We start from the raw sequence: 72,089 nt of genomic DNA, 5'->3' as shown, positions 1-72,089 counted from the left end.
TGAGCTTTACTTAGCTTTGCGACATGTAGAGCATCGGTTGGTGAAGCGGTTGACGTCGCGAAACATCTTGGGCCAATAATAGTTCTTGGAGAGTGTAGCGAAAGTCTTGTCGCGGCCAAAATGTCCCATAAGTCCTCCTCCATGAGATTCCTGCAAAAGCAACAAATGAAGAGAAGACTCATGGATGCAAAGCTTGTTAGCTCTCATAAAATATCCATTTTTGATGTAATAGCGTTCCGAAGAGGTATGCGTCAAACATTTGGCATAAGGAATAGCAAAAGTAGGATCATGCTCATACAAGTCTTTTATGTGCTCAAAGCCAATGACATCTAATTCAAGTTGAGTAACAAGCATGCATATACGGGAAAGAGCGTCCGCCACAACATTTTCCTTACCGTTGATGTACTTGATGATATAAGGAAATGACTCAATGAATTCACTCCATTTAGCATGACGCTTGTTCAACTTAGTTTAACCCTTAAGGTATTTAAGCGTTTCATGATCGGTATGAATGATGAATTCATGAGGGCGAAGATAGTGTTCCCATTCATGCAAAACTCACACTAAAGCATATAACTCTTTGCATAGATGGGGTAATTGAGTTGCGCTCCGGAAAGTTTCTCACTAAAGTAAGCTATGGGGCGCTTCTCTTGCGTTAACACACCTCCTATGCCATTACCACTAGCATCACAATGAATCTCAAAGGGCTTGTCAAAGTTTGTTAATGCAAGCATGGGAGCATGAGTAAGCAAATTCTTAAGCTCATTGAAAGAGGTGTCTTGGTATGGTCCCCAAACAAAAGGTGCATTTTTCTTGCTCAAAGCATGCAAAGGTGAAGCAATGGTGCTGAAGTCCTTCACAAATCTACGGTAGAAACCGGCTAAACCAAGGAAACTACGCACCTGTTGCAAATTGGTTGGTTGGGGCCAAGTTTTAATAGCATTAATCTTAGAGTCATCAACATGAACACCCTTAGAGGAAACGGCAAAACCCAAGAAAATGAGCTTATCAACGCCGAAAAGGCACTTTTCCATGTTAGCATAGAGATGCTCATTTTGAAGAGTTTGCAAAATGGTTCGAACATGGGTGACATGATCTTTAAGAGATTTGCTATAAACAAGGATATCATCGAAGTAGACCACGACAAACTCACCAATGTAAGGGCGACAGACATGATTCATAAGACGCATGAAAGTACCCGGTGCTTCCAATAAACCAGTAGGCATGACTAACCACTCATACAAACCAAACTTTGTTTTGAAAGCGGTTTTCCATTCATCACCCTCTTGTATGCGGATTTGATAGTAACCACTTTTAAGATCAATCTTGGAAAATATAGTGGCACCACTAAGTTCATCAAGCATATCATCAAGGCATGGAATAGGATACCTATATCGAACGGTGATAGCATTTATAGGTCGACAATTGGAGCACATGCGAAAGCTACCGTCTTGTTTTGGCACAAGAATGATCGGAACGGCACAAGGACTCAAACTTTCACGCACATGTCCATGGTCTATGAGATGATTTACTTGCCTTTGTATTTCTTTGGTTTCTTCGGGGTTGACGCGGTAGGGAGCTTTGTTTGGAAGAGGTGCTCTAGGGATGAGGTTGATGCGGTGCTTGATGCCTCATAGTGGAGGTAGTCCCGGAGGTAGCTCATCGGGGAAAACATCTTGGAATTCCTGCAAAAGAGAAGATAACACTAAAGGTAGAGTGTGAGAGGTGTTAGCTTTTGGAGGGTCGTCCTTGCACAAAAGGACATAGTGTAGGACACTAGATGGGTTCTCACACACTCCTCTTATCTCACTTTTGGTGGCAAATAGAACTAGGTTCTTCTTTTCGCTCATCGTGGAGGCACTTGATTTGGGCTTGTGGCGCTCACTCTCTTTTTGGTGGTTCGCTCTCTCACTATTCTCTCCAAGATGGGTGGTTTGCTTGTCGGCGATCACTTGACTTGGAGACATAGGGAGAAGTACGTACTCCTTGCCTTTCATCTTGAAGATGTAGTGGTTCGTTCAACCGTTGTGGATGACGCCTCTATCAAATTGCCATGGGCGTCCAAGAATAAGGTGGAAAACGGTCATTGGGACGACATCACACTCCAAAGTGTCTTCGTAGGCGGCAATTTTGAAGGAGACTTGTACTCGATGCTCAACTTGGATAGTGTCGGAGTCGCTAAGCCATTGAACTTTATAGGGATGTGGGTGCTTCGTCTTGGGCAATTGGAGCTTGGAGCAAAGTTCTTCACTTGCGAGGTTATGACAACTCCCTCCATCGATGATGACCTTTACGGACCTTCCATTGATGCCGGCCTTGGTATGGAATATGTTGCATCTTTGGTCTTCTTCTTGGTGATGTTGGAGAGTCAAGACCTTGGAGACAACAAGGGCGGGACTTGAATCTTCATCACAAAAGACTTGTTCCGTGTCTTCGTCGTTCACTTGCCAGTGTATGGCCACTTGCTCAAGGGCTTCCATTTCTCCTTCACTCATTAAGTCATAAGTACCATCATCGTTGAGGATCATGGTTCGCTTGTTGGTGCACTCAAAGGACTTGTGGCCTCGGCCTCCGCATGTGAAGAATTTAAAGGAACTCGTCTTTACGGTCTCATCGGTTGGAGTAGATGATGAAGCTCTCGTCTTGAAGTTGCTCGTTGTAGGAGGATGACTTGGGGTTGACGAAGCTTTCTTGTAACTCGACTTGTCAACGTTGCTTGTAGAAGGCTTTGTTGACGAAGGTGGTATTGGAGTCGTTGAAGCTTGGTTGTTGGAAAAACCGTATGACTTGGAAGAGAACTTGGCATATTTGAAGTCATCTTGCACTTGGCATTCCGCTTTGGTAGCTTGATGCACTAGATCGATGAGGTTCGAGTATGGTTGGAAGTCGGCGATCTTCTTGATAGGATGATTGAGTCCATTCAAGAAACATGCCATAGTTTGCTCATCATCTTCTGTGACATTGGCTCGTATCATGGAAATCTCCATTTCCTTGTAGTACTCTTCAACGCTCTTGGTTCCTTGCTTGAGTAGTTGAAGTTTCTTGAAGAGGTCGCGGTTGTAGTAGGTAGGCACGAAGCATGCTCTCATGACATCCTTCATTTGCGCCCAAGTAGTGATGGGTGGTTCACCTCTTGCCTCACGGCGCTCGATGACTTGTCCCCACAAAATGAGGACATGGTCTAGGAACTCAGGGGATGCCATCGCGATCTTCTTCTCTTCTTTATAGTTGTGCAAGCGGAAGATTTTGTCGACCTTCAATGCCCATGAAAGGTATTCTTCGGGATCGTTGCTTCCATTGAACTTGGGCATGGTGAACTTTAGCTTGCCGTAGCGTTGCTCTTCATTGCGTTGGGGTCGGGGATGATGATGCCCAATTTGTTGAGGATTGTCAAACTCGTGTTGCTCTTGGCGAGGAGGGTTGTCGACTTCGTGTTGTTCTTGTCGCGGAGGATTTCCATTGTCTTCATGCTCTTGGTGAACTTGAGGTTCTTGTGGAGCTTGTGGAGGGGCTTGTCGAGCTCGAGGATGATCTTGAGGAACTTGATGATGCACACGTGATTGGTAAATCCTCTCTTGAACTTCTTCGTGAAGTGCTTCTTCTTGTTCACGCCGATGGCGATTGCGTGTGGCGACGAAGTGACTTCAATCTCAAAGGGCACGTTGCGCCTCAATTGCTTGAGCTTCACGGAGTTGTTGTTCTTGGCATTGTGCCTCGGCATCTTGTGCATCTTGGTGTAGACGCGCTCGCTCTTCCTCTTCGTGTTGACGTTGTCATTGTCGTTCTCGTGCTTGTGCAAAGGTAGCTTGGTCTTGACGGTGTCGGTGCTCTTGAGAGTCGGTGTCGCGTAGAGGATTGAGGCTTGCTTGACGATCGTTGCATGCGGCACGTCGAAGAGTGTTCGATGTCGGTGTACTTGAGCCGGAGAAGGTGAAATCAGAGTGTCGACTTGAGCGGCTCCGTCTTGATGAGGACGAAGTGGAAGAAGAGCGGGTGAGCAACAAAGCACGAATCTCGTCCATTCTTGCGTCGTTCTCTTGCTTGTGATCGTCGAGCTTGTGGTCGAAGTAGTCTCTTGTACGTTGCTCGGAAAGTCGCAAGCCGGTGGCGAGGTTGTCGATGCGTTCACTCATTGCTTGTTGCTCTTGATGCAAAGCACGTTGTGCACCAAATAGGTGGCTCTTGGTGACGTAGGAGTTCATGTCGCCGTCTTGCCCGATGAAGAGTGGGTTGGTAGAAGTACTTGGCCTATCCATCATTCCAAGAGAAATATGTGAGTGGGAGAAGGATAAGAACGTATACCAAATGTACCTTGACCGAAGTTGAAGGTGGATCAATGATCACTCCAATGTGGAACAAGGAAATAGCACAATTGGTACCAATTCTTGTCGGTTTCTCACACCTACACAAGTAAAAGCTTATGGTGGAGCTTGGTTAGGATGGTGGCACAAGATTTGATGCAATTTTTAGTGAGCTTCAATAATGTTGGAAAAGATTCGCAAGTTTGCAATGCAACAAGTGGACCAAGCAATGTAAGGTACATGGAAACACACACGCAAAGAGATAAGTGGGGTTGTGCAACCAAGGATGAGCCAAAAAGTGGAATCCACGAAAATGCTCTTGTTGCACAACACTAGAGAGACGCTAGCACGATTGCACAATAGGCGGATACGAAGACTTATGCACAACCTACTAAGCAAAAATGCAACGACTTCTATCCCAAGTATGCTCTATGTATGGTGTTTCGATGATATGATCCAAGATGATCTAGTATGACAATCTTAATGTTGTATGATGCTATGGTTCTTGCTTAAAAGCTCTTTGCTTATCTTTCCCTTTTTGCTTAAAAGCTTGTCTGGCTCTTTGTTGTTTGAGCTCTTTTCTCATGCAATGCTACACGAACCAAGATAGCAATTGTGTATGCGATGACAACCTTGTGACACAAGAGATGATACCAAGATATGCACCGATGATGTATGTATGCTATGGGAAGTATGATCACTAATGTGCACAAGTCACGTTTCCGGCAATACTCAAAGGCTAGTCTCGATGGGCAAGCGACGCAAAGGAGTAAGGCTATGATGGCTATCAATGTAATGGCAAGAATGATGTATCCAATACCAAGATGATGTTACCGTTCTCGCGTACGGTATGGTGTCAAAATGGTGTAGCGGTTGTTGTCGATGACGCGTCTATGGTGAAGATGAGCAGCGGTGATGTTGATGTCGAACCGTACCTAAATAGCCGAAACACAATAGGACATGGAACCGCAACTCAAATTCTCAAAGCACAATGTTGCAAAACGAGTCGGAGTGCGAGACGGATAAGCAATGGTGTTGGTATGCGGAAGTGGTGATGGTGTAGAGGCGGTGGGAGTGCGTCGGTGAAGTGGGGTCGTGGCTGGAAATTTTGGGGGGGGGGTTCAGTTTCGTCAGGGTTTCATGGACGTCCGGGGTTTTACGATCGTCCGTTCGTCAGACGTCCGGAGTCTGTCGGATGTCCGGTGCCTGGGCGATTTTCGGGCGCGGGATGAACAGCTCGTGGACGTGGTGGATGAGGTGAAAATGGTCAATTCCGGGGGATTTCATGGATGGAAAAGGTGGAGACGAAGGGGGAAAAGCTAGATCCACTCAAGGCAAAGCAAATCCATGGATCAAATCCAACAAAATTTCATCACACCAACATATCACAAAAAAAAGTTTGGGGCTATTTTTGTGGGGAATTTTCAAATTAGGGACAAAATCAACAAAAACAAGGCTAGAAACACAACGGGGAGGCTCCGAAATCGTGATCAATGTGGCTCTAGATACCAAGATGATGTAGGGTAGGAACCCTATGGGCCGATCTTTCACGAAAGGAACGAATCCCGCGATGAACACGAAGAACACGAGGGGAAACACGAGGGGGAACACTAGGGGAAACACGGGAGAATCACTAAACCAACAAGAAATAGTCACACATATGCTAGATCCTCGAGTACATAAGGGATCACACGATCCACGGTCAACTAAGGACGATACAAGTAGCACGATCTTCTCCGTGAGGAGGTCTTGAGGTTCTTCCCGTGAAGGGGTCTTGAATCCGCTTGGGGGATCTTCTCCGAGGAGGCGCTATCTCCGAGGAGAAGGTAACCAAGTGGATGAGCAAATCTCTCACCCAAAATATGAGATAATCCTTTGCTAACCCTAAAAAAGAGGAGGAGAAGGTCTATATATAGTCTTAGAGGTCGAAGGGGTACATGGGCTGCGTCCTGACACGCAAACAGCACACAGGCGTCGGACGTTCGGGAGTTACCGGTCGTCCGGAGGCTCGCGAGGGTCCGGACGTCCGTAGATTCGGCTCGGGTGGGCTTTGGTCGGACGTCCGGTCGGGGTCGGACATCGGGGGCGTCGGTCGTCCGTAGGGCTTCGAAAATCCATAGAATCGACTCGGGTGTGGTTGTGTCGGTCGTCCGGACAGGGCCGGTCGTCCGGTGCCTGGAGGTCATCGGACGTCCGTAGCTCACCGGTCGTCCAGAGCCTGGGAGTTTCGAGCAGTCCCTCTTCTTGTCCATTGAGCTTGGCGTCCTCACCGTCTTGTCCGTTGAGCGTAGTTGGTCTGTGGCTTTCCTCCAAGCACCTGATCACACATAGGGTTTCCGCTTGAGGTAGTAGCCAAGTCTCATGCATAGAAAGTGGTAGTTCGGAGAGGAGTGGGTTCACCTTATCTTCGATAGCCTTCGCTCGGGCTCTTGTCATTGGTCCAAGTGGTGTCGTTGGAGGTGTAGGTGTGTCCATGGGGATGATCATGGGATGCTCTGCATCAGGACTCTTCTGGAACACCGCCAAGCTACCACTCCTTCCACTACTAGCCACAATATATTTCCCATCATACCCTAGAATACCTGCCAGGTCCTCGACACATTGCTTTGTCGGTTGCGTTTCGACCAGACAAACCACCTTCGGCGCAAACCCCAGATGAGCTCTTGAACTGTCGCAGGGTCGCCAATCCCACGGCAGTTCCAACATAGGGTACTCATTGATGATGGCGACCCTCCTCGAAGGAGGCCGCCTCGCTCATAAGATCATTCTCTTCTAAATCCACCCCTTCCCCTTGTCTTCTCTGTTTAACAATTGGTGCTTTCTCAAGAGTCGTAACAACTCCTTCCTTTCCTCCATTAGCCACTGCTCCTTCCAATTGAAGCACCGTTCCCGCTACTTTTCCTGCCAAGTTTGCCAAGGGTTGCCCTCGGAAGTTCACAGTGCCATCAGGAGATACTAGCAGCTTGTGGACATTTTTATTGTGATCTCCATCCGTCTCCATATTAGATTCAGTGTATTCCATTTCCACATCCTAGTGTTGTTGTTGTCCCATACCTCCCCCTAAACCTCTCCTCATGTGCCCCCTCCTCCTCTGCCTACTCTTCCTCCTCTATCTCCTCTTCCTCCCATCCTCCCTCAACCTCCTCCCTCACCACCTCCACGGTCTCCTAAAGGACGTTCTAGTACTGGTTCTGGAACCCACAACAGCCAATCTCCTCACTCATAAGTCTGTGGATCATGCACACTGTCCCCACACTCTTCCACAATATTACCCATAAGTCCACAAACAAAACATAAATCCGATGGTTTCTCGTAATACACACGATATTTTTTTCCTCTTCGTGAATGTTATTAGAACAAAACGAACTAGAGGAATATTGGCATCCACATAGACCCGAGCTCGGAGTGTACTAGAGGGGTTTATCTTACCCTCAATTCACAATTACGGTGAAAGGTGGCTCACCAACCTTCGCCGCCACAAGCTTCACCAACACTTTCTTCCTTGTTAGCCCGTCCGACAAACCGTTAATCTGAACCCAAACTAAAATCTTGTTCATCCTATATTTCGTTACAGCCGAGAATCTGTCATACTCTTGAATCACCACTGGCACCCTGTGAAATATCCATGGACCATCGCCTATTATTCTTCTCCAATCTCCTAAGCAGTGGCATTGAACTAGAAACACATTAGGCCCTTTAACATTGAAAGTTACACCTATTGGGGAACGTTGCATGGGAAACAAAAAATTCCTACGCTCACCATGATCAATCTAGGAGATGAACATCTATGAGAGGAGAGATTGCATCTACGTACCCTTGTAGATAGCTAAGCAGAAGCATTAATAAACACAGTTGATGTAGTCGAACGTCTTCGCGATCCAATCACGATCCGTCCCGCGAACTCCCGATCCAAGTGCCGAACGGACGGCACCTCCGCGTTCAACACATGTACAGCTTGATGATGCCTTCACCTCCTCGATCCAGTGAGGGATGGTGAAGTAGTATCTCAAGTCCTCCGGTAGCACGGCGGCTTGGTGGCGGTGGTGGTGGAGAAATCTTGGCAGAGCTTCGCTAAGCACTACGGAGAAGAATATGGCTATGAGGATTAGGAGGGGTAGCGCTGTGGCATGAATAGATCTGTATGGGTGTGGCTGCCCTCTCTCCACCTCTATATATAGGGGTAGGGAGGAGGAGGGGGCGCGCCTAGATACCATCTAGGGGGCGGCGGCCAAGACAGATGGGGGCGCCCCCTAGGGAAACCCTAGGGTGGCTTGCCCCCCAAGCCAGGTGGAGGGAACCCTAGAGGGGGCACCCCACCTCTCCTTGTTACGTGAGATGGGGTGAGGGGCGCACAGCCCCTTAGTGGGCTGGTTTGCCCCCCTCCCCTTTGGCCCACGAGGCTCCCAACACTTGTCGGGGCCCCCGAAACCCCTTTCGGTCATGCTAGTCATCACCCGGTACCCCCGGAACACTTCCGGACTCGAATACCCTTCGTCCAATATATCAATCTTCACCTCCAGACTCTTCTGGAGTTCCCCCTCACATTCGGGATCACATCCGGGACTCCGAACAACCTTCGGTAACCACCATAACAACTCAACTATACTTATATCGTCACCAAACGTTAAGTGTGTAGACCATGCGGGTTCGAGAACCATGCAGACATGACCGATACACCTCTACGGTCAATAACCAATAGCGGGACTTGGATGCCCATATTGGTTCATACATATTCTACGAAGATCTTATCAGTCAAACCTTGATGACAAGGATTCAGCTAATCCCATATGCAGTTCCCTTTGTCTGTCGGTATGTTACTTGCCCGAGATTCGATCGTCGGTATCTCCATACCTAGTTCAATCTTGTTACCGGCAAGTCTCTTTACTTGTTCGGTAATATAACATCCCGTGGCTAACTCATTAGTCACATTGCTTGCAAGCTTCTTGTGATGTTGTATTACCGAGTGGGGCCTAAGATACCTCTTCGTCATACGGAGTGACAATCCCAGTCTTGATCCATGCCAACTCAAAACACGCCCTCGGAGATACCTGTAGAGCACCTTTATAGTCACCCAGTTACGTTGCGACGTTTGGTACACACATGGTACTCCTCCGGTGTCAGTGAGTTGCATGATCTCATGGTCATAGGAACATATACTTGACATGCAGAAAACGATAGCAATAAACTTGATACGATCATATGCTATGTTCATAGTTTGGGTCTTGTCCATCACATCATTCTCCTAATGATGTGATCCCGTTATCAAATGACCACTCATGTATATGGCTAGGAAACCATAGCCATCTTTGATCAACAAGCTAGTCTAGTAGAGGCTCACTAGGGACACGTTGTTGTCTATGTATCCACACATGTATCTGAGTTTCCGATCAACACAATTCTAGCATGGATAATAAACGATTATCATGAACAGGTAAATACGATAATAACCAATTTATTATTGCCTCTACGGCATACTTCCAACATTCTCCCACTTGCAATAGAGTCAATAATATAGTTCACATCATCATGTGATTAACACCCAATGAATTCTGGGGTTTGATCATGTTATGCTTGTGAGAGAGGTTTTAGTCAACGGGTCTGCAACATTCAGATCCGCATGTACTTTGCAAATCTCTATGTCATATTGCAGAAGCTTCTACCATGCTCCACTTGGAGTTATTCCAAATGGATGCTCCACTATACGTATCCGGTTTGCTACTCAGAGTCATCTGGATTTGTGTCAAAGCTTGCATCGACGTAACCCTTTACGCCAAACTCTTTATCACCTCCATAAATGAGAAACTCTACTTAGAGTCATCTGGATTGGTGTTAAAGCTTGCATCAACATAACCCTTTATGCCAAACTCTTTATCACCTTCATAACCGAGAAACATTTCCTTATTCCTCTAAGGATAATTTTGACTGCTGTCCAGCGATCCACTCGTGGATCACTCTTGTACCCCCTTGCGAGACATGTGGCAAGGCACACATTAGGTGCGGTACACAGCATGGCATATCATATAGAGCCTATGGCTAACGCATAGGGGACGACCTTTGTCCTTTCTCTTTCTTCTACCGTGGTCGATCTTTGAGTCTTACTCAACTTCACACCTTACAACTCAGGCAAGAACCCCTTCTTGGACTGATCCATTTTGAACTTCTTCAAAATCATGTCAAGGTATGTGCTCTGTGAAAGTCTTATCAAGCGTCTTAATCTATCTCTATAGATCTTGATGCCCAATATGTAAGCAGCTTTACCCAGGTATTCTTTTGAAAAACCCTTTTCAAACAACCCTTTATTCTTTCCAAAAATTCTACATCATTCCCGATCAACAATATGTCATCCACATATACTTATCAGAAATGTTGTAGTCCTCGCACTCACTTTCTTGCAAATACAAGCTTCTCCGTAAACTTGTATGAACCCAAATGATTTGATCACCTCATCAAAGCGAAAGTTCTAACTCCGAGATGCTTGCACCAGTCCATAGAAGGATCACTGGAGCTTGCATACCTTTTATCATTCTTAGGATCGACAAAACCTTCTGGTTGTACCACATACAACCTTTCCTCACAGAAACCGTCAAGAAAACTTTGTTTTGACATCCATCTACCAAATTTCATAATTGAAAATGCAGCAACTGCTAACATAATCCCAACAGACTTTAGCATCGCTATGAGTGAGAAAGTCTCATCATAGTTAACATGACATTATCATCAGCATATGTCTTCTTCTTAAAGATCCATTTATTCTTAATGGCTTGCCGATCATCGAGCAAGTCCACCAAAGTCCATACTTTGTTCTCATACATGGATCCTATCTCGGATTTCATGGCTCCTAGCCATTTGTTGGAATTCGGGCCCACCATCACTTCTCCATAGCTCGTAGGTTCATTGTTGTCCAACAACATGACCTATAAGACAGGGTAACCGTACCACTCATAAGTTGTACATACCCTTGTCGACCTATGAGGTTCACAATAACTTGATCCGAAGCTTCAGGATCATCATCATTAGCTTCTTCTTCAACTGACATAGGTGCCACAAAAACATCTTCCTATGTTGCGCTACTCTCTGGTTGAAGTAAAGGTTCAACAACCTCATCAAGTTCTATCTTCCTCCCACTCAATTCTTTCGAGAGAAAGTCTTTCTCAAGAAAGGACCCGTTCTTAGTGACAAACACTTTGCCCTCGGATCTGAGATAGAAGGTATACCCAACCATCTCTTTTGGGTATCCTATGAAGACGCATTTGTCCACTTGGGGTTCGAGCTTTTTCGGCTGAAGCCTTTTGACATAGGCATCGCAACCCCAAACCTTAAGAAACGACAACTTAGGTTTCTTGCCAAACCATAGTTCATACGGTGTCGTCTCCACGGACTTAGATGGTGCCCTATTTAAAGTGAATGTAGTTGTCTCTAATGCATAACCCCAAAAATAAAGTGGTAGATTAGCAAGAGACGTCATAGAACGAACCATATCCAATAAGGTACGATTACGACGTTCGGACACGCCATTACGATGTGGTGTTCCAGCTGGCGTCAATTGTGAAACCATTCCACATTGTTTTAAGTGATTGCCAAACTCATAACTCAGATATTCTCCCCCTCGATCAGATCATAGGAATTTAATCTTCTTGTTACGATGATTCCCAACTTCACTTTGAAATTGCTTGAACTTTTCAAACGTTTCAGACTTATGCTTTATTAGGTAAATATACCCATATCTACTCAAATCATTGGTGAAGGTGAGGAAATAACGATATCCACTGCACGCGTCAACACTCATCGGACTGCACACATCAGCATGTATGATTTCCAACAAGTCACTTGCTCGTTCCATTGTTCCGGAAAATGGGGTTTTAGTCATCTTGCCAATGAGGCATGGTTCACATGTGTCAAGTGATTCAAAATCAAGTGACTCCAAAAGTCCATCATCAGCATGGAGTTTCTTCATGCGCTTTACACCAATATGACTTAAGCAGCAGCGCCACAAGTATGTGGTACTATCATTATTAACTTCGCATCTTTTGGCATCAATATTATGAACATGTGTATCACTACGATCGAGATTCAATAAACCATTCACATTGGGTGCATGACCATAGAAGGTATCATTCATGTAAACAAAATAACCATTATTCTCTGACTTAAATGAATAACCGCATTACAATAAACACGATCTCATCATGTTCATGCTCAACGCAGACACCAAATAACATTTATCTAGGTTTAGCACTAATCCCAAAGGTAGAGGGAGCATGCGATGGTGATCACATCAACCTTGGAAACACTTCCAACACACATCATCACCTCGCCCTTAGCTAGTCTCCATTTATTCTGCAGTTTTTGTTTCGAGTTACCAATATTAGTAACTGAACTGGTATCTAATACCCAGGTGCTACTAGGAGTACTAGTAAGGTACGCATCAATAACACTTATATCAAATATATGCTTGTTGAAGTTGCCAGCCTTCTTATGTACCAAGTATTTGGGGTAGTTCCGCTACTAGTGACCATTCCCCTTACAATAGAAGCACTTAGTCTCGGGTTTGGGTTCAACCTTGGGTTTCTTCACTGGAGCGGCAACTAGCTTGCCATTCATGAAGTTTCCATTCTTGCCCTTGCCCTTCTTGAAACTAGTGGTCTTGTTAGCCATCAACACTTGATGCTCCTTCTTGATTTCTAATTCTGCGGCCTTAAGAACCACGAACAGCTCTGGGATCATCTCCATCCCTTGCATGTTATAGTTCATCACGAAGCTCTAGTAGCTTGTGAAGGAAATACGTCCTAGAGGCAATAATAAAGTTTTTATTTATATTTCCTTATATCATGATAAATGTTTATTATTCATGTTAGAATTGTATTAACCGGAAACTTAGTACATGTGTGAATACATAGACAAACAGAGTGTCCCTAGTGTGCCTCTACTTGACTAGCTCGTTAATCAAAGATGGTTAAGTTTCCTGACCATAGACATATGTTGTCACTTGATGAACGGGATCACGTCATTAGAGAATGGTGTGATGGACAAGACCCATCCATTAGATTAGCATAATGATCGTTTAGTTTTATTGCTATTGCTTTCTTCATGACTTATACATGTTCCTCTGACTATGAGATTATGCAACTCCCGGATACCGGAGGAACACCTTGTGTGCTATAAAACGTCACAACGTAACTGGGTGATTATAAAGATGCTCTATAGGTGCCTCCGGTGGTGTTTGTTGAGTTGGCATAGATCAAGATTAGGATTTGTCACTCCGTGTATCGAAGAGGTATCTTTGGGCCCTCTCGGTGATGCACATCACTATAAGCCTTGCAAGCAATGTGACTAATGAGTTAGTTGCGGGGTGATGCATTACGGAATGAGTAAAGAGACTTGCCGGTAACGAGATTGAACTAGGTATGGTGATACCAACGATCGAATCTCGGGCAAGTAACATACCGATGACAAAGGGAATAACGTATGTTATTATGCGGTTTGACCGATAAAGATCTTTGTTGGTGTCAAAACCGGCGGATCTCGGGTAGGGGGTCCCGAACTGTGCGTCTAGGCCGGATGGTAACAAGAGGCGGGGAACACGATGTTTTACCCAGGTTTGGGCCCTATTGATGGAGGTAAAACCCTACGTCCTGCTTGATTAATATTGATGATATGGGTAGTACAAGAGTAGATCTACCACGAGATCAAGGAGGCTAAACCCTAGAAGCTAGCATATGGTATGATTGTTGTATATGGAGTTGATTGCCTACGGACTACAACCCTCTGGTTTATATAGACATCGGATAGGGTTAGGGTTACATAGAGTCGGTTACAATGGTAGGAGATCTTGAATATCCGCATCGCCAAGCTTGCCTTCCACGCCAAGGAAAGTCCCATCCAGACACGGGACGAAGTCTTCAATCTTGTATCTTCATAGTCCTGGAGTCCGGCTGAAGGTATAGTCCGGCTACCCGAACACCCCCTAATCCAGGACTCCCTCAGTAGCCCCCGAACCAGGCTTCAATGACGACGAGTCTGGCGCGCAGATTGTTCGGCATTGCAAGGCGGGTTCTTCTCCAAATCTTGTGTACCTGTAGGAATAATGTCCGATTTTTGTAATGTAGTGCTCCTCGGCTTCCACGCCCAATAATGGCCGTCTTCCACGTGTCAAACAAATGCGAAAAGCCGGGGCGTTTTTACATCCACACCCCTAGCCGTATAAACGAGCCGCCTATTTAACGGGATGGGGATTTAGGTCCAAACCACATCTTCTCCTTTCCGTGAGTTATCATCAGAGCGCTTCCAAAAAAGGTCCATTCCAACATGACCAGCCGTCGCAGCTCCTCCCCTCGCCCCTCCGGTCCCAAACCCGAGGACTGGGAGAGTTGCACCATCCCGCATAGCGAGTTAGTGTCGCTTCAGGCCAAGGGATTTCTCCCTCCGGCATACATGGTCCCGGTCTGAGCCGGTCTCGCCACCTACAATGGCAGAAAACAAGCGGAGAGCACCCCCAATCCTTCTAAAGGAGAGCGGGTGTGCCTCGTCCCCTATCTAATAAGGGGACTGGGATTTCCAATTCATCCATTTCTCCGCGGGCTTCTGGAGTTCTACGGCCTCCACCTGCACAATCTCACGCCCGCCTCCGTATTGCATATTGCGGGTTTCCTCGCCCTTTGCAAGCTATTTTTAGGCGTTGAGGCTCATTTCGCGCTGTGGAAGAGGTTATTCTGCCTGGTGCCCCGTTCTCAAGAGGGGTCTATATACCAAGTGGGCGGAGCCGAAGTATGGCGCATCGCCGGGACCAGATACCTATCCGGAACCCCAAAGAAGGCGTCCGAGGACTGGCCTTCGGAATGGTTTTACATAGATGACGTCCCGCTACCGGACCCTATCCGGGTCGGTCTCCCTGAGTTCAACAGTGCTCTATTGAAGAAACGCTTGAGCTGGCGTCTGCGGAGCTCTCAGAGAGAAAGCAACAGAGACGTCCTTTACCTGATGGGCCGGATAAGACTGTTGGCTCATTCCGGACTAACCATGATTGGAGTCATGGCCGCATGCATTATGCGGGGGGTGCAGCCGCTTCAATATAGAGGCCACCCCATGTGGGATTTCAACGGGGAGGATGACGCCACACGTTACGGTCGTAAGGGGCCGGCCTCAGCCGCCGCCCTAGTAAAGATCTTATCCTCTTTGTACAAGGGGGAAAAGGAGGAATTCCTCCGCGTCAACCCGCAGGCCGGATTCAGTATGTATGATCCTCCAAGTTGGGTAAGTGAATAATTGCGCTTGCCCGTTTGTTTTATACTCCCATGGTTAGATAGGTAGTCTAACGACTTCAATGCAGGAACTGCGACAGGAGGTAAAGGATATAAACAACCACCCTCCACAACCCGAGGACCCAGAACGGTCCCTCAATCCGGACTCCGAAGAGGATCCGGACATATCGGTGGAGCTTATCGACGGGGTGTTCCATCAGCTAAGCAAGGACAATACCTTGGTAGCCATTACGGCGGATTACCCAGGGTTAATCCCGGCCTCCAAGGTGACAGAAACCGGGGTCTTATTCCCTTGAAAGAGATTCCACCCTCACGTAGCCCGGTGTTTCTGACGACAGCCGTGTTTTGCAGGGGAGATTTCCGAGGCAGGAGGCCGAACCTGCGGCGGCTAGCCAACGAGGGGCCGCAGGGCCCCGTGGGGAAAAAGGAATGTAGTCCGGACTGAGATGCCGGCGCAAAGGTATAGTGCACCCTCTGTTTCCCTGGAGTTATTCTGTCAGGGCATATTAATGTCCGTGCTATCTTCAGAACGAAGAGACCTCGCCGGACTACATCCGGAGAGGTTGCTAATCGCGCCTCCACCAGCCAGGCTCCAACGTCTGGCCAGGAAGCGGAGGCGAGCACAAGGCGCGCGCCGGACGCTCCTATGACAGAGGATGCGGACAGGCTGTCTGCCACAAATTCTGAAGTGGAGAGTGCCATGAACCACAGGCGTCGCCGGACAATTCTACGCGACGCTTGTTTCTCCCAAGAGGCTTTAGATGCCTTTAATTCGGGAGATGCGTACCTCCGTGCCGCTCAAAATGGTTTAGCCAGAGCCACGGAGCAGTATGTAAAAGACATACGGGTAAGAAAATTTTGGTTAAATATATATATGCCACTAGCCCCCGAGACTTGAAGCAGTTAGAGCAACTGATTTAAGGATCATTTAATATGCAGGTTCTTACAGAGAAGAATGCCGTACTGTCCCCGGAGCTGGAAAAGTGCAAGGCCCAACTAGAGGCCGCACTAGCCACAGCAGGGGAGCCCAAAGAGACCCCCTCAGGTAAGATACACTTTGAAAGATTTGTATTGTGCGGTGTGGGTGCAAATCTGACAAATCATATTGCAGATGGCGCCGGACTCGATCCGGACAAGCAACAACTCTTACGCCGGCTAAAGGCCGGTGAGAGTATGTTGACAAAGGTGAGGCGAGAGAAGAATGATCTTCAGGATGCCAACACCAAGCTGGACGTCGAACTTAAAGATGTTCGTGGCCAGCTGTCGGACTCCACGAAGGAGAATCAGCGGCTTCGACGCGGCATTTTTAGTAAGTACTTGAACGAACTTTGAAAAAAAAGTTCGGCGAGGAAGTCGACTAACAGAGTAATGTCTGTAGGTATGCTCACAGGTCGTCCTGCAGAGGAGATGCCCGGTTCTACGGGTGACCTTCTTCCCGAACTCTTGAAACTGCACGAGCGAATTCGGTAGGCGATGTGGGGTATTGCCCAAGCCTTATGGCCTGCCCACTCCGTGCCCGAGGGCCTTGGAGAGCTTGCGGAGAAGCTGAAGGGAGCTCGGCGGCGCTTCCGGTTATGGAAGATATCGGCCTGCTGACAAGGCGCTAGGGAGGCCTGGGCCATGGTGAAGACCCGTTTTACGAAGTCTGACCCAAACCACATGGCCGAGGTCGGACCAGTGGGGCCTGACGGGAAGGAGATCCCTGTAAGCTTAGTATACGGCCAAGTAGAGTTGGCCGCGAAGTATTCCCAGCAGGACTGCAAATTAGACAGCCTGTTAGATGGTATAGAAGAGGAATACAATCAGTCAGAATGACTATGTAATTTTGAATTGACATGTGTAATGTCTTCTAGCCGGATTGTAGATCGTTTGTCGTTGCCGACCTTTTCGCTTCAACCTCGGGACCTGACGGTCCGGAGTGTGTCCGAATACCATAGCGGTTATATAAGAACCGGGGTATGCGTGGAGACCAGGCGTAGGGGTCATTAGTGCTTTATTAGACAAGTGCCCAACTAGTTATGTTATATTACATGGTTAGTAAGAAACATCTTCCAGAGAGAATAGTTCCGTTAGGGGTTCCTTTCGCTGGGAGGCATGCCCTAAAGTGCATGTCCGGACTGCGTGAAAAAACGCAGAAAAAAGCATCTGGGGGCGCATAAAATGGGTAAAAAGATCATCTTTTATTTCACCGACCGAATATTCCCTTAAGAACGCTAGCTTTCGGCTTCACCCAGTCTGAGGTACACATCCGGCTGACCCGGCAATAACAATCACAGAGGTGCTCCCTTTACCGCCTAGCCAAACAATCGGGAACGTAGGGGTAAGCACAGGAGCCAGGCAACCCAGCTTGGCCAAAACATATAACACACCTCGAGATGAATGTGAGATTGTGTGATGCATATCGTATAATCATACCCACGGATACTTGAGGTGACATTGGAGTATCTAGGTGACATTGGAGTATCTAGGTGACATTAGGGTTTTGGTTGATTTGCATCTTAAGGTGTTATTCTAGTACGAACTCTAGGATAGATTGAACGGAAAGAATAGCTTCGTGTTATTTTACTATGGACTCTTGAATAGATCCATCAGAAAGGATAACTTTGAGGTGGTTTCGTACCCTACAATAATCTCTTCATTTTTTCTCCGCAATTAGTGACTTTGGAGTAACTCTTTGTTGCATGTTGAGGGATAGTTATATGATCCAATTATGTTATTATTGTTGCGAGAACTTGCACTAGTGAAAGTATGAACCCTAGGCCTTGTTTCCTAGCATTGCAATATCGTTTACGCTCACTTTTACCACTTGCTACCTTGTTGTTTTATATTTTCAGACTACAAAAACCTATATCTACCATCCATATTGCACTTGTATTACTATCTCTTCGCCGAACTAGTGCACCTATACAATTTACCATTGTATTGGGTGTGTTGGGGACACAAGAGACTCTTTGTTATTTGGTTGCAGGGTTGTTTGAGAGAGACCATCTTCATCCTGCGCCTCCCACAGATTGGCAAAACCTTAGGTCATCCACTTGAGGGAAATTTGCTACTGTCCTACAAACCTCTGCACTTGGAGGCCCAACAATGTCTACAAGAAGAAGGTTGTGTAGTAGACATCAAGCTCTTTTCTGGCGCCGTTGCCGGGGAGGTTAGCGCTTGAAGGTATATCTTCAGATCTTGCAATCGAATCTTTTAGTTTCTTGTTTAATCACTAGTTAGTTTATAAAAGAAAACTACAAAAAATGGAATTAAGGTTGCCTCATATGCTTCATTTCTTTAATATCTTTCATGAAAATAAGGATTCCGATAATTGTGCCAAAGTGTTAGAAGAAGAATGCATTAGAATGTTTGGCACTAAATCTTTAAATGGTGAGCATAATTGCAATGTTGTTAGTATGAATTCTTTGAATACCCATGATGCTAATGATATGCAAAGCCACAAGCTTGGGGATGCTATGTTTGATGAAGATGATATTTTTTGTCCCCCAAGTTTTGATGAGCAAATTTATTTTGATGATAGCATGCCTCCTATTTTTGATGATTATATTGATGAAAGTGGGTTTGGAAGAGTGTCAACTTTAGGAAATAATGATCCCACTATTTTGGAGGGTGTTTAATCTTATTGTGATAATTATGAAAGTGGGTTTGGAGAGGTCATGACTTTAGTTAATGTTAATCCTACTATTTTGAAAGAGTGTCAACTTTGCATACATGTGGATCGTGTTCAAAATATGTTTTGTGATAGCTATATTGTTGAATTTGCTTATGATCCTACATGTATTTATTATGAGGGAAGAATATATGCTTGTAGGAATTGCAATAATATCAAGTTTCCTCTCTATGTGCTTAAAATCTTGAAGTTATGCTTGTTTTGCTTTCCTATGCTAGTTGATTATTGTTCTCATAATCCCTATGCATAGGAAGTGGGTTAGGCTTAAATGTGTTAGTTATATTCTTCATGATGTTCTGCCATACTTTATTATGATGTAGACTCATTTTGTCTTAGAATGTGTTATGTTATGCTAACATATTACTACCTCCGTCTTGATTTATTGGTCCCTTCGTATTTAGTGTCAAATTTTGACCATATATTTAACTAATAAAATTTCAATGCATGTCATCAAAAATTATATCATGAGAAACTATGTTCAAATACGAATCCGACGATATAATTTTTGGTGACATGCATTAAAGTTTTGTTAGTTAAATCTATGGTCCAAATTTGACACAAAATACGAAGGGGGCCAATAAACCAGGATGGATGTAGTACTCCAAACACCTCTATCCTCATCAACTACATGTCACATAAGCAAACTTATCTTAGGGTATGTTAGGTTAATAGCTAAGTTACTCTCACTATGACCAGCCTTAGACTAGCCATAGTGGAGAGTAACTTACACTAGTAATATACATATGACCCTAGCCTATGTTACTACCTTCATAGTGGGTAGTAACATAAGTATGGTGCCGTGCGAAGCTTCATTTATCAGGTTATAAGACACATATTGTATTGGGATATGTGATGTTACGGTAACTAACTAAGTTGCTCAAATTACCTTTCTCCTCATTAACTCACTGCCACTAGGCAAATTTGCTGAATTGGACTCCGTTTTACTGTTGAAGTTGTTCCCACTATAGCCAGTCTTAGTGGGAGTAACTTAACAAGTAATATAACACACCTCGAGATAAGTTTGCTTATGTGGCATATAGTTAATAAGGAGACAGGTATTTGCAGTAACATAATATGTTACCATTACATAGCACTTCCCAAAACAAAATGAGTCTACAAGCTAATAAATACAACCACCTATGACACTCTCTATGTTACTCCCCACTGGGTATGGCATGACATGTTGTCCCAGTGCCGCTCCACGGCTACAATCCCAGACCCAGCGTCGAGCCTTTCGGTGTGGTGGGCCTCTTCCTACCACCATGCACCCATGGCTCATAGACGTGGCCTCTCATCCCTCGTTTATGTTGACGGCCTGGTGCGGCCCGGTGCATCTGGTGCCACCGGAACGCATGCATTTTTTATGGGCTACGGTCATCCACGGCCCGCGTGATATAGGACATTAAGGATCATGCACGGCTATGGGTGAAGGCTGGTGCCAAAGGATTGGCTCTCGTCATTCCTGGGACGTACGCTTTAGTCTTGTTGGGGTTGAGCATCCTCCTCCCCATGCTCGGGTCACCATGTTACCCTTTGCGCTTGTAGCATGTGTTGTACCAACGTTCTTGTATTTATTCAACTTCTTCTATTAATGAAAAGATACGCAATCTTTGTGTATTTGCGAAAAATATGTTATCCTTACTATGAAAGTGATAACATAGGTTAATGTCATATGCATCACAAAGTCTGTCCCCGACTCCGAGGCACTGCACTCTATGAATCCCGCGTAGACCCTGTGTTGATGGTGGGAAACGGCGGGTCTTGCGGCCGCTGCATGCATGTTGGGCTTGTCCCGGCGTTTCATGCTTTAATTTCTTGTGTGCCATTCCCGTTTGCAGGTTTTCGGTAGCGGGGATGGATATAAAGCCTGCTTGATCGGGGCAAGAGCAAGAGGTGGCGTTGATCGAGGCAAGAGCAAGAAGTACAGGAATCAGTTTACCGGACGAAAGTGGAATGATTCTTCTACACTTTAATGTTAAATCAAAAACTAGTCAGGTATACTATGTGTGAAACTTCTTTTCTTGTCGATCGTATGCGCATTATTTTCTTGTGAGCAACACAATATGATTCATGCTACAAGATGTGATATTCTGAATTAGAGTTCAGCACAGGAAAATCATCCTACTAAGCTATTACCTTTTTCAATAATGATTAGGCTAGTGCACAGTTAAGTTAGCTCTCGTATATGTGCATATCTTTCTTTTCTTTGATGCTTTCCCTCCTGTCTGCAGCGGCCGTGTTTCCTCGGCTTTGCTTTAGCAGATAGCAGCAGCCTTTGATGCTTTCCCTCCTGTGCGCAGCGGCCATGTTTCCTCGGCTTTGCTTTAGCAGATAGCAGCAGCACGGCGGTGGCCGAGCGCAACAGTGTCACACAAGAATATTTATGCCCCATTGCAGGCAATTACCTAGTTATTAATCTAGAAATGCAAATCACAGGCAATTACCTAAATGCAAATCATGGTTCCGGTGCAAGACACTGAACACAGGCACCAGTTGGACCCTGTGATACGAACAATACAATTGGCGGCCAGCAACGTTAGATCAATCTCATTAAACTGGGAAGCTAAAACTCTGGACGAGATGCAACCAACAATAAGTTGTCAGTGTACTGCAACCCGCAAATCTGACCCTTCTCGTTACACAGACCAAAATTGTGTTTCCCTACATGAACGATGCATGAATCGACTTTAGAAGGTGCACGGATCATAGGACTGAGCAGTAACAAGAACAGATACCCCGAAACATTACTTCGATATACAAATGTTTTTGTAATATGGTAGATCAGGGAACAAAATCATGCAACAAAATTCAGTTCAACAATATAGACTAGAGAGAGTCCACCATAGGTACTGTGCCAAAAACGCCACGGGCAATCTCATGTCAGATCAGTCGATATCAAGTGAACAAATGTGCTGCACTACACTCGCCGATCGCCAGAGCCCTGGAAGCCATATCAATTTGCAATGTAGACTGGTCCACAGGCCAATTTGACTGCAAGTTCCGAGCCTCAATCAACTTTGAACAGAGTAGCCTATTTCTTTCTCTTTACCTTGACAATTCTTCTGCCAGACTTGTCATTGTCGCGGACAGTGCCCATTGAAAAGACACCTGACGAAGCTTGACTCTGCTGGCCAAACTGGAAAATGCCAGGTGAGGTGGTTGAGGTGGAAGCGAATTGAGTAGCTGGCATGCTGAAAGCTGGAGTTGACAGTGAATTGCTCTGAAAGCCGCTGAAAGCTGGAGTTGACAGTGAATTGCTCTGAAAGCCAAATGGTGGGGCCGTAACAGAAAGAGTCTGGTTATTCCCCACAATCATCTGACCAGTTCCTGTACTGAAGCCAATAGTTGGGATCGTGCTACCAAATAGTGGTGTTGAGGATGGTGGATCTGGTATTGTAGGTGTAGCCGAAGTGAATGAAAATACAGCGCTAGAGGGGCTAATGGACATAGCAGAACCATTATCCGGCATGCCAAACGACGATGGAGCAATCGTGATTGGACTGCTGCCAAATATTGGTGAGACCGAGAATGCTTTACTAGACCCCAAAGCAGAAGAAGCCATAGATGGCAGAGGCAGTGGAGAAGTTGTAATCACAGAGGTCGTGCCAGAGGCAGCTGTGGAAGAAACTACAGAGCTCAAACTGAAAGGACTAGGGCTCAGAGGTGCTGAACCAAATGGTAAACTCCCCATGTTTGATTCTTCCGGAGACATCATATGTGACTTACTTGCTGAACTCTGTGTGCACAATGAATTGTTATTTCCTGGTTGGGCGAACTGGTTTCCAGACAACAACGTTGATTCAGGTGAGGTTACTTTGGACTTATCCAGAGACACGACCAAATTCACACTGCCAAACTGCGGAGAGAAATTAAATGGGGCACTGCTGCTTCCTGCCTTGGATTTGTTCTGGGCAGCTAACAAACTTGCACCACCAAACTTTGGTGAGAAATTGAAAGGCGCATTGGCACTTCCAGATGTTGGTGCTCTAGCAGATTGGGAAGAGGCGGTATTTGTAGACAAAAATGAGTAGTTCGGTCTATTAGAAGCCAGAACAGCAGAGGCAGTTGATTTTGATGTATGTTCTAGCCCATTACTTAAGGTTGTAGGCTTGGAATTGGCAACAGCAAATACAGGATTACTAGTGAATGATGCAACATGTCCAGCACCCTTGGAAGAAACCGGCGGCATTTCTCCATTTAACTTCTTATTGTGCTTGTCTGAAATTGAGCTTTCTTCTGAAACTCGTTTCAAAATCCTGCAAAGATAAATAAAATAATGTCCAGGCTTCAACAATTTTTAAATAAATGGAGAGGTGAATAAACATGGCAAGCTTCAGAATTATAGACCAACAGTTTGAACATCAACTGAGCAGATACCCTTCTAACTGGAGAAGTGGAACCAAAAATGGCACACTCAAGACTAACAAGCTAATAGTGCTCTAACATAAATGGAGGAAACAAAAGTAGCATTTCTTCAATGCAGTATCTACTTGATAACTGATGGTTGTTCCAATTTTATTAAGCAGGAAAATACAATAACACTTCAGAGTAAAAAAAATGCTTTCTAGCTCGATCAGAATCTGACCTTGGAGCACTTTCCGGGGAAGTAACTGGCACACTGGGTAGTGCAGAAGATTTGTGCTTTCCAACATGTAGTGCGGGTGGAGATGCCATAGTAGGCGTTGGAGGGGCCTGTGAGTGGGCACCCGGTGCAGCCGTGACAGGGAATGAGAAGCCATTTGATGAAGCCAGCATTTTGGTTCGTTTTATTTCACTAGATAACACCAGATTGGAAGGAGAATAGCTTCGCAAAGAGGCTGTTGGGGGATTCTCCTTATTTGTTGTTCCAGAGTTGTTAGCAGTATGTTCCTGGATTGGTGAGTAGCTTTTCACAATTTCAATACTTCCACTGCAGTGGTCCACCTCCAGAGAATCCTATAAGAAAAACATTAATCGCTACATAATATATCTCAAAAAGGTAGCTGCAGAGTATAGAAGATAGTATCATATTTTTAGTCATACGGTCCTACCTTGGGTGAAGTTATTAATTCAGAGGATGATTTACTTTCTAGGAGGGCAGAACCGTTTGACATAGCATCAACAGTCTTGCCATCTATTGCAGCTGGGATGAATGACAAAGATGATTCCAAAAGGCTGCCCTGAGATGGTATTTCCTTTCTCCGAGAAATAGAATCCTCAACATCCAGGGCATTTCCATGTTTTTGCTTCATTTCTGGTGTGCTTTCCTTCTCTGGAGGTGAAGGGACTAATGTATCAAGCTGTTTCAATATCTTTGCGGCCATCTCAGTTGATTGAACTGGTGCTTGAACAAAACTGTTGCCACAGATACGTAGAGTGCCATCATCAACTTCAGCCAGACGCAGACGCTTTTGAGTTTGTGTGGAGTGTTCAAAACCTTCATCCAGTTTGCTTGCATCATTACCAGGATACTTACGATAACCAGGCCATGTTTCCGAGAGTGATGATATTCTGTTATATCTTTGGTGCATTTTGCGTATGGGGCCAACAGACACAGTCTCATTGTTGAGAGCAATATTCTTTCTCTTCAGGAACTGCTGATTTATAAATAATTACTAACAGCACAACGCAGCGTACAAAACAAGCCAGTAATATTGGTAGAACATCAAAGGGCACATAAATTAGAGAACTTAATTGCACAAGATTGGGGAAATAGCACAGTAGCCATGTAGTTCAAAACTGCCAACATAGGCTCATGAATTGAATCGCAGTTGCTATATCTGGCCCATGAACTCATGCAAATCTCTAACAAAACCATTTTGTACAGGATGCTAGGGCTCTTAATATTTTTCGCCTATCCCACACTGATGAATTTTTATCCTTTTCACGAAAACAAATTGCTGAATGTAAATGCAATGGATGTTACTGTATTCAATGCTTATATATTGTTCAGGAATGCAAAACCAATACAAAATTAGTGTTGGAATTAAACATGTTATTGGACAATGAAGCACGGGTTAACATTATTTATGTACAATCATGCTTGTGTCGAAATACCTGGTGTCAACTACTGACTGCAAAGATAGCATTTTAAAACCTGAATAATATCAAGAATAAATGTTCACCGATTTGAAAATATAAGAGAATTTTTACGTCAATATGTTGAGCTTATTTTACACAGGAAGATAGGTAGGGTGCAGTCAAGAAAATCTGAAAGCATGGTTTATGGATGTATCCTCCTGCAGCTTTAAGGGGAGGAGTTAACCGGTGATAAAAATAAGCATGTACGCTTAAATTGCTGAATCCAGATTCTAAGATTTCATCTCATGGCTAATCCCTATGAAAATTTTAGAATGTAGTACAATATCAACTCAATATAATAGCACAGAAACTAACAACCAACACAAAGTAAATATACTACAAAACAAGTTGTGCTTCACCAATGAGTACCTGCCTGCCAAATGTATGAACGCTGTTTGCAGTCTGATATGATGAAGATACAGTACCACATATGTCCCTAGAAGAAACAGGACCCTGAACAGATTGATTGAACACAAGTTAGAAAGGCTAGACCTACTAGAGATGGATATTATGCTTGAGCAAGGAAAAAATATGTTAGGCGTTTTGCCACTGCCTAACGCTTAACTCACTTAGGTGTCACCCAGGCGTGCCTGGGCATTCTGTACGGACGCAGCACGAAATGGTTATAGTGTGAAGAATGTATAGGCTGTAGTGTGGTATTCAATTCTTTCAGCTGTTCTGCAAAGTAAGTATTTCTGCCATCTTATCTCCCCTAGCACTTGACTACTACACAAGATAGAGACAACAACGCACTCGGTTTTTCTATTCATGAATCTCTTGTTGGCTGCAGTACACATGGACCCTAGCTGAACACTTTCTAGTCTTTATTCTGGATACAGCTGCATTCTACTAAAAGCTTATATATACACAGCAAATTAGGGAACCCTCACGCCACCTCCCTCACTGCAGTGATGGCAACCAGCCACAGCGAAGCTCGATCCTTGCCGGAATAGGTCAATTTGTCGTCAGAGTGGTTGAATCCTCGCCAGGGAGGATACATATACATACTTGCTGGGAAAGTCAAATCTGGCCGGGGAGATTGATATCTCGCCGGAGAAGGCTTATTCCTCACCGGGGGACCTTGACGCCTGATTTTTTTGTACTGCCAAGTGCCAAAGCAAAGCATGCCTAAGCGAGCGCCTAGGGGCGCCTTTTTTTTCCTTGCTCGAAACAAGGATAGAAATAGATATTACGTGCATTGGAACCAGATAGGACATCATTCTATGACACGGCAGAAAGAGTAATGCATGTGGTTTTAATACTGCTCGAGGGATTGATCAAAGGTACAATACATAATTAACTTGCACTTCCGATATTCCAAGTAATCATACCATAAGCATAAAATTAATAATATACTGAATAAATAAAATGAGGAAATTAAACCTTAAAATAAGGAGATGATGACAATTTGTGTATTGCTGATTTATTTGGAGTCCTATAGCTGCTTCCAAGGCGATCAAAGGGTGTGGAAGCAGACAATCTTGAAATTCCAAGAAGTGGGGCCTTTGGAGATTTAGCTATTTGTATTGTGCCAGATTCTATTGATTTGACAGAAAGGGAGGAGGGTTCATGCAATCTAAGGCGTAACGGTGCCCCCTCTAAACATCTTGAACCCATATATGCCTTTGCAAGTTCTGCAGGTGAAGCAACTTGATCCTGCAGGAATGCATAAGGTTAAATTAATCATGTGATCAGAAGGAGAATGTCAACAGTACAAGTAACAAATGCGTCAGGATATAAAAACCTATTGAGTCAATAATATGATAGAAGTATCTATTGGTAAAGTCCAAATAACAATATGTTTACTTAACTTCCAAATAGCAAATAGTAGTAGTTCCAAACTTTTAAGCAAAATTATATTATATAGTATACAGTTAATTGCAAGAAAGTCTAATTTTTCATCAGTGAGTCGGAAACACTTTGAACATTTAAAAGGACAGCATGAATTGCATACTCACAGTGATACTGTATGATTTAATGGAGAAATCAACAGGTAAGTCTCTAGATCCCTTTTCCTTCTCGGGAGACAATGTTTGCTTTATATTATTAACTTCTGACTGCATTGTATTGGATTCAACAGTTCTGGATCGCAACAACCCAGTCAAATATTCAAACTCACTCCTACAGAACATACAGACAGTTATTCCGGAGAGATCTGTTAGGGCTACATTTCAGACATACGCAAAACAATGTGGAACACAGAACTTAAGCCAACTTATATATTTGTAATTTACATAATGCATACGATGAAGCAGAACATGAACTCAAGTTACAGATATATGGGAATCAACAAAATAAATGTGAGATTTGAATTGCATAAACAGGAAAACACATAAAGATGAATAAGAAACAAGGAATCAGAACAATAAGGGAGTTAGTTCCCCAGTGTTCATGTGATAAACATAACTGGATGTTGATTCGAAACCTGCAACAACAAAATAAAACTACTACCCTATGCCACAGTTCTATGCTGATCTCCCTTTGTACAAAATGCAATAACTCCACAGTTAGGCCCAACTACTCCAGGCTCGAGGAACGATATTAAGTAACTGTCTCGTGAACTATAAGTGCACCATGCAGAAAAGGTCGTTGTAAGTACCCAAGAGAATGTAAAGAAATTCACAGAAGGATATATTCTCTGCTGTATCAGGAAAAAATAGCAATACAGATGAGGATTTGAGGAAAATGTGAAAACACGTATGAAACATTGGCAACTATGGTGATAGGACCATACAGATAAGGAGCCAAAATGATGCACGCGTGCCAAACATTGCAATCCTACAAAGCAAATAAAGGGAACCTTCACATCTTGATACCAGGTATTGGCATTGAATGATACTTGTTTGCTACCAACATGACAAATATAAGCACTTATCGCTGAGAATTCCAGTAAATCCCAACAAAATATCAAAGGAACCAGCTAAGGATAACCCACAGTTCTTGATAGTGCATTTCATCAGGACAAGGTGATGTGAATTTCCTAAATATCATATCCTTAGCTTGCAGAACATTGAACATTTGAAAAGTTCAGAATGAACTGAGGTGAGTACCACACTAACACTGCTCAAATGCTATATTAGAATATCCAATACTTGCCTTGTAAAGGTCTTCTGCTTCAACAATTCTTCAAGATCCATACTACCATTGAAACAAGAACTTAGAATGTCATCTCCATCAATGGGATAATTTTCAGGATTATCAGTAGACAGATTCTGCATGGACAGCAATAATGCTTGGAAACTCAGGATTACAGGAAATTATAAAGTCCAATAGGCTAGAGAAGTAAAATAATTAGCAGAGGAACAGTGTAAAAGTGTAACCTTAGAACAATAAGAAAATAGAGAAATGTGTCCTAAGGTTGGGCACACTATTAACTGGTCGAAGAAGTAATAATTAATAGATGGGACAACATCTGGTGATAGATACCACACCTTAGTTGTGCTGCCGTGCTACCAACAAACGGTAGCACCTCAAAAGTTTTGAAAATTTCTGAAAAAAATTGACAATATATATGTTTTTTTTTGGTTCAAATATGGATTTGAAGTTTTGTGGGATTGTAGACATATATTTTGTCATCAATATTCTAAAAAAATCTGAACTTTTTGCAGGTACTACCTTGCCGTGGTAGCATAGTACCACCTAAGGTGTGTTATCACTGCTTTTTGTCTTTTGAGAATGTTAAACCTCATGTATGTATTGGGCTATGTATTTGTACAGTAGAGAGTAGTACAGTAGCAGTAGCGTATGCGGGTGCAGTTTTGTCTCTCAGCACCCACGATCGCCTCCTCTCGAACATGGCCTGACCACGATCACCATCGTGGGCGCACGCCCTCTGTTCTCCTTGTATAAGTGCTCTCATTCTCAATACGATCGGTGTGTTTGATCTTTCATTCGCAAACATGGTATCAGACGCAGAGGACTCGAATCCCTTTGCGCCCAACCACCATCCCTCTTCCGCTGCCATGGACACCAATCCCGTCGCCTCCCCCCTCTCCTCCGACGATGACACACCGGCTCCCGCCGGTGTCCTCCCACTGCTCTGGCGAGCGCTCCCCCCGCCCCCCCAGTCACCATGGCGCCACCGCTCGCGCCGGGAGCGTTTCCTTCCTCCGTTCTGCAGACCATTGGCATTCGTCATCACGTCCCCGTCACCCTAGATCTGCACTCCGGCAACTATGCCCAATGGCGCCGCTTCTTCTTCACCATCGTGGGCATGTTCGGCGTTGGTGACCATCTCGTTGCCCCGGCCGCTCCTCGCCATCGCGATCCGGAGTGGACCATGATCGACCATTGCGTCATGCACTGGCTCTACACCATGATCTCTCCTGAGCTGCTCGACGTTGTCATGCAGCCGGACAACACCGCCGCCGTTCTCTGGGCGGCCATCGAGGAGATCTTCCGCACCAACCAGCTCTCCGGCGCCGTGTACATCGACGCGGAGTACCACACCGTCGTCCAGGGCGACCTGACAGTGATGCGGTACTTCGCACGTCTGAAATCCTTCACCGACCAGCTCCGCGATCTCGGTCAGCCCGTCGGCGAGACACAGCAACTCTTCCACATGCTGCGTGGCCTCGGGCGCCAGTACCACGGCGCCATCCCTCACCTCACCGCGCGCGCGCCCCTGCCGACTCTTCTGCAGGCCCGCTCCTTCCTCTTGCTGGAAGAACATCATGTGAAACAAACCACTCGTCTGCAGTCCGCGCACGCCCTCCTTGCGGCGCGTCCACAACCCGCCCCCACCACTCCCGTCGCCGACGGCAACGCCGCACATGGACGTGGGCGCAACCGTCGCCGTGGCCGTGGAAACAACGGCAACGGCGCCCTGCCGCCTGCGCCGTCCCCTCCTTGTCCGGCCCCACTCCCTGGTCAAGCGCCAAGCGCCAACTCCTGGACCGGCATGGTGCAAGCCTGGCCTATGCCCTAGCGCGCACCCGGCGCCGGCGTGCTCGGCCCGCGCCCCGGCGTCCCGCAGCATCAGGCTCTCTTCACCCTCGGCTCGCCCGGCGCGAGCTCCAGCACGGGGCCCCCTCCGCCCTCCTCCCTGGCTTCACCTACGGCTCGCTGGGCGCGAGCTCCAACACGGCGCCACCGCCGGCCTCTCCGCCGCAGCCATGGGACATGGGCAGGCTCCAGACAGCGCTCGAGGCCGCGCACACATCTCCGTCGCCGCCGTCGAGCACCTCGGGCGCGTCGTCCCACATGACCTTCAACCCTGGTACACTCCACTCACTTCGTCCTTCTCATCCCCCTCGCGACATAATTGTGGGCAATGGCGGCCGCATGCCGATCACACACACCGGCCGTGGCTCGCTCATTGCTTCCAACACCTCCCTCGAGCTCCACAATGTGTTGCTCTCCCCTTCCATCATCACAAATCTTCTCTCTGTTCGTTGCCTTACGCGTGACAATCCTGTGTCTGTCGAGTTTGACTCATTTAGGTTTTCTGTCAAGGATATCCGCACCCGCCTGGTGATCCTTCGGTGTGACTCGACCAGCGACCTGTACTCCCTGCGCCCTGCTCCTGCCGTCCCGTGCGCTAGCCCCTTCGCCAGCGTCGCGACCACAGAGCTGTGGCACGGCCGCCTCGGACACCCCGGCGAGGAGCCCCTTCGTCAGGCCCTTCGCAACTTTTAGTTCACCTGCGCGCCGTCCAACAGTCACTCATGCACCGCCGCGCGCTTGCCGTTCACCGCTTCCATGACTCGTAGCTATTTCCCCTTTCAATTACTGCATTTGGATGTATGGACCTCTCCTATAGTGAGCATTTCTGGTTTCGAATACTATCTTGTTATCATTGATAGCTGCACTCACTATGTTTGGACGTTCCCCCTTCGTCGCAAATCCGAGGTCATCTATGTGCTCTCCGCGCTCTATGCATACGTCCAGACTCAGTTCGAGCGCCCAATTCTGGCGTTGCAGACTGACAACGGGCGCGAGTTCGACAACCTCGCCGTCCGCTCTTTGCTCACCACGCATGGCACCGTGCTCCGGCTCACGTGCCCGTACACTAGCCAGCAGAACGGCAAGGCGGAGCGCGTGCTCCGCACTCTGAACGGGGGCGTCCGCGCACTCCTCTTTCATGCTTCTCTCCCAGCTCGCTTCTGGGAACCTGCGCTGCTAGCTCACCACGCACGCCGCACGAGCTGCTCCTCGGCGTCCCCCTCCCCCGACTACTCGTATCTGCGTGTGTTCGGCTGCTTATGCTACCCCAACACTACCTCCACAAACTTGACCACCGCTCTCTGCCGTGCGTCTTCCTCGGGTATCCACCTGATCACCGCGGGTACAGGTGCTATGACCTCGTTTCTCGGCGTGTACTCACCTCCCGCCATGTTCGCTTCGACGAGCTCACCTTCCCCTACGCCGCTCCACGCCTCCCTCTCACCCCCGCAGCCCCACCTCCCCGTCTGGTGCCCGCACCTATTTGTGCCCCGCCCGACGGCGGTTGCTCACCCCCCACCTCGTCACACCCACTCCCCACGTCGCGAGCCGACTCGTTTCGCGCGACCCCTCCTCGTTTAAACAGCACCGTCCGATCCTCATCCGACGCCTCTCATTCAAACCACCCGCGCGCGCCATCCGCCGGGCCCTCCTCTGCCGTTGGATCACCATCCACCGTGCCTCATTCAAACTCCCTCTCCGCGCGCACGTCCGGGGGCCATGCACCTGCAGGATCGTCATCCGACGGCTCCCCGCTGCATGCACCATCACCACCCTCCCCCACTCCCGCTCCACCTGCTCGTGCGATCATCACACACGCACACGCTGGTGTTTTCCGCCCCAACACGAAGTATGCCAACGACTCCGTTTGCGTGGCCAACACCGCCCCCTCCACTGCCATCTCTCCCATTCCTCGCTTTGTCCGCGCATCGCTCCGCAATGCCAACTGGCTCGCCGCCATGCGCGACAAGTTTGCAGCTCTCACCGGCAACCGTACTTGGGAGTTGGTTCCCCGACCACCGCGTGCTAATGTAATAACTGGCAAGTGGATCTATCGTCGCAAAACCCGTGCTGATGGCACCCTCGAGCGCTACAAAGCTCGTTGGGTTGTCTGTGGGTTCAACCAGCGTGCCGGAGTGGACTATGGCGAAACCTTCTCTCCGGTTGTGAAGCCGGCCACCATCCACACGGTCCTCACTGTCGCTGCCTCACGCCATTGAACTGTGCATTAGCTGATGTGAAGAACGCCTTTCTTCACGGCACCCTGGAGGAAGAGGTCTACTGTCTGCAGCCTGCAGGTTTTGTCGATGCCGCTCGACCCGATCACGTGTCGCCTTTCCAAGTCCGTGTATGGCTTGAAGCAGGCTCCACGCGCCTGGTTTCTTCGCTTCGCCGGCTTCCTCGCCACCCTCGGGTTCACCGCGACGCGCTCCGAGACCTCTCTGTTCACGCTCACTCATGGTACGGATGCGGCGTACCTGCTGCTGTATGTGGATGATATCATCCTCACCGCGTCCACGGACGCGCTCCTTCGCCGTATCGTCGCCTCGCTCACCACCGAATTCGCCATGAAGGACCTCGGCAACCTCCACTACTTCCTCGGCATTCGCGTGACGCGGTCCCCGGACGGCTTCTTCCTCTCTCAGGAGCAGTACGCTGAGGACGTCCTCGAGCGCGCTGACATGGACAACTGCAAGCCTGCACCGACCCCAGTCGACACCAAGGCCAAGCTTCCCTCCACCACCGGTCCGCGCGTCGCCGACCCCACTGCCTACCACAGTCTCGCTGGCGCGCTGCAGTACCTGACGGTGACCCGCCCCGAGCTCGCCCATGCAGTTTAGCAGATTTGCCTGCATATGCATGACACTCGCGACTGTCACCTCACCCTGCTCAAGCGCGCCCTGCGGTACGTCCGTGGCACTGTCTCTCTCGGGCTCCACCTTCGTGCTTCCTAGACACTGGATCTTCGGGTGTACACCGATGCCGACTGGGCCGGGTGCCCTGACACTCGCCGGTCGACGTCTGGCTACTGTGTCTTCCTCGGCGGCGCGCTCGTGTCCTGGTTTTCGAAGCGCCAACCTACTGTCTCGCGCTCCAACGCGGAGGCAGAATACCGCGGCGTGGCCAATGCCGTGGCGGAGTGCGTCTGGCTCCGGCAACTTCTTGGCGAGCTCCGGTGTGCGGTCTCCACTGCCACGCTGGTCTACTACGACAACATCTCCGCCATCTACCTCTCCAGCAACCCTGTTCATCATCGCCGCACCAAACATGTGGAGCTGGACATTCACTTCGTCCGCGAGCGTGTCGCTCTCGGCCACTTCCGCGTGCTGCACGTACCAACTCATCAACAGTTTGCGGATGTCATGACAAAAGGCTTGCCAAGCGACGTCTTCCATGATTTTCAATTCAGTCTTTGCGTCGCGACGTCACGACTGGGGGGGGTTAGACCTCATGTATGTATTGGGCTATGTATTTGTACAGTTGAGGGTAGTAGAGTAGCAGTAGCGTACGCGGGTGCAGTTTTGTCTCTCAGCACCCACGATCTTCTCCTCTCGAACATGGCCTGGCCACGATCACCATCGTGGGCGCACGCCCTCTGTTCTCCTTGTATAAGTGCTCTCATTCTCAATACGATCGGTGTGTTCGATCTTTCCCTCGCAAACAGAGAACACTTGCGAAATACTGCTGAAAGATAGGTGGTTTAAAGAGCTTACACTCGGTGTCTAGGCAGGATAAATGGTAAATTTAGTATACTAGCCATTTAAAAGAGCTTAAATTCAGCGTCTAATCAGGATAAATGGTTAAACAGTGCACTAGTACCCAAAAAAATAAAGAATATTAGAACAACGACGTGAACAGCATGGAGTTACAGAATCAGCTTACATTAGCAGTTCCTCCTCCGTTTTCTTCTTCTAGAATGTCGTTCTCTACATTCCAAAACCAGCTTGTGTGAGTTTGGTGGAAACCACTAACAATAAAATGAGAATTATCCCCCATTTCACAGGATAGATTGAACTAGCATCTTATTTACTGATTGCTGATAAATAAATCGCTAATCTGATAAAAACAGTAACCATGGTTCACACCATCGACTTCACCTATCGGCCGCCATGTGCATTGGCAAGCTATGATGATAAGCTGGAAAAACTTGGATGATTTGATTTTTACAGGATGATAGAAAACACTTCGCTCTAGTCGCAGATCAGGCAAGTCAAACCGCCAACACAGCTAGCGGAGAATGCGCGCAAACAAATCAGCAAGGCACCAACCTAAAGGCGGCGGCGGCGGCGAGCAAGGAGCGTCGACCAACTCTGGTTCCGAAAGCGTAGGCGCGGCGAGCTGAGGAGGCGGCTTGCGAAACACAGAGGAGAGGAGGCGCGATGCGCCACCGGAGATGAGACGGGCGAGCCAGCCGCTCCCTTCACCGCCGTACGACGCTGGATGAGTAGGAGGAGCCGGGAGCGCATAGGGTGACGCAGCTGCGACGCGGGAGGGAGGGCGCCTACGGATCTTGCCTCCCGTGGCGGAGCCGCCGTCGTAACCTCCCCGAGACGCCATGTTACGGCGCCGATGTGGGGCTAGGGTTTTGGAGAAGAGAAAGGGAATTCGAAGAGAGGACGGGATAAAATAGTGATTACAAGGGCTCAGAGGGTTTAAGGCTGCCAAGAAAAACTTTGGTAAGTATAGACCGAGTAATAATAATGATTATTACTAACACATATATGTCCGTGCGTTGCAACGGGAAAGACAATTAAAATGTCTACCAAAGCACTAAGCACTCATCAACGCGACTCTACAACACCCAACGGTGCAACCTGGCGGCAACCGAGAAGTGCATGCCAAGGTTTAGCAGAAATGTACATTAGTCAGGTATTAAAAACCATGGTAGGCATGCGATATTTTGATATGCTTTTTTTACGACAATTTATTGACACCATACATGAATAAATCAAAGTTGAACAAAACCATTAGATTGAAATCTACTTCATCCCTTTCAGTTTCTTGGGGCTATCTTAGGAATTTGAGCCAACCCACTTTGTCCAATTAACACACTTGCTTTTTCTCTTGAAAAATAGATTAGCTGTTAAAAAAAAGGACGAACTCACTTGCAGCAACAACACCAGTCCATGCACGCTCACCCCTCGCTGAAACTTCTTGGAAATTAGAAAATAGCACCCACAAATCCGTCCAAGATTTTATTTAGAAGAAAAAATCTCAAGGGAGCAACATAATTTTGGGACGGAGCGAGTATGTCCAGCCTCGTTTACAGCTAGCAACTCTAACTCATCCCTCAATGTTCATGTTTATCTTCAGCCTCTCCCACAATCCCACACCTCATTGTGTTTTCTTTAAGAAATCCCACACCTCATCCTTTATTTATTAACCAAGGAGCTTGTTGATTGTCTACTCATTGGTGTATATAAATTGTAATGATTTCATGAACAGTAGCAAGGCGGGACTACTAATTCAAAGGTTGTTGGTTGTATATATAGCCTTAAAAAGAAAGGACGTATCCTGAGTTCGATCCGCAGGAGTAATAATATTTTACGTATTCTTGAAGCCCACTCACATGGTGCGTTGTGCAGGCCCATCAACACATTGCGTTCGATCCGCTGGATTACATGACGCGGCCCAAGCAGCGCTAGTGGCTTCTGTGCCAATAAAATATACGAAGTCCAGGTTTAATTCAATATAAATATAAAATGTTCGTTGCGTTTATCAGAGAGACTTGTGGTAGGTGAGTCGGCTAGTTCGTTGTGCTTTGGATGTAGGGGCCCGGGTTCGAATTTCTATCTTGTAATTTTTATTAGTACGAATTTTGATGCATACGATATGGTTCCCGAATTAGTACCACCTCATATATATGTTTTAAATTCAAACTGAAAGCGTAAATTTACAACAAGAAAACGTATTGTGACGGTGAACCCACGGAGTCAATCCGTGCTTTATTATTAGGGATAGATGATGACTTTGATCGAAAAGACCGTTGCATAGCCCCTAAATTTCTATTTTTTAGGTGAAAGGAAGATTTTATTTCATCAATCAAGACATAAGTCATTCTTACAAATTTAAAAAAAAAAGTCATTCTTACAAATATCACAAATATCAGGGACGTCTCCTGGTTCCGAACCCGATCACACCACAGTGCAACCTTCTGTCTGTCCAAAGGAGGTCAGATAATGGCTTGCACTTTTCTATGAACATGAGATAGCTTGAACACCCCCCTTCCCTTAAAAGCCTTTGAATTTGATCAGCCAACATGGTATAGCGAGACCGGTTCTTGTTCGGGCCATTAATCATGTTAAAAGCGACAAGGCAGTCCGTCTCTACTTCTATTGGCATCTCCGTCCATTGCAGACGAGGTTGATGTCCTTCATGCAAGCTGAGAGCTCAGCCTCCAATGGTTCTATACATGTGCGCAACTCTCTACAGGATGAGAAAATGATGTCACAGGTGGAGCCAGACAGAATCATGACCGCTCCCGCAGTTCCTGATGTGGCGCAGAACGATCCGTCAACGTTCAATTTTGCACATCCTTGAGCCGGAGGAGACCACCTGGGTGGGGCACCATTGATGGGCTGAGCATGCGGTAATGGCCTGTTTTCAAAAAGCATACCGTATTGGTGCGGAATCGCTCATTTCCCTAAGGAGGCTAATAGATCGGCGCACAATCTTGCTAGACATAATTTCAATTCAAATTCTACTTTGTTTGGGATGGTGATCCTCCGAGCTTTTTACTTTCGAATATTGTGGATGATCTAACTTTAACTTGAGTTTAATAAAGTGCGCCAAGTGGTTTAAAAATCATTCTGCATGTGATGGTCATCATTTATGAAAACCAAATCGAGCGTGCGAAACTTCGTATTTGGAGATTGTGGGGTGTTACTTTGGAGCATACATCATTGCCAACCGCTGACGCGGGAGGGAAGTTTCACCTATCACATCTCAGTTTTCACGTCCATCTTCTCTTCCCGCCAATGGTGCAGACGGCTAGACGCCCATGATACGAGGAAGCGTGTCAATTAAAGGCGGTCGCTGCATGCCAAGTGCTCGCCATGTTTTCCCGACACCCACGGCTATAAAATGGTGGTCGCCATGTTCAAATAGCTCATATGCACGTCGCTCACAACCTCCACTTCTCTCATTGTTGCCATGTCGCTTCCCTCACAACCGGACTGAGTGTCATTCTCGTATGAGGAGGAGCAAATTGTGAACAAGGAGGAAGTAGAGTAAAAGGCCACCCTCACAACCTCAAGAGTGCAGTCGTTGTGACATGCTAGAGACCATGTAGGAAGATCCTCCTCTCAATGGGTGGCTAGATGGGGATCCCAAAACACACTTCCTTGTTTGGGATATCGAGCACGACTAGCATGCATATCCTGTGTAAGTAGGAGAGGCCTCGCCCATAGAATTCACATCGGCCTCCACGTGCTCCCATCACCTCACCGTTAAGGATGCATGGGATGACTGTTATGTCGCCAACACCTCTGTCGCCTGCCCCAACGAAATCTTCAAGGATGAGCGCTATGTCGCATACGCCTCAGATGTGCGCTACGTCACCTATGCCTCGTGTGTTTGCCTCGACAAAATCTCTAAGGAGACCGTCGTCGAGGCAGGCGTTGGTAGTGAAGATGGGTCACGCTATCTGGCTTCATTATGAGGAGGCACAAACAGATTTGGCGGCAGAAAGGGACCGCATGATAGGACGTAAATTCACGCCATATTGGACCTTACCCCCCTCAACGACGTCCACAGGGATGGCACAAAGACGAGGTCGTCGAATCCTCGAACTGTTACGCCTAGAGAATGAGTAGACTCGTCACATATGCATGTGCCCCATGCATAGCATTCACCATCAATCTCGATAATATTCAAAATCATGCTACAGTTGCTAAAAAACAACATTTTTGAAACCTATGATATGAAAATGACGCTAATCAACTTTTCTCCCCCATCTAAGAACTTTGTAATGCGATGTTAGTTCAAATTAGTGTTTAATCCTTCTAGGTGAGTTTACGGCTATTGAGGTGATGCAAAAAAATAGAAAAGGAAAGAAAAAATATGGAGGTTGCGTTATGGTGACTCTATGTTTGCGCACAACCTCCACGGCTTCCAAATGCATATGAAGCGCTCCATATATGTTATGGAGGTTGCCAATATGGTGACTTGGCTAGAGTTTGCTCTAACTAACCAATCGCTAGCAAAAAACTGTCACTAAATATTGGTATGCCAATTTTTTGCCATCAAACCAAGTATGCTCTATAAGTGTAAAAGTGAATAGGAAAACCTTGATGGCCCACTTCTACTCACACAAGACCTGCGTAAGGAGGGCCGAGGACTCCCCTCCCAACCCCACCCCCACCCCCACATACACACGAAAGAAGAAGAATCTATAGAGGTGTCCCAAGCGCAATCAGGTTGAACGGAGTAGCCCGATCCCACCAGGGAAACCTTGTAACCCTAGCTCGACCAGACATATAATGCAAGCAAAGGAGAACCCTAGAGTTAGTTGAACCCCCACCTACCACTATCTTAGCGCTCACCACCGCCAAGCCAAGAGCTTTAACCCAATAAACAGACATCTCCTACGATCTGCATGGTCGTTGGCGAGCACCTGAGCAATACAAAAACTAGAGGTAGGAGTAGGACCCTACCACCTCCCGGAGGGCCCTAACCTGGGTAAAACACGTGTTTCGTGCCTCACCACCTTGGTCCGCCGCTCGCACACCCTTTCAAACAAAACAGTCACCACTCGATGGGATTGCCGGTGCGAAACTCCGACATTTGGCACACTAGGCAGGGGTTATGCGTGTAGATCAATCTGATTGGATCGGGATGGCCCCCATTCCTGATAGGGTCAACACCTTGACGCATGGGCAAAACCTCTCCTCTGATTCCTTGAGGTTCATCACCAACGCGGCGGGGAATTTGGTCCTCGCCGCCTCCTTCCTCGAAGGCTAAGCTTTCCATTTTGGGAACATGAGCTTTGTTGCCAACAACACGGGCGAGTTACAATTGCAAGGTGCGGCTCCCGACTGGTTCCCATGCCAAGTTTTTGCCACCTCGATGGCATCAGCGGCGAGGGATGAAATTTGTTGGGCGACTCGGTAGTGGGTGGGTCCTCTACCTCCCACAGAGGGGCAATGGCTCCCGCTCAGACGGGATCTTACCAAAGGTATGCACCTCGCACAACCCGAGGACTCGCCGAGATGATCATGGGTAGCACTTCATTTTTTATGGGTCAGACATCCATGCGAACAGGCAATCCTGAAGCCCCTCGGTTCTTGATGTGGTTAGAGACTCTAGTCAACTTCCGACCCGAAGATCACCCCAAGCATGTTCCTCAACCGGGCAGATAGACCCTTAGCGGAGCGAAATCCCACCAGATCCCTACATAGGGTTCCTCATGGGGTGGAGTGTGCATAGAGGATCATATTGGGGTACACACAGGACACGGATCTACCCAGGCTCAGGCCTCCATGGTGGAGTAATACCCTACATCCTACATATGTGATTGTATTGATTGTGTTTCTCTCGTGGAGAGATGAGATGATAGATGCCGACTTGGGAGGCCCCTGCCTTCCCTTATATAAATGGGTGAGGGCTAGGGTTACAAGTGCCCAAGTCGGTTTACATGGCTTGGCACCCAAGTTTTCTACTAGAGTACATGTATTGTGGTACAATTAATGTATATCATTCCAGAGGAGGCCCACCATTAGTGGTGAGGGCCTACGCTATGTCCGGGCTCCAAGGCAAGTCTAGTGACCTTGTTCCCTGGTCGGGTACCCCCGGTGTATGCCACCGTCAATAGCCCCCGAGCGCGTCTGGAGTTGGAGTCCTTCGTCTTTGGGGGCGAGAACCCAAGCGTGCTCTGTCTGTTTCAGCAATGGTTGTGGCATGTCTTCATGAGTCCAACCTCGAAAATACTTGGATTTGCCAAGCGTGTGGCCTCTTGGGCACCCTCAATGTATTGTTTCGTCGGTATCTTGTCAGCATTACGGTTGATGTTGAACCGAATGCGTCGTCTTGGGGACTTGGATTGCTTGGCAAGGTATCACTACTACAGGATGCTGCTAAGGCGACACTACGATCAGAGATCCTTCGACTAAACTGTGTGCGATGCAATAATCACAAACGGTGGTGTAAAAAACCATCAAAAAGGTGCAAAACGTTTGCGATGGTGGATGCATCAAACACGGTGTAGATTTTAGTTGCGTGTGCGATGCAGGGCATACGGTTTAGTTTAATTAATTGTTTGCGATGAGGAGGAACAAAAGAAACGGGCAGCCAGATGAAGGTGTGTGCGATATGTAGCATACGGTTCACTCGGATGGTCTGTTTGTGATTAGGCAACACAAAAGAAACGGTCAGCCGGATCAAGGTGTGTGCGATATATGGCATGCGGTTCAATCAGATGAACTGTTTGCTTTGAGCCAAGAGAACAGAAACGATTCAATATAACAAGATGTGTGTGATACGAGGTAAACAGGCCTGTAATCAGAAATATATGGGAAGACCTATAACAACACAGACGATTCCTGTTAACAAGCCGTGTGTGTTTTGAGAAAACGATTGCTGGTATACAATTGTGAGTAATTGATGAAAACATCACCGACGGGTTCCATTGTTTAGTCCGTGTGCAATGTGATTTTCTTTGTCCACACAATATATATACTTAAAAAGACAACATTGCATTGCATAACCAAATTAGGCATACAATTACACAAGTGACTACACACATAGCATTTCCACACACCAAAGTAAGCAATTACATGCATACTAAACTAAGAGAAACGAGGATCTAATCATCTACTTATTGTCGCGACGACGCTTGCCATTGCTCTACTTCCGGCTGGATCCCTGGCCATTTTGGGGAAGGAGGCACTTCCTCATGTCAACGATCCGCTTGTACATGTTGTAGCTCGTGTACGCCTCCTTGACCGCATACACGACATGAGCTTTGTCGAGTATCTCCATCCAGGCCGAGTGCCAGGCATGCTTGTCCTTGTTGTAGGAATCCTTCATGTCTCTGTAGTAGGGGTCGATGATGGCCTCGGCGAGGTGAACCAGTGAGTCCTTCTCATGCTCCTTGCTCCCACAGATCTTGTATTGGCCCTGGATGTCGACAAGATTCTGGCAGGCGGTGCGCGAATTCTCGAGCGCCTTTACATTGTTGGTCATGTCCATCGTAGCGAACATGTAGTGGGGGTTGTTGACAAACCTGGTGAAACGTCGCAAGGCCTTGTGGCCAAGCAGTAGTGGTAGACAAGGACGTGGTGGCGCACGCACATCTGGGCGACAACGACCTTGGGACGAGACCCGACACGAGCGCGGGTGTACTCGAGGTCGAACCCGACCACCTTGTACTTCTCCTCGGCAAGCAACAACTCCATGATGTGGATGGCATGCTCCACCCAGACCGGGTCGTTGGTGTACACCATCGAGAGGTCCGTGAAGGCGTGAACCTTCTGTGCGTGTCCACCACGGCATGCATGGTGAACTGCTGCTCATCGTCGGCAGCCGCTCGAAGCGCCATTGGAGCCGCGTAGGATACCCTCTAAGAATTTCTTGCGGTGGGTGTGCTTCTTGCAACGGTGGGGCGCGATCGAAAGCTTGAAGAGACACAAGGGTTAAATGGCTGTTGTAATAAATGGGGGCCAACCGGCCTGTAATCGTCACGTCATGTCACGACGTTCATAGCGGAGGATTCCAGTGCACGCTTGACAACACCGCACCACACGCGTTTTGTTTGACCACACGTGGGCTCGAAGAGGCGCCAAATGTATCGTCGGTGAGCCTGTTCCTGCGCTACCACACAGTTTACCATGCTAGCTTCCCGCCCGGCTAGTTTGTCCATGCCTCGGCTGGAAGAGGGACAAATCGTGGGTGTTTATTGGCAAAAAAGCTTTGTAAAAATGAAGTGTGTGGAATGACTCCGGTCATAATTTTACCCGTGGGTGATGAGGTCAAAGTTACACAGAAGGGTGATGATGGACACTCGAGTGCAATATTTAATTATGCGCTCTACGGGGCACGTGGTTGAAGAAACCAACTATGTGCAATAATGTCAAAGATCACAGTCAAGTTAGCTATATAGATCGTGTGTTGTGAGACTGGCAAGGTAAACAGATTCGAGAATGGTTAATAAAATCTAAGACCACTGCATATTAAGGTCAAAATAGTGCTACCAATATACGAGTATCATACGATGCCATTTCAACGATTGTACCATAAAAGCTCAAAATATTACAAGGTTCAAATTCTAGAGTTATATGGCTCAAATTCGAAGATTACAAGGTTTAAATTGATATTAGAAATGAAATTCAGCTCATCAGCTGCAGACGCTCGCGCTAATCCGCTGAACATGGATATCAGAGAGGTTCAAACTAATATTACCACTTCTAAGTCTGGTTTCAAAACCTCATAATTCTTGCAAAGGGGTCAACCACTGAGAAGTCATGTATGGGGTTGACACGATGACTTCCGATTACTCTGTCATCTGAAGTTCCAAATTGAAATTCAACATTTTCGGAGCCTATTCCATTCCACCGCAGGCGCCGGCGCTGATCAACAAACCATTCATTTTTGCGAAATAAATGTAGGGCAAACCTCATTACCTTCAGCACCTTTGCTCTGAAAACAAAGAACTTGGCGAATATAATCTCCGGTAAGGTCCCTCGGTAGGAGTTGAAAGTAATTTCTGAGAGATGCAGATCTAGGCATTCGACGTGATTGTTATATTATATCACATTATCCACCACTGGGCCTAATCTTATCTGCAAAAGAAGAAAACGTGTTAGTGCCTACATGTAGTTTTGAACACTACTATAGTCCTATTTGGTTTGCAGGATTTGTAAAATGCACTAACATGCCATCTTCGATCTGACATGATTAACATGGCCATTTGATTACATTCTAGAAAAATGTAGCCTTCTTCACAAGAGGTTGGAGTGGATGAAAAGTTCTCTAAGAAAACAAGTACAGATGAATCCAAAGGAGAAATGCTTATGGATTGTAACCATATATGGATCAAGCAACCAATATGGGGGGAGGGGACATGTATGTACTGAAATCCTCCAAAAGAATCCTTCAGAAATCATAGTACATTGTCATTGTAAACTTGGAAAAAGGTGTCACAAATTGAACTCCCTTATGGTTAACATTTAATAGGAAAGGAACATCTCGATATATAGCTTCTCCAGGCATGGGAAGCATCTCAGGAAACTGAAAACTTGCTCCAGGTTAGGGCCGATAGATTCTAGTGCCAAGACCTTCACTGTGTGCAGTTTCGGGGTCAAGCTTGTTGGAATCATTTTCTGGATGACAAATGAACAAACATCTTCAAAATTAGAAATATTGTTAATTTGTAGAAGGAGAGGTAGAAGGCGACTGTTGTGCCTGAATGGGTGTGGATCCAATTGAAGGAAATATGCCCTAGAGGAAATAATAAAGTTGTTATTTATATTTCCTTATATCATGATAAATGTTTATTATTCATGCTAGAATTGTATTAATCGGAAACTTAGTACATGTGTGAATACATAGACAAAACAGAGTGTCCCTGGTATGCCTCTACTTGACTAGCTCGTTAATCAAAGATGGTTAAGTTTCCTGACCATAGACATGTGTTGTCATTTGATGAACGGGATCACATCATTAGGAGAATGATGTGATGGACAAGACACATCTTTTAGCTTAGCATAATGATCGTTTAGTTTTATTGTTGTTGCTTTCTTCATGACTTATACATGTTCCTCTGACTATGAGATTATGCAACTCTCGAATACCGGAGGAACACCTTGTGTGTTACCAAACGTCACAACATAACTGGGTGATTATAAAGATGCTCTACAGGTGTCTCCAAAGGTTTTTGTTGGGTTGGCATAGATCGAGATTAGGATTTGTCACTCCGAGTATCGGAGAGGTATCTCTGGGCCCTCTCGGTAATGCACATCACTCTAAGCCTTGCAAGCAATGTGACTAATGAGTTAGTTGGGGGATGATGCATTACGGAACGAGTAAAGAGACTTGCTGATAACGAGATTGAACTAGGTATGATGATACTGACGATCGAATCTCGGGCAAGTAACATGCCGATGACAAAGGGAATACTGTATGTTGTTATGCGGTATGACTGATAAAAATCTTCATAGAATATGTAGGAGCCAATATGAGCATCTAGGTTCTGCTATTTGTTATTGACCGGAGATGTGTCTCGGTCATGTCTACATAGTTCTCGAACCCGTAGGGTCCGCACGCTTAACGTTCGATGACAATTTATATTATGAGTTATGTGATTTGATGGCTAAAGTTTCTTAGGAGTCCCGGATGAGATCACAGACATGATGAGGAGTCTTGAAATGGTCGAGAGGTAAAGATCGATATATTGGAAGGCTATATTCGGACATCGGAATGGTTCCGAGTCATTCAGCTATTTTTTGGAGTACCGGAGAGTTACGGGAATTCGCCGGGGGAAGTTAATGGGCCTTATTGGGCTTTAGTGGAGAGAGGGAAGAAGGGCCATGAGGTGGCGTGCGCCTCCCCCTGCCCAAACTGAATTGGACAAGGGGTGGGGCGCGGGCCCCCCTTTCCTTCTCTGATGTAGGGTAGAACCCTAATCGCCCGACCTTTCACGAAAGGAGCGGATCCCGCAATGAACACGAAGAACACGAGGGAAAACAAGGGGAATCACAAGGGAAAACACGAGAGAAACACTAAACCAACATGAAATGGTTACACATGTGCTAGATCCTCGAGTACATAAGAGAAGATACAAGATCCAAAGTCAACAACGGACGATACAAGAGGTAACCGATCTTCTCCGTGAGGAGGTCTTGAGTTCTTCTCCAAAAGGAGGTCTTGAATCCAAAGGGATCTTCTCCGTAGAGGCCGCGGTCTCTCTCGTGGAGTAGATCCGATGTGGATGAGCGTAGCTCTATCTCTAAATATGAGCTAAACCAACGCTAACCCTAACTAGGAGGAGGTGGAAGAGTATATATAGTCTAGGGACACGAAGGGGTAAGTGGGGGATACATGGGCCTCGGGCCCGATCTCTATGCATAGACAGACGCCGATCGTCCGACAGGTACCAGATGTCCGGTGGCTCGCGAGGGTCCGGTCGTCCGGTACTTGTCGGACGTTCGGCATTTCGGCTCGTTTGAGGTGGCGCCGGATTTTCGGGGGCGGTCGGACGTCCGGGCGCTGGAGTGTGTCGGACGTCCGGCACTTGTCGGACATCCGCTCGTTTGGCTCGGGTGCAGGATCTCCGGTTGTCCGGTCCGGGCCAGTCGTCCGGTGGGTCTTCAGGCATCGAACGTCCGGTCCCGATCGGTCGTCCGGTGGCTGGAGCTTCTTCTGTAGCCCTTCTTCTTGTTCCTCGCGCTTGGTGTCCTCGCCTTCTGGTCCATGGGCTTCCTCTTGGTTCCTGGACATGCATACCACACAGGTTTGAGGTAGTAGCCATGTCTCACATGTGGAAAGTGAAAGTTCGAAGAGGAGCGAGTTCACCTTGTGTCCAATGGTGTATAGTCGAGGTCTCATCTTATGTATCCTTGGGGCTTGGAGAGTAGTCAGAGTGTACATGGGGATGAATGTGGGATGCTCCGCATCATCTCCCCCCCCCCTTGGGAAAGATCCGACCTCGGATTGTGATCCTCATCACCATGGAAACGGTTGTCGTGGATGGACTTGTAGTTGGACGGTGTTGAAGGCATGGCACAATCCAAGTACTCCAAGGTGTCTCCGGTATGTGGTACATGCAAAATGAGCAAACACGAAGTACACTTGGAAATACAATGGTTAGCGCACACAAAGTGTCCATCAAGTAAACATGTGTCCGTGCGACAATATTGATCATGACAAGGTGCATGAAGCTTATCCAAAAGAGATGGAATGGTATGCAAAGCATTCATGGGAGCAAAAGCATTCATTGCACACACAAATGTGTTGTGAATATGATCAATGCAACCACGGTGCAAAATGATGTCATAATGAGACGGTTTATTAGTAGCATGAATATGGTAATGGATGCTCAATGTGATGTGATCATGCAATTGATGGTAGGCAATAAGATAATTGTGTATGAATATGCCATCAAGGTATATCACAACAAATTTGCTACGGAAATGCATAAGCTCATATATCATGGATGACATGGGAATACAAGATGCAACAAGGCAATCATAATGGGAGTCAATCCATGCATAAGATGCAAATTTGTCATGCGTGTAAGATGTCCAATGAGCATGACAAGTGTGAGCACAATCAACAAATATGGAGGTGTTGGTGTACCAATGCTCGATGCCGTGGCATGAGTGGAGGTTCGAAGGTGCATCCAATAAGTCTGAGCGCTCCTCAATGCGAAGGTCCATAGAGCCAATCTTCAATGTCGGTCCTCCATCCAATAGGTGCAACATGTATACAAGAAGAAGGAGAAAATAATGAAAGAATGACCCATCCAATATGCGTACTTGAGGATGGCTCAAATGGAAGGAGTTCACCTTTAGGAGATTGTCGCAAAAGTTGGTGTTGCACATCGTGTATGCCTTCGCATGACCAAGTTGTCGCATAACAGCACCGCCTTGTGAATCCTCCAGAATGAAAGAACATGACAAACACTTGGAAAAACAAATGAGGTTAGCGGAAATGCAAAACCTATCATTCGTGTGGTAAGATACCCAACAAGTGTATGCATCATGCTCATCATAAGAAAGGACAAGGGAGCATTTCATAGTATGGAAGCATATTATGCGAGAACAACCAGATACAATAGGCTCAATCAAGCAAGCATGCATCACAAGTAAAGTGTCCAAGTCTCCATGATCAATAAGCATAGCAAGTTGGCACTCAATACAAGTGGATATGAGAGATGCCACTAATGGAAACAAGAGACAATGATCAAGACAAATCAAGTGAGAGGCATGGATATATACGTCATCAACCCAAGAAAGTGAGTAAGAATGGAGCATGGGTGATGCGACAAAGCAAGCAATCATAGAGATCAAGTCAAAGAAGTTAGTAGTGCGAAGATGCAACATACTAGGAGGAATCATGGCAAGCATGTCATGGGTGCAAATAGCGTGCATGAATAATTCACATGACATCACAAGCATGAAAACAAAATATGAGCAAAGTAGGTTCATGGTGTTGGCAAGAAGTCCTATGTAAATGCCAATGGAACATCATGACTTTCCCAACACAACAAGCATCAATAGCATGAGGCACATGATAAACATGGCAATAGCAACAAGGATCTCCACCAAGCATGCAAATACACATAGGAGTAGCATAATGGTGAATCATGGGTAGATGCAAGCAAGGGTCACAATTGCATGGCAAAGGCATAGAAGCAAGCATAGCATGCAAAGTGAACAAGGTAAAATGAGCATGAAGCGACAAGCGGTATATAGCCCATAGTTGTGTGAGAGCCAAGTGAAAGAGATGCGCGTAGTCGTTGCGCGAAGAGAGCGGTGGGAAGGATAGTTCACGGGATCCCAAGTCATCTTTGCTCTCAAGAGCTCGTCTCATAAACTCATGGGATTGAGAGGTTGATGAGTATATGTGAGTACCTACACAAAACAAAGACAAAGGGAAAATTGTGTGTGCGTGGTATATGTACACATCATCCATCATGATGTGCACGTGCAAGTGTTGGTTAGCACAAAACATCCAATGCTCGAATAAATGAGATGCGTGATATAGAAACATGTCATCCATCATGATAGGTTTGTTGTTATGTATAGCATAATGGGGCCCTTCTCTTGTGTTAACACACCTCCTATGCCATTACCGCTAGCATCGCAATGAATCTCAAAGGTTTTGTCAAAGTTGGGTAACACAAGCATGGGAGCATGAGTAAGCAAATTCTTGAGCTCATTGAAAGTGATATCTTGGGATGGTCCCCAAACAAAAGGCACATTCTTCTTGCTCAAAGCATGCAAAGGCGAAGCAATGGTGCTAAAATCTTTCACGAAGCAACGATAGAAACCCGCAAGGCCAAGAAAGCTACACACTTGTTGCAAATTGGTTGGTTGTGGCCAAGTCTTAATAGCATTGATCTTGGACTCATCAACATGAACACCCTTAGAAGATACAACAAAACCCAAGAAAATGAGCTTGTAAACGCCAAAAAGGCATTTCTCCACATTAGCATAGAGATGCTCTCTTCGACGAGTTTGTAAAACGGTTCGGACATGGGTGACATGCTCCTTGATCGACTTGCTAAAAACAAGGATATCGTCAAAGTAGACCACAACAAACACACCAATCTAAGGGCAAAAAACATGATTCATAAGTCGCATAAAAGTACCCGGTGCCAAACTTGGTTTTGAAAGTGATTTTCCATTCAGCACCCTCTTGTATGAAGATTTGATAGTAACCACTTTTAAGATTGATTTTTGAAAAGATAGTGGCACCACTAAGTTCATCAAGCATATCAAGGCGTGGAATGGGATACCTATAACGAACGATGATAGCATTGATAGGTCTACAATCGGAGCACATGTGAAATCTACCGTCTCGTTTTGGCACAAGAATGACCGGAACGGCACAAGGGCTCAAACTTTCACGCACATGTCCATGGTCTATGAGATGCTTTACTTGCCTTTGTATTTCTTTGGTTTCTTCGGGGTTGACGCGGTAGGGAGCTTTGTTCGGAAGCGGTGTTCCAGGGATGAGGTCGATGCGGTGCTCAATGCCTCATAGTGGAGGTAGTCCCGAAGGTAGCTCATCGGGGAAAACATCGTGAAATTCCTGCAAAAGAGAAGATAACACTAGAGGAAGAGTGTGAGAGGTGTTAGCTTGTGGTGCATTGTCCTTGCACAAAAGGACGTAGTGTAGGACACTAGATGGGTTCTCACACACTCCTCTTATCTCACTTTTGGTGGCAAATAGGATTAAGTTCTTTTTGTCGCTCATCGTGGAGGCGCTCGATTTGGGCTTGTGACGCTCACTCTCTTTTTGGTGGCTCGCTCTCTCACTATTCTCTCCACGATGGGTGGCTTGCTTGTCGGCGATCACTTGGCTTGGAGACATGGGACGAAGTACGTACTCCTTGCCCTTCATCTTGAAGATTTAGTGATTTGTTCGGCCGTTGTGGATGACTCCTCTATCAAATTGCCATGGGCGTCCAAGGAGGAGGTGGCAAACGGTCATTGGAACTATGTCACACTCCAAAGTGTCTTCGTAGGCGCCAATTTTGAAGGAGACTTGTACTCGATGCTCGACTTGGATAGTGCCGGAGTCGCTAAGCCATTACACTTTGTATGGATGTGGGTGCTTCGTCTTGGGCAATTGGAGCTTGGAGCAAAGTTCTTCACTTGCGAGGTTATGACAACTCCCTCCATCGACGACGACCTTGATAGATCGTCCATTGATGCCGGCTTTGGTGTGGAATATGTGGCATCTTGTGTCTTCTTCTTGGTGATGTTGGAGAGTCAAGACCTTGGAGACAACAAGAGCGGGACTTGAATCTTCATCGCAAAGGACTTGTTCCTCTTCATCGTTCACTTGCCGGTGTATGGCGACTTGCTCGAGAGCGTCCATTTCTCCTTCACTCATCAAGTCGTAGGTGCCGTCGTCGTTGAGTATCATGGTCCGCTTGTTGGTGCACTCATAGGACTTGTGGCCTCGGCCTCCACATGTGAAGCATTTGAAGGAACTCGTCTTGACGGTCTCATCGGTTGGAGTGGATGATGATGAAGCTCTAGGCCTGAAGTTGCTTGTAGTAGGAGGATGACTTGGAGTAGACGAAGCTTTCTTGGAGCTCGACTTGTCGACGTTGCTTGTAGAAGGCTTGGTAGACGGAGTTGGAGTCGTTGAAGCTTGGGTGTTGGAGAAGCCGTATGACTTGGATGAGAACTTGGCATACTTGTAATCGTCTTGCACTTGACGTTCCGCTTTGGTAGCTTGATGCACTAGCTCGATGAGGTTCGAGTATGGTTGGAAGTCGGCGATCTTCTTGATAGGATGGTTGAGTCCATTCAAGAAACGTGCCATTGTTTGCTCATCATCTTCCGTGACATTGGCTCGTATCATGGCAATCTCCATATCCTTGTAGTACTCTTCAACGCTCTTGGTTCCTTGCTTGAGTAGTTGGAGTTTCTTGAAGAGGTCGCGGTTGTAGTAGGTAGGCACAAAGCATGCTCTCATGACATCCTTAATTTGTGCCCAAGTAGTGATGGGTGGTTCACCTCTTACCTCTCGACGCTCGATGACTTGTTCCCACCAAATGAGGACATAGTGTTGGAACTCAAGGGATGCCATCGCGATCTTCTTCTCTTCATCGTAGTTGTGCAAGCGGAATATTTTGTCGACCTTCAATGCCCATGAAAGGTATTCTTTGGGATCGTTGCTTCCGTTGAACTTGGGCATGGTGAACTTGAGCTTTCCGTAGCGTTGCTCTTCATTGTGTTGGGGGCGGGGATGATGGCGCCCATGTTGTTGATGATTGTCAAGCTCGTGTTGCTCTTGGTGAGGAGGGTTGTCAACCTCATGTTGCTCTTGTCGTGGAGGATTTCCATTGTCATCATTCTCTTGATGAAATTGATGTTCTTGGCGAGCTTATGGAGGAGCTTGTCGAGCTCGAGGAGGAACTTGAGGAACTTGACGATGCACGCGAGCTTGAAATCTTTGTTCTTGAATTTCTTCGCGAAGTGCTTCTTCATGTTCACGAGCTTGTCGGCCTCGGTTGGCTATGGCTCGACTTAAATCTCGGATGGCTTGTTGCGCCGCAAGTGCTTGAGCATCACGGAGTTGTTGTTCTTGGCGTTGTGCCTCGGCATCTTGTGCATTTTGGTGTAGACGTGCTCGCTCTTCCTCTTCATGTTGGCGTTGGCGTTGCCGTTCTCGTGCTAGCGCGAAAGCCTCTTGGGTTTGACGTTGTCAGTGCTCTTGATAGACGGTGTCGCGTAGAGGATTGAGGCTTGCTTGACGATCGTTGCGTGCGGCACGGCGGAGAGGGTGAAATCGGAGTGTCGACTTGAGCGAGTCCTTCTTGATGAATATGAAGTGGAAGAAGAGCGGTTGAGCAACAAAGCGCGAATTTCGTCCATCCTTGCGTCATTCTCTTGCTTGTGATCCTCGAGCTTGTGGTTGAAGTAGTCCCTTGTACGTTGCTCGAAGAGTCGCAAGTCGGCGGCGAGGTTGTCGATGCGTTCACTCATTGCTTGTTGCTCTTGATGCAAAGCACGTTGTGCACCAAAGAGGTGACTCTTGGTGACGTAGGAGTTCATATTGTCGTCGTGCTCAATGAAGAGTGGGTTGGTAGAAGTACTTGGCCTATCCATCATCCAAGATACACAATATGAGTGGTAGAAGAGAAGAACGAATACCAAATGTACCTTGACCGAAGTTAAAAGTGGATCAATGATCACTCCAATGTGGACAAGGAAATAGCACAATTGGTACCAATTCTTGTCGGTTTCTCACACCTACACAAGTAAAAGCTTATGGTGGATCTTGGTTAGGATGGTGGCACAAAATTTGATGCAATTGTAAGTGAGCTTCAATAATGTTGGAAAAGATTCGCAAGATGCAATGTAACAAGTAGACCAAGCAATACAATGTACACGGAAACACACACACAAAGAGATAATTGGGGATGGGCAACCAAGGATGAGACAAAATGTGGAAACCACAAAAATGTTCTTGTTGCACAACACTAGAGAGATGCTAGCATGGTTGCACAATAGGCGGATACAAGACTTGTGCACAACCTACTAAGCAAAAATGCAACGACTTCTATCCCAAGTATTCTCTATGAAAGGTGTTTCTATGATATGATCCAAGATGATCGAGTATGACAATCTTAATGTTGTATGATGCTACGGTTCTTGCTTAAAAGCTCTTTGCTTATCTTTCCTTTTTGCTTAAAAGCTTGTTTGGCTCTTTGATGTTTGAGCTCTTTTCGCATGCAATGCTTCACGAACCAAGATAGCAATTGTGTATGCGATGACAACCTTGTGACACAAGAGATGATACCAATATATGCAACAATGATGTATGTATGCTATGGGAAGTATGATCACTAATGTGCACAAGTCTCGTTGCCGGCAATACTCAAAGGCTAGTCTTGATGGGTAAGCAACGCAAAGGAGTAAGGCTATGATGGCTATCAATGTAATGGCAAGAGTGATATGTCCAATACCAAGGCGAGGTTACCGTTCTTGCTTACAATATGGTGTCAAAATGGTGGACCGAATACCAAGATGTAGTTGAGGTGGTCGTTGTTGATGACGCGTCCGTGGCGAAGATGAGCAGCGGTGATGTTGATGTCGAACCATACCTAGATAGCCGAAACACAAAAGGATACGAAACCGCAACTCAAATTCTCAAAGCTCGAAGTGGCAACACGTGTTGGAGTATGAAACAGGTAAGCAATGGTGGTGGTATGCGGAAGTGGAGATGGTGTATAGATGGTAGGAGTGTGTATGCGGAAATGTGGGGCAATGGTGGTGACTAACTAAAAAAATTCAGTTTCGTCAGGGTTCATCGGACGTCCGGGCTGGGCCGGTCGTCCGGTCGTCGGACGTCCGGTAGGGGTCGGACGTCCGGTGCTTGGGCGAACTTTGGGCACGGGATGACAGCTAGGGTTTGTGGTGGAGATGTGGAAATTCGTCGAATTCGGAGGATTTTGTGGATGGAAAGGGTGGAGACAAGGGGGAAGAGCTAGATCCACTCAAAACAAAGCAAATCCACGGATCAAATCCAACAAAATTTCAGCACACCAACAAATCACAAAAAAATTGGGGCTATTTTTGTGGGGAATTTTCGAATTTGGGACAAAAATAACAAAAACTAGGCTAGCAACACAACGGGTAGGCTCCGAAATCATGATCAACGAGGCTCTGATACCAAGATGATGTAGAGTAGAACCCTAATCGACTGATCTTTCATGAAAGGAGTGGATCCCGTGATGAACACGAGGAGGGAAAGGAGGGGAAAAACACAAGGGGAACACAAGTGCTAGATCCTCAAAACACAATAGGAGATACAAGATACAAAGTCAACAACGGATGATACACGGTAACCGGTTCTTCTCCGTGAGGAGGTCTTGAGTTCTTCCCTAAAAGGGTCTTGAATCTGCTTGGGGGATCTTCTCCGGTGGAGGCTCGAATCTTCGGGGAGAAGGTGTCCAAGTGGATGAGCAAAACTCTCACACAAAATATGAGCTAATACTTTGCTAACCCTAGCTAGAAGGAATAGGAGGTCTATATATAGTCTTAGTGCAAAAGAGGGGGCGAAGGGGTACATGGGCTGCGGCCCATCACGAAACATCACACATGCATTGGTCGTCCAGAGGCTCGCGAGGGTCTAGACGTCCAGTGCACGTCGGACGTCCGTAGATTCGGCTCGGGTGGTCTTCGGTCGGACGTCCAGTCGGGGTCGGACGTCCGGGCGTCGGTCATCCATTGGATTCCTGAAATCCGTAGATTTGGCTCGGGTGTGGTGGCGTCGGTCGTCCAGAGTGGTCCGGACGTCCGGAGCCTGGAGATCGTCGGACGTCCAGTGGTGAGCGGACGTCCGGAGCCTGTAGCTTCTTCTTCATCACTTCTTCTTCTCCGTCTTCACGTCCATCTTCCTCTTCTTCTTCTCCTTGCTCCTTAGCTTCTCCATGATACCTGAGTATGCACAAAGCGTCCGTATGAGGTAGTAGCCATGTCTCATGTGCATCAAAGTGGAAATGTGAGAGGAGAGATGTCACCTCGGTTTCAAGAGCTCTTGCACGTGCTCGTGTCATGGGTTTGCTAGGCACTTGGTGAGGCGATGGTAGGTCCATGAGGATGACCTTGGGATGCTCCGCATCAAGCCGCTATCTGTTCGGCTTGCTTGATCTCCTCGCGAGCCACCCGGGACTCGGACCGAGCTTCCTTCGCAGCTTGAAGAGCCTTAGTGAGCTCAGCCACTTGGGCCTTGTTGCTCTCCTCTAAGGACCCACACTTGGTGGCGGCTTCCTGGAGCGCATGCTCTACTTCAGTCACCCTCGCCTCATACTGAAGGCAGGCAACCTTTTTGGCCTCTACATCTGCAGCCGCTTTCTCTGCGGCTACTTTGCTTGCCCTCGCCTCCTCCTTGGCTTCGCCAAGGGCACTCTTGAGGGCTTCGACCTCGGTCGCGTTGCCTACAATCATTAATAGTTGCACTAGAGATTAAAACTTTGAGTTTGCATTATAATCCAGGCTTGTAAGGGGTCTTTTAAAAGCATACCTTGGGCCTCATCAAACCGCTTGTTAATATGGTCGATCTCATCATCGACCAGCTTCAATTTCCGCTGGAGTTCAGAAACTTCCGCATTCTTGGCTGATGCTGCTAGAAGCGAAGCCTGTTCACCAAAACAGACAAGTATGTTACCTCGGGCATATTCGACCCTCTGTCCGGCCCTTTCTTCAAAAAGCCGAACAGAGTCTTAAGGGCTACTATCTATACACATGTGTATTCTTACACAGGCAAAAGCAATCACAGATATTACATCACATATCTCAAAACCTATTAGCAGGCTAGTGAATGCTTCGTTCAGTCCGCTTTTGGCAGACCGAACCTTTTCAACCACCGTACCCATCAGGGCACGGTATTCATCCATGATGGAAGCACGGTGAAATGCTTCCCTCAATGTATCTGGCGCCTCCGGATTGATGGAAGTCATCGGTGGAGTCAGCACTCCCCCTCTTTCGAAGGGGGCTACTCGCTCGGGTCTGGAGCCGTGTGGAACTCCGGAGCAATATTCGATGGGGGCCGGATTGGTCAAGGCCCCCCGTCATCAGTTTCCATGGGGATTCCGCCCCCATGTTTTCGGCCGCCGAGGCGTTGCCCTCTGGCGCCGTTTCGGCGGCCTTCCGCACCTCTCCCTAGCCCGGAGAGGTCCTTTGGGATAGCACCTCGGTGTCATCCGTGGCACGTGGCGGGGAGGCTTGTGGAGGCGACTCGCTCTCCATCATCTCCGGTGCCAATGAATTCCTCGAAGACAATGATTGTTGGGGGAGGTCACGGGCCGGGCTGAAAAACATTGATGATATGTCATCATACAATTCATAAAGAGCCGGATATATACATTATCTTTGAATACTTATGATCCGGCCAGGGGCTTCGACTTATGGTTCCACTCAGGGAAGGCCTCGGCGTCCGATTTCAAATCGTCCGGAAGGGAGAGTTTACCCTTCTTGGACGCCTCCGCCTCTAGGTCTACGGAGGCCCCCCTTTTCTTCTTTTCTCCCTTAGGGGGAGAATTGTTCTCCTCCTCTTCGTCTTCGTCTTCGTCTTCGTCTCCCTCATGGGAGGAGGGAGCTTCAGGATCTTCGGACGTTATGTCCGAAGTACCTTTATGGCAAAGGCCTATTCTGGCCTCCTTGCCCTTCTTCTTGGCCTTCTTCTTCGGAGCCTGGTACGGCGCCGGAACCAGCATCTTCGTCAGAAGAGGAATAGCTGGGTCTTCGGGTAGTGGAGCCGGACATTGGATCCGCTCCGCCTTCTTGGTCCAGCCCTGAAGAACAAAGGGGAAGGCTTAGTATGCTCTTTGGATCTACGAGTTGAGGATATGCTTGAAAATCTGAAAACTTACTGGAGTGGCCTGATGAGCACGGTCGTGGCCGAGGTCTTTGGTCGTTTTGGCCATGACTTCTGGGCCTTGAAAAGCAGCTTCCATATATCTTCGTGTGTTATGCCGAAGAACCGCTGCATGGTTCGGGGACTGGCTGGATCAAACTCCTACATATGGAGAGTCCGACGCTGGCAGGGGAGAATCCGGCGAAAAAGCATCACCTGGATCACATTGGCAAGGTGGGTGTTCTTCTCTATCATGCTTCGGACCCACTTCTGCAACGTCATCACCTCGTCGGATGACACCCAGTCCAGGCCCTTCTTGATCCATGATGTAAGCTGCATTGGAGGACCAAATTTGAATTCAGGAGTGGCGGCCCATGTGGTGTCACGGGGTTCGGTGATGTAGAACCACTCTTGTTGCCATCCCTTCACGGTCTCTACGAAGGTACCCTTGGGCCAGGTGACATTAGGGAGCATGCTCACCATGGCGATGCCACACTCCGCGTGTTGACTCTCGACCACTTTGGGCTTCACATTGAAGACCTTGAGCCATAGGCCGAAGTGGGGGGGAATGCGGAGGAACGCCTCGCACACGACGATGAACGCCGAGATGTTGAGGAATGAATTCGGGGCTAGATCATGGAAATCTAGCCCGTAGTAGAACATGAGCCCGCATACGAAAGGGTGGAGTGGAAATCCTAGCCCGTGAAGAAAGTGGGGGATAAATACTACCCTCTCATTGGGCTCCAGGGTGGGGATGATCTGCTTCTTGGCAGGGAGCCGATGGGCGATTTCTTTGGCTAAGTACCCCGCTTCCCGGAGTTCCTTGATGTTCTCCTCCGTGATGGAGGAGACCATCCACTTGCCCTGCTCTCCAGATTCGGACATGGCTAGAGTGTCAGCTAGGGACGGAAGGGATTGAAGTTGGGGTGCTAGAGCTTGAGGACAGATGGGCTGAGGAGGAAGAAGGTGTGGCGTAAAAAGGTGGATCCTTATCTCCTTATAAAGGCAGTGAATATCGAGCGTTCCCCTCACGAACCTTAAAACTCGCCTATTCCCCAGGAGTCGTGCGAATGACACAATTGGATTACCCAAACCCGTATTGATGAGAATCGTGTGATAAGGGGACACGATCTTTGCTTTGACGAGACATGTCAATGAAGACTGCGTCTCGAAACGCAAAGCGGGAGGCTAAAAACGGTCTGAAATGATAATAAGGCTCGAACACGACGCCTTGCCAAAAAAGTCGTCAGAAGACATGACCTATTTTTGTTTAAGTATTTACCCTTGTGGTTCAGGGTTGTAACTATTGTATAGAGCCGGATATAGTCCTTTTTATCAACTACTTTGGAATATTCGGAGGAGGAACCCGCCTTGCAATGCCGAAGACAATCTGCGTGCCGGACATAACGTTATTGAAGCCTAGTTCAGGAGCTACTTGATGCGGAGCATCCCAAGGCCATCCCCATGGACCCAACTACCTCTTCTTCAACACCTCTTGGACCCATGACACGAGCACGTGCAAGAGCTCTTGAAACCGAGGTGACATCTCTCCTCTCACATTTCCACTTTGATGCACATGAGACATGGCTACTACCTCATGTTGGGGAACGTAGCAGAATTTAAAATTTCCTACGCATCACCAAGATCAATCTATGGAGTTATCTAGCAACGAGGGAAAGGAGAGTGCATCTACATACCCTTGTAGATCGCGAGCAGAAGCGTTCAAGAGAACGGAGTTGACGGAGTCGTACTCGTCGTGATCCAAATCACCAATGACCGAGCGCCGAACGGACGGCACCTCTGCGTTCAACACATGTACGGTTGGGAAGACGTCTCCTCCTTCTTGATCCAGCAAGGGGAAAGGAGAGGTTGATGGAGATCCAGCAGCACGACGGCGTGGTGGTGGAAGCAACGGTGATCTTGGCAGGACTTCACCAAGCTCAGCGAGAGGGAGAGGTGTCATGGGAGGGAGAGGGAGGCGCCAGGGGCTAGGGTGTGCAGCCCTCCCTCCCCCCTCTTTATATAGGGGTCCAGGGGGGGCGCCGGCCCCTCTAGATCCCATCTAGATGGGGGGGCGGCCAAGGGGGGTGGCTTGCCCCCCAAGCCAAGTGGGGCGCCCCCACCCCTAGGGTTTCCAACCCTAGGCGCAGGGGGAGGCTCAAGGGGGGCGCACCAGCCCATCAGGGGCTGGCTCCCCTCCCACTTCAGCCCATGGGGCCCTCCGGGATAGGTGGCCCCACCCGGTGGACCCCCGGGACCCTTCCGGTGGTCCCGGTACAATACCGGTGACCCCCGAAACTGGACTTCCTGTATACAATTCTTCACCTCCAGACCATTCCGGAACTCCTCGTGACGTCTGGGATCTCATCCGGGACTCCGAACAACTTTCGGGTTACCGCATACTAATATCTCAACAACCCTAGCGTCACCAAACCTTAAGTGTGTAGACCCTACGGGTTCGGGAGACACGCAGACATGACCGAGACGACTCTCCGGTCAATAACCAACAGCGGGAACCCATGTTGGCTTCCACATGCTCCTCGATGATCTCATCGAATGAACCACGATGTCGAGGATTCAATCAATCCCGTATATAATTCCCTTTGTCAATCGGTATGTTACTCGCCCGAGACTCGATCGTCGGTATCCCAATACCTCGTTCAATCTCGTTACCGGCAAGTCACTTTACTCGTACCGTAATGCATGATCCCGTGGTCAACCACTTGGTCACATTGAGCTCATTATGATGATGCATTACCGAGTGGGCCCAGAGATACCTCTCCATCATACGGAGTGACAAATCCCAGTCTCGATTTGTGCCAACCCAACAGACACTTTTGGAGATACCCGTAGTGCACCTTTATAGTCACCCAGTTACGTTGTGACGTTTGGCACACCCAAAGCACTCCTACGGTATCCGGGAGTTGCACAATCTCATGGTCTAAGGAAATGATACTTAACATTCGGAAAAGCTCTAGCAAACAAACTACACGATCTTTGAGCTATGCTTAGGATTGGGTCTTGTCTATCACATCATTCTCCTAATGATGTGATCCCGTTATCAATGACATCTAATGTCCATAGTCAGGAAACCATGACTATCTTTTGATCAACGAGCTAGTGAACTAGAGGCTCACTAGGGACGTGTTGTGGTCTATGTATTCACACATGTATTACGATTTTTGGATAACACAATTATAGCATGAACAATAGACAATTATCATGAACAATGAAATATAATAATAACCATTTTATTATTGCCTCTAGGGCATATTTCCAACAGTCTCCCACTTGCACTAGATGTTGGGGAACGTAGCAATAATTCAAAAAATTTCTACGTGTCACCAAGATCAATCTATGGAGTCATCTAGCAACGAGGGAGGAGTAGATCTACGTACCCTTGTAGATCGCGCGCGGAAGCGTTCAAGAGAACGGGGTTGATGGAGTCGTACTCGTCGTGATCCAAATCACCGATGATCCTAGCGCCGAACGGACGGCACCTCCGCGTTCAACACACGTACGGAACGGAGACGTCTCCCACGCCTTGATCCAGCAAGGAGGAGGGAGAGGTTGATGGAGATCCAGCAGCACGACGGCGTGGTGGAAGTAGCGGGATTCCAACAGGGCTTCGCTAAGCGCTGCGGGAGGAGGGAGATGTGTCACAGGAGGGAGAGGGAGGCGTCAGGCCTTAGGTATTGGTTGCTCCTCCTTTTCCCCACTATATATAGGGCCAAGGGAGAGGGGGGAGGCGCAGCCCTTGCCCCTTCCTCCAAGGAAGGGTGCGGCCAAGGGGGGGAGGAGTCCATCCTCCCCAAGGCACCTCGGAGGTGCCTTCCCCTTTTAGGACTCTCCCCTTTTTCTCTTCTCTTGGCGCATGGGCCTCTTGGGGCTGGTGCCCTTGGCCCATATAGGCCAAGGTGCACCCCCTACAGCCCATGTGGCCCCCCGGGGCAGGTGGCCCCACCCGGTGGACCCCTGGGACCCTTCCGGTGGTCCCGGTACAATATCGATGACCCCGAAACTTGTCCCGATGGCCGAAATAGCACTTCCTATATATAATTCTTTACCTCCGGACCATTCCGGAACTCCTCGTGATGTCCGGGATCTCATCCGGGACTCCGAACAACATTCGGGTTACCGCATACTAATATCTCTATAACCCTAGCGTCACCGAACCTTAAGTGTGTAGACCCTACGGGTTCGGGAGACATGCAGACATGACCGAGACGTTCTCCGGTCAATAACCAACAGCGGGATCTGGATACCCATGTTGGCTCCCACATGTTCCACGATGATCTCATCGGATGAACCACGATGTCAAGGACTTAATCAATCCCGTATACAATTCCCTTTGTCTAGCGGTACGATACTTGCCCGAGATTCGATCGTCGGTATCCCAATACCTTGTTCAATCTCGTTACTGCAAGTCTCTTTTACTCGTTCCATAACACATCATCCCGTGATCAACTCCTTGATCACATTGTGCACATTATGATGATGTCCTACCGAGTGGGCCCAGAGATACCTCTCCGTTTACACGGAGTGACAAATCCCAGTCTCGATTCGTGCCAACCCAACAGACACTTTCGGAGATACCTGTAATGTACCTTTATAGCCACCCAGTTACGTTGTGACGTTTGGCACACCCAAAGCACTCCTATGGTATCCGGGAGTTGCACAATCTCATGGTCTAAGGAAATGATACTTGACATTAGAAAAGCTTTAGCATACGAACTACACGATCTTGTGCTATGCTTAGGATTGGGTCTTGTCCATCACATCATTCTCCTAATGATGTGATCCCGTTATCAATGACATCCAATGTCCATCGTTAGGAAACCGTAACCATCTATTGATCAACGAGCCAGTCAACTAGAGGCTTACTAGGGACATGGTGTTGTCTATGTATCCACACATGTATCTGAGTTTCCTATCAATACAATTCTAGCATGGATAATAAACGATTATCATGAACAAGGAAATATAATAATAACTAATTTATTATTGCCTTTAGGGCATATTTCCAACACTAGAGTCAATAATCTAGTTACATTGTGATGAATCGAACACCCATAGAGTTCTGGTGTTGATCATGTTTTGCTCTATGGAGAGGTTTAGTCAATGGATCTGCTACATTCAGGTCCGTATGTACTTTACAAATATCTATGTCTCCATTTTGAACACTTTCACGAATGGAGTTGAAGCGACGCTTGATATGCCTAGTCTTCCTGTGAAACCTGGGCTCCTTGGCAAGGGCAATAGCTCCAGTGTTGTCACAGAAGAGAGGCATCAGGCCCAACGCATTGGGAATGACTCCTAGGTCGGTAATGAACTCCTTCACACAGATTGCTTCTTGTGCTGCCTCCGAGGCTGCCATGTACTCCACTTCACATGTATATCCCGCCACAACACTTTGCTTGCAACTGCACCAGCTTACTGCCCCACCATTCAAAATATACACGTATCCGGTTTGTGACTTAGAGTCATCCAGATCTCTGTCGAAGCTAGCATCGACGTAACCCTTTACAACGAGCTCTTCGTCACCTCCATAAACGAGAAACATATCCTTAGCCCTATTCAGGTACTTCAGGATATTCTTGACCGCTGTCCAGTGTTCCATGCCGGGATTACTTTGGTATCTTCCTACCAAACTTACGGCAAGGTTTACATCAGGTCTGGTACACAGCATGGCATACATAATAGACCCTATGGCCGAGGCATAGGGGACGACACTCATCTTTTCTCTATCTTCTGCCGTGGTCGGGCATTGAGCCGTACTCAATTGCATACCTTGCAATACAGGCAAGAACCCCTTCTTGGACTGATCCATATTGAACTTCTTCAATATCTTGTCAAGGTACGTACTTTGTGAAAGACCAATGAGGCGTCTCGATCTATCTCTATAGATTTTGATGCCTAATATATAAGCAGCTTCTCCAAGGTCCTTCATTGAAAAACACTTGTTCAAGTAGGCCTTTATGCTTTCCAAGAATTCTATATCATTTCCCATCAATAGTATGTCATCCACATATAATATGAGAAATGCTACGGAGCTCCCACTCACTTTCTTGTAAACACAGGCTTCTCCATAAGTCTGTGTAAACCCAAACGCTTTGATCATCTCATCAAATCGAATGTTCCAACTCCGAGATGCTTGCACCAACCCATAGATTGAGCGTTGGAGCTTGCACACCTTGTTAGCATTCTTAGGATCGACAAAACCTTCCGGCTACATCATATACAATTCTTCCTTAAGAAAGTCGTTAAGGAATGCCGTTTTGACGTCTATTTGCCATATCTCATAATCATAGAATGCGGCAATTGCTAACATGATTCGGACGGACTTCAGCTTCGCTACGGGTGAGAAAGTCTCATCGTAGTCAACCCCTTGAACTTGTCGATAACCCTTAGCGACGAGTCGAGCCTTGTAGATGGTCACATTACCATCTACGTCTGTCTTCTTTTTAAAGATCCATTTATTTTCTATGGCTCGTCGATCATCGGGCAAGTCAGTCAAAGTCCATACTTCGTTTTCATACATGGACCCTATCTCGGATTTCATGGCTTCTAGCCATTTGTCGGAATCTAGGCCCGCCATCGCTTCCTCATAGTTCGAAGGTTCACCGTTGTCTAACAACATGATTTCCAAGACAGGGTTGCCGTACCACTCTGGTGCGGAACGTGTCCTTGTGGACCTACGAAGTTCAGTAGCAACTTGATCCGAAGTTTCATGATCATCATCATTAACTTCCTCTCTAGTCAGTGCAGGCACCTCAGGAACATTTTCCTGAGTTGCGCCACTTTCCGGTTCAAGAGGTAATACTTCATCAAGTTCTACTTTCCTCCCACTTACTTCTTTCGAGAGAAACTCTTTCTCTAGAAAGGATCCATTCTTGGCAACAAAGATCTTGCCTTCGGATCTGAGGTACAAGGTATACCCAATAGTTTCTTTAGGGTATCCTATGAAGATGCATTTTTCCGACTTGGGTTCGAGCTTTTCAGGTTGAAGTTTCTTGACATAAGCATCGCATCCCCAAACTTTTAGAAACGACAGCTTAGGTTTCTTCCCAAACCATAATTCATATGGTGTCGTCTCAACGGATTTCGACGGAGCCCTATTTAAAGTGAATGCGGCAGTCTCTAAAGCATAGCGCCAAAATGACAGCGGTAGATCGGTAAGAGACATCATAGATCACACCATATCCAATAGAGTGCGATTACGACGTTCGGACACACCATTACGCTGAGGTGTTCCAGGCGGCGTGAGTTGTGAAACTATTCCACATTTCCTTAAGTGCGTGCCAAATTCGTGACTCAAGTATTCTCCCCCATGATCTGATCGCAAGAACTTGATTTTCCTGTCACGCTGATTTTCAACCTCACTCTGAAATTCCTTGAACTTTTCAAAGGTCTCAGACTTGTGTTTCATTAAGTAGACATACCCATATCTACTCAAGTCATCTGTGAGGGTGAGAACATAACGATAGCCACCGCGAGCCTCAACACTCATTGGACCGCACACATCAGTATGTATGATTTCCAATAAGTTGGTTGCTCGCTCCATTGTTCCTGAGAACGGAGTCTTGGTCATTTTACCCATGAGGCATGGTTCGCATGTGTCAAATGATTCGTAATCAAGAGACTCCAAAAGTCCATCTGCATGGAGCTTCTTCATGCGTTTGACACCTATGTGACGAAGGCGGCAGTGCCACAAGTATGTGGGACTATCATTATCAACCTTACATCTTTTGGTATTCACACTATGAATATGTGTAACATTACGCTCGAGATTCATTAAGAATAAACCATTCACCAGCGGGGCATGACCATAAAACATATCTCTCATATAAATAGAACAACCATTATTCTCGGATTTAAATGAGTAGCCATCTCGAATTAAACGAGATCCTGATACAATGTTCATGCTCAAAGCTGGCACTAAATAACAATTATGGAGGTTTAAAACTAATCCCGTAGGTAAATGTAGAGGTAGCGTGCCGACGGCGATCACATCGACCTTGGAACCATTCCCGACGCGCATCGTCACCTCGTCCTTCGCCAGTCTCCGCTTATTCCGCAGCTCCTGCTTTGAGTTACAAATGTGAGCAACCGCACCGGTATCAAATACCCAGGAGCTACTACGAGTACTGGTAAGGTACACATCAATTACATGTATATCACATATACCTTTAGTGTTGCCGGCCTTCTTGTCCGCTAAGTATTTGGGGCAGATCCGCTTCTAGTGACCACTTCCCTTGCAATAAAAACACTTAGTCTCGGGCTTGGGTCCATTCTTTGGCTTCTTCCCGGCAGCTTGCTTACCGGGTGCGGCAACCCCTTTGCCGTCCTTCTTGAAGTTCTTCTTACCCTTGCCTTTCTTAAACTTAGTGGTTTTATTCACCATCAACACTTGATGTTCCTTTTTGATCTCCACCTCCGCTGATTTCAGCATTGAATATACCTTAGGAATGGTCTTTTCCATCCCCTGCATATTGAAGTTCATCACAAAGCTCTTGTAGCTTGGTGGAAGCGACTGAAGGATTCTGTCAATGACCACGTCATCCGGGAGATTAACTCCCAGCTGAGTCAAGCGGTTGTGCAACCCAGACATTTTGAGTATGTGCTCACTGACAGAACTATTTTCCTCCATCTTACAACTGAAGAACTTGTCGGAGACTTCATATCTCTCGACCCGGGCATGAGCTTGGAAAACCATTTTTAGCTCTTCGAACATCTCATATGCTCTGTGTTGCTCAAAACGCTTTTGGAGCCCCGGTTCTAAGCTGTAAAGCATGCCGCACTGAACGAGGGAGTAATCAGCAGCACGCTGCTGCCAAGCGTTCATAGCGTCTTGGTTCTCTGGGATGGGTGCGTCACCTAGCGGTGCTTCTAGGACATAATCTTTCTTGGTAGCTATGAGGATGATCCTCAGGTTTCGGTCCCAGTCCGCATAGTTGCCGCCATCATCTTTCAGCTTGGTTTTCTCTAGGAATGCGTTGAAGTTGAGGGCAACATTAGCGTGGGCCATTTGATCTACAAGACATATTGTAAAGATTTTAGACTAAGTTCATGATAATTAAGTTCATCTAATCAAATTATTCAATGAACTCCCACTCAGATAGACATCCCTCTAGTCATCTAAGTGAAACATGATCCGATTCAACTAGGCCGTGTCCGATCATCACGTGAGACAGACTAGTCAACATCGGTGAACATCTTCATGTTGATCGTATCTTCTATACGACTCATGCTCGACCTTTCGGTCTTCCGTGTTCCAAGGCCATGTCTGTACATGCTAGGCTCGTCAAGTCAACCTAAGTGTATTGCGTGTGTAAATCTGGCTTACACCCGTTGTATTCGAACGTTAGAATCTATCACACCCGATCATCACGTGGTGCTTCGAAACAACGAACCTTCGCAATGGTGCACAGTTAGGGGGAACACTTTCTTGAAATTATTACGAGGGATCATCTTATTTAAGCTACCGTAGTTCTAAGCAAACAAGATGTAAAACATGATAAACATCACATGCAATCAAATAGTGACATGATATGGCCAATATCATTTTGCTCCTTATGATCTCCATCTTTGGGGCGCCATGATCATCATCATCACCGGCATGACACCATGATCTCCATCATCATGATCTCCATCATCGTGTCTTCATGAAGTTGTCTCGTCATCTATTACTTCTACTACTATGGCTAACGGTTTAGCAATAAAGTAAAGTAATTACATGACGTTATGTGTTGACACGCAGGTCATAAATAAATTAAGACAACTCCTATGGCTCCTGCCGGTTGTCGTACTCATCGACATGCAAGTCATGATTCCTATTACAAGAACATGATCAATCTCATACATCACATATATCATTCATCACATCCTTTTGGCCATATCACATCACACGACACATGCTGCAAAAACAAGTTAGACGTTCTCTAATTGTTGTTGCAAGTTTTTACGTGGCTGCTATTGGTTTCTTAGCAAGAACGTTTCTTACCTACGCCAAAACCACAACGTGATATGCCAATTTCTATTTACCCTTCATAAGGACCCTTTTCATCGAATCTGATCCGACTAAAGTGGGAGAGACAGACACCCGCTAGCCACCTTATGCAACTAGTGCATGTCGGTCGGTGGAACCAGTCTCACGTAAGCGTACGTGTAAGGTCGGTCTGGGCCGCTTCATCCCACGATGCTGCCGAATCAAGATAAGACTAGTAATGGCAAGTAAATTGACAATATCGACGCCCACAACTGCTTTGTGTTCTACTCGTGCATAGAAACTACACATAGACCTAGCTCATGATGCCACTATTGGGGAACGTAGCAGAATTTAAAATTTTCTACGCATCACCAAGATCAATCTATGGAGTTATCTAGCAACGAGGGAAAGGGGAGTGCATCTACATACCCTTGTAGATCGCGAGCGGAAGTGTTCAAGAGAACGGGGTTGATGGGGTCGTACTTATCGTGATCCAAATCACCGATGACCGAGCGCCGAACGGACGGCACCTCCGCGTTCAACACACGTACGGTTGGGAAGACGTCTCCTCCTTCTTGATCCAGCAAGGGGAAAGGAGAGGTTGATGGAGATCCAGCAGCACGACGACGTGGTGGTGGAAGCAACGGTGATCTCGGCAGGACTTTGCCAAGCTCAGCGAGAGGGAGAGGTGTCACGGGAGGGAGAGGGAGGCGCCAGGGGCTAGGGTGCGCAGCCCTCCCTCCCCCCTCTTTATATAGGGGTCCAGGGGGGGCGCCGGCCCCTCTAGATCCCATCTAGATGGGGGGGGCGGCGGCCAAGGGGGGTGGCTTGCCCCCCAAGCCAAGTGGGGCGCCCCCATCCCTAGGGTTTCCAACCCTAGGCGCAGGGGGAGGCCCAAGGGGGGCGCACCAGCCCATCAGGGGCTGGTTCCCCTCCCACTTCAGCCCATGGGGCCCTCCGGGATAGGTGGCCCCACCCGGTGGACCCCCGGGACCCTTCCGGTGGTCCCGGTACAATACCGGTGACCCCTGAAACTTTCCCGGTGGCCGAAACTGGACTTCCTATATACAATTCTTCACCTCCGGACCATTCCGAAACTCCTCGTGACATTTGGGATCTCATCCGGGACTCCGAACAACTTTCGGGTTACCGCATACTAATATCTCAACAACCCTAGCGTCACCGAGCCTTAAGTGTGTAGACCCTACGGGTTCGGGAGACACGCAGACATGACCGAGATGACTCTCCGGTCAATAACCAACAGCGGGATCTGGATACCCATGTTGGCTCCCACATGCTCCTCGATGATCTCATCGAATGAACCACGATGTCGAGGATTCAATCAATCCCGTATACAATTCCCTTTGTCAATCGGTACGTTACTCGCCCGAGACTCGATCGTCGGTATCCCAATACCTCGTTCAATCTCGTTACCGGCAAGTCACTTTACTCCTACCATAATGCATGATCCCGTGATGAACCACTTGGTCACATTGAGCTCATTATGATGATGCATTACCGAGTGGGCCCAGAGATACCTCTCCGTCATACGGAGTGACAAATCCCAGTCTCGATTTGTGCCAACCCAACAGACACTTTTGGAGATACCCGTAGTGCACCTTTATAGTCACCCAGTTACGTTGTGACGTTTGGCACACCCAAAACACTCCTACGGTATCCGGGAGTTGCACAATCTCATGGTCTAAGGAAATGATACTTGACATTCGAAAAAGCTCTAGCAAACGAACTACACGATCTTTGAGCTATGCTTAGGATTGGGTCTTGTCCATCACATCATTCTCCTAATGACGTGATCCCATTATCAATGACATCTACTGTCCATAGTTAGGAAACCATGACTATCTTTTGATCAACAAGCTAGTCAACTAGAGGCTCACTAGGGACGTGTTGTGGTCTATGTATTCACACATGTATTACGATTTTCGGATAACACAATTATAGCATGAACAATAGACAATTATCATGAACAAGGAAATACAACAATAACCATTTTATTATTGCCTCTAGGGCATATTTCCAACACCTCATACGGATACTTTGTGCATGCTCTGGTACCTTGGAGAAGCTAATGAGCAAGGAGAAGAAGAAGAGGGAGATGAACGTGAAGACGGAGAAGAAGAAGTGATGAAGAGGAAGCTATAGGCTCTGGACGACCGGCCTGGACCGGACGTCCGACGATCTCCAGGCTCCGGACCTCCGACCCTCTCCGGACGACCAACGCCACCGCACCCGAGCCAAATCTACGGATTTCTAGAGTCCCTCGGATAACCGACGACACCCGGACGTCCGGCCCCGACCGGACGTCCGACTGAAGCACACCCGAGCTGGAATTACGGACGTCCGACAGGCACCGGACGTCCGGGCCCTCGTGAGCCTCCGGACGACCGGCGACCCCCGGACGTCCGACGCCTGTGCGCTGATGCGTGTTGGGTCACAGCCCATGTACCCCTTCGCCCCCTCTTTTGCACTAAGACTATATATACTCCACCTATTCCTTCTAGCTAGGGTTAGCAAAGGATTAGCTCATGTTTGTGTGAGTGCTTTGCTCATCCACTTGGTTACCTTCTCCACGGAGGTTCGAGCCTCCACCGGAGAAGATCCCCCAAGCGGATCCAAGACCCCTTTTAGGGAAGAACTCAAGACCTCCTCACGGAGAAGACCAGCTACCTATGTATCGTCCCTAGTTGATCGTGTATCGTCTATCTTCCTTTGTATTCGAGGATCTAGCACATGTGTGACTTGTTCATGTTGGTTTGAGTGTTCCTCCTGTGTTTCTCTCGTGTTTTCCCTCGTTTCCCTCCTCGTGTTCTTCGTGTTCATCGCAGGATCCGCTCCTTTCGTGAAAGATCGGCCGATTAGGGTTCCACCCTACATCATCTTGGTATCATGAGCCACGTTGATCACGATTTCGGAGCCTCCCCGTTGTGTTTCTAGCCTAGTTTTTGTTGTTTTTCGTCCTAATTCGAAAATTCCCCACAAAAACAGCCCCAATCTTTTTTTGCGATTCGTTAGTTTGTTGAGATTTTGTTGGTTTGGATCCATGGATTTGCTTTGTTTTGAGTGGATCTAGTTTTCCCCCCCTTTCCCCACCCTTTCCATCCACAAATCGTCTGGATTTGACCATTTTCGCCATCTCCACGTTGAACCCTAGCTGTTCATCTCGTGCCCGAAAGTTGCCCAGGCACCGGACGTCCGACCCAGCCCGGATGTCCGACGACGACCGGACGACCGACTCAGCCCGGACGTCCGACCGACCCTGACGAAACTGATTTTTTTCCAGTTTTAGTCACCACCACCGCCCACATTTCCGCCAACGCACTCCTACCATATACACCACCACCATTTGGACCGTTTCGGACTTCGACACATGTTGCCACTTCGATCTTTGAGAATTTCAGTTGCAGTTCCGTATCCTTATGTGTTTCGTCTATCTAGGTACGGTTTGACATCAACATCACCGCCGCTCATCTTTGCCACGGACGCGTCATCAACAATGACCACCTCGACTACATCGTGGTATTTCAGTCAACCATTTTGACACCATACCGGAAGCAAGAACGGTAACCTTGTTTTGGTATTGGACATATCACTCTTGCCATTACATTGATAGCCTTCATAGCCTTTCTCCTTTGCGTTGCTTACCCATCGAGACTAGCCATTGAGTATTGCCGGCAACGTGACTTGTGCACCTTAGTGATCATACTTCCCATAGCATACATACATCATTGTTGCATATATTGGTATCATCTCTTATGTCACAAAGTTGTCATCGCATACACAATTGCTATCTTGCTTCGTCAAGCATTGCATGAGAAAAGAGCTCAAACATCAAAGAGCCAGACAAGCTTTTAAGCAAGAACCATAGCATCATACAACATTAAGATTGTCATACTCGATCATCTTGGATCATATCATAGCAACACCTTGCATAAAGCATACTTGGGATAGAAGTCGTTGCATTTTTGCTAAGTAGGTTGTGCACAAATTCTTGTATCCGCCTATTGTGCAATCGTGCTAGCATCTCTCTAGTGTTGTGCAACAAGAGCATTTTCGTGGATTCCACATTTTGGCTCACCCTTGGTTGCACGACCCCACTTATCTTTTTGCGTGTGTGTTTCCGTGTACATTATATGCTTGGTCTACTTGTTACATTGCATCTTGTGAATCTTTTCCAACATTATTGAAGCTCACTTACAATTGCATCAAATTTTGTGCCACCATCCTAACCAAGCTCCACCATAAGCTTTTACTTGTGTAGGTGTGAGAAACCGACAAGAGCTAGTACCAATTGTGCTATTTCCTTGTCCTACATTGGAGTGATCATCAATTCACTTTCAACTTCGGTCAAGGTACATTTGGTATTCGTTCGTCTCTTTCTACCACTCACATTTGTCTTGGAATGATGGATAGGCCAAGTACTTCTACCAACCCACTCTTCATGGAGCAAGATGACGACATGAACTCATTCGTCACCAAGAGTCACCTCTTTGGTGCACAACGTGCTTTGCATCAAGAGCAACAAGCTATGAGTGAACACATCGACAACCTCCCGCCGACTTGCGACTCTCCGAGCAACGTACAAGGGACTACTTCGACCACAAGCTTGACGATCACAAGCAAGAGAATGACGCAAGGATGGACGAAATTCGCGCTTTGTTGCTAAACCGCTCTTCTTGCACTTCATCTTCATCAAGAAGGACCCGTTCAAGCCGACACTCCGACTTCACACTCTCCGGCTCAAGTACATCGACATCGAACACTCTATGCCGTGCCGCGCGCAACGATCGTCAAGAAAGCCTCAACCCCCTACGCGACACCGACTCTCAAGAGCGCCATCAACGTCAAACTTAAGAGGCCTTTGCGCTAGCACGAGAACGACAACGACAACGACAACGCCAACATGAAGAGAAAGAGCGAGCGCGTCTACACCAAGTTGCACAAGACGCCGAGGCACAACGCCAAGAAGAACAACTCCGTGAAACTCAACCACTTGAGGCGCAACAAGCCCTCCAAAATTCAAGTCGAGCCTTAGCCAACATGGCCGACAAGCACGTGAACAAGAGGAAGCACTTCGCGAAGAACTTCATGAACGACGACATCAAGCTCGCGTGCACCGTCATGTCCTCAAGTTCCTCCTCGATCTCGACAAGCCCCTCCACAAGCTCGCTAAGAACATCAAGTTCATCAAGAGCATGAAGAGAATGGACATCCTCCATGACAAGTCCACCATGAGGTTGACAACCCTCCTCACCAAGAGCGACACGAGCTTGACAATCATCCACAACACGGGCGTCATCATCCTCGACCCCAACACAATAAAGAGCAACGCTACGGCAAGCTCAAGTTCACCATGCCCAAGTTCAACGGAAGCAACGACCCCAAAGAGTACCTTTCATGGGCATTGAAGGTCGACAAAATCTTCCGTTTGCACAACTACGACGAAGAGAAGAAAATTGCGATGGCGTCCCTTGAGTTCCAAGACTATGTCCTCATTTGGTGGGAACAAGTCATCGAGCGCCGAGAGGCAAGAGGTGAACCACCCATCACTACTTGGGTGCAAATGAAGGATGTCATGAGAGCACGCTTTGTGCCTACCTACTACAACCGCGACCTCTTCAAGAAACTCCAACTACTCAAGCAAGTAACCAAGAGCGTTCAAGAGTACTACAAGGACATGGAGATTGCAATGATACGAGCCAATGTCACGGAAGACGATGAGCAAACTATGGCACGTTTCTTGAATGGACTCAACCATCCTATCAAGAATATCACCGATTTCCAACCATACTCGAACCTCATCGATCTAGTGCATCAAGCTACCAAAGTAGAACGCCAAGTGCAAGATGATTTCAAGTATGCCAAGTTCTCATCCAAGTCCTACGGCTTCTCCAACAACCAAGCTTCAACGACTCCAATACCGACTACCAAGCCTTCTACTAGCACCATCGACAAGTCGAGTTCCAAGAAAGCTTCGTCAACCCCAAGTCATCCTCCTACTACGAGCAACTTCAAGCCAAGAGCTTCATCATGATCCACCCCAACCGATGAAACCGTCAAGACAAGTTCCTTCAAATGCTTCACATGCAGAGGCCGAGTCCTATGAGTGCACCAACAAGTGGACCATGATCCTCAACGACGACGGCACTTACGACTCATTGAGTGAAGAAGAAATGGACGCCATAGAGCAAGTCGCCATGCACCGACAAGTGAAAGATGAAGAGGAACACGTCTTTTGCGATGAAGATTCAAGTCCCGCTCTTGTTGTCTCCAAGGTCTTGAATCTCCAACATCACCAATAAGAAAACCAA

At 47.2% G+C, this 72,089-nt stretch overlaps 1 protein-coding gene across 2 annotated transcripts; it reads right to left on the bottom strand.

The window, feature by feature from the left end:
* Positions 1 to 21,813: 21,813 nt before the first annotated feature.
* On the bottom strand, positions 21,814 to 34,851 carry LOC119302312 (nuclear pore complex protein NUP1-like). Of its 2 annotated transcripts, none has more exons than XM_037579349.1 (9): positions 34,505 to 34,851; positions 34,119 to 34,162; positions 28,389 to 28,504; positions 27,251 to 27,413; positions 26,676 to 26,948; positions 25,662 to 25,745; positions 24,263 to 24,808; positions 23,818 to 24,167; positions 21,814 to 23,488 (listed from the first exon to the last, which is right to left on the bottom strand). In XM_037579349.1, exons 1-9 carry the CDS (start codon positions 34,791 to 34,793, stop codon positions 22,264 to 22,266), a joined length of 3,090 nt encoding a protein of 1,029 aa, XP_037435246.1. In that variant the 5' UTR covers positions 34,794 to 34,851; the 3' UTR covers positions 21,814 to 22,263. The 2 variants fall into 2 exon arrangements, with proteins under 2 accessions (XP_037435246.1, XP_037435247.1); XM_037579350.1 differs by having other exon boundaries at positions 24,263 to 24,805.
* Between the last annotated feature and the right edge of the window lie 37,238 nt (positions 34,852 to 72,089).

Source organism: Triticum dicoccoides, chromosome 5A (genome assembly GCF_002162155.2).
Source record: "Triticum dicoccoides isolate Atlit2015 ecotype Zavitan chromosome 5A, WEW_v2.0, whole genome shotgun sequence".
NCBI classification, from domain to species: domain Eukaryota; kingdom Viridiplantae; phylum Streptophyta; class Magnoliopsida; order Poales; family Poaceae; genus Triticum; species Triticum dicoccoides.
The sequence above is the reverse complement of the archived record's forward strand: the minus strand, read 5'-3'. Positions and strand labels throughout refer to the sequence as shown.

What these genes read in the sequence shown, in the direction of transcription:
- LOC119302312 (XM_037579349.1), bottom strand. Translation starts at nt 34,793, where the DNA reads ATGGCGTCTCGGGGAGGTTACGACGGCGGCTCCGCCACGGGAGGCAAG. An exon ending in TTCATACATTTGGCAGGCAG is followed by an intron (nt 24,809 to 25,661) that starts GTACTCATTGGT and finishes TTTATAAATCAG; the next exon opens with CAGTTCCTGAAGAGAAAGAA. An exon ending in AATTAATAACTTCACCCAAG is followed by an intron (nt 24,168 to 24,262) that starts GTAGGACCGTAT and finishes TTTTTCTTATAG; the next exon opens with GATTCTCTGGAGGTGGACCA.